Genomic DNA, 72,089 nt, shown 5'->3' on the forward strand with positions numbered 1-72,089 from the left:
GAAAGGAGATATTTTTCAATAAAATTTCATATTTTAATATAATTTTGCTTTTTATTTAAAACCGGAAACAGTATAAAAAAATATTACGATATACGTCTGTGTAGTTATTATTACGGTACTCGATTAGATATTTATGACTCGGCTCCTTCGCCGCCTCGTTCGTAACATCTACCTCGTACCGTACTAAATCACTTCACGGACTTAACGTAAATAACCAATTTGAGTCCGTATCTGTGACTGCATTTTGGGTTTGTGTTAAGAATAAATACCCTGAAATATAGAAAACCGTTATCTCAAGCTATCACACAGTAGTAGAGAAATGGTTTAAAATTATACAATTTTAGATCGAGATTGGATGTTATCCCTGATACACGCATTAAACTTTTGGGATATAACACTGAACTATGAAGCGATAAAACAGTGACATAACTCCATTATTCTTATCAAAAGTTACATTAAAATACTGTTTTCACTCCTGAAATGTCTCTAATAAAACTACGTTTTCTATAATTTGTAATTTTTTATTCGTGGTTTAAAAAAATGGAACATATTTGGTGTATGTTTTGTTATCATAAAAGTTTGGGAGCCTTTGCTTAACAATCTACTTTTTGATAATTATACATAATAAGGTTCTGTTTATCTACACAGGGAGTTTCTATATTCGACCGACAACGCTCTACCACAGAGACATCTCAATAGATGATTCATTTTGATATAGGAATACGAACCCTTACGGGGCCTAGTTGGTGAGATATAAGGTGTCGAAAATTTTTAATCAAAATCAAAAATTTGCTATAAATCAAGAACATCTTTGATTTTTATTTTTCAAATTTGGTGACCAATATGCTCCTCAATAAAGTGATATTTTGACATGAATAAAATTTGGAAAATTGGTCACCCAATTCATGGCAAATTCTTGATTTTGATTCAAAATTTTTAACACCCTTCATCCCATCAACTAGGACTAAAGTTTTAGACTAATATTTTAGTCATGGAAAATTTAATTGTTCTCTTCATAATTATCGAGAATCATTTAAACATCATTTTATCAGGTAATTTCAAATGTCGTTGTATTTGCTTCCATTTCCGCGGTCGTTATTTCCAGTGTAAAGACGCTATCCAATATCTGTTCAACTCAAGGTTAACATTCATTGTAATAGGAAAATAAACTTTGAACATATTTAATACGTCATAAGGTTGAGTAGTAACTAAGTTATTCTAAAATAATTTGATTTGAATAATATTTACTGAGGGTCAGCTTTGTTTAATTAAAATCCAACCCCTAAGCCAACTAAAGTTTTAATTGACAAGGAGAATTTCTGTTGACGTCTTTTCGGAATCCAGCCAGCTTTTATCTGAATTTTCATAACATCGTTGACATAAACCTATCGTATTTAAAAGGAAACGGAAGCGGTTTCAAGTTTACCGACATTATTTTCCCTGTCCCTTATTAAAACGTGGTATAATTTTCTATTCATGCCGAAATTAAAACGATGCCTTTGCAAAGAAAACACCCTACATTCCGTTGCTAAGAACAGAGAGGTACTCGCCATAGCAGAAAATAGTTCTTGAATAGTGTCATCATAAAATATAAATAAAAAAACTGCAGTTATCCTGGAATGAATGTGAAAATAGATTTAATGTAATGGAAATCGAGGATCACTATGTGTCATACTAGCACAAAAAACAATAAGATCCTACTACCTATACCTAACAATTTTAGGTATTTTAACTTCAATCGCGCTGCCGATTCCTCCGCCCCTGAATATTTCAATAGCGCGGTGATTTCATTTTTGTCAATTGTTTCTTAGTTTCTTCTTATAGTATATAATCACTGTAGACATTTCAATTCAGAGGACTTTTATAGAAAGTAATTTCTGAAAATATTTTGGTATGTTTGAATCAGTTTCCGATAAAGTTTGATTTATAGTCGAGTGACGCTGCTTTGCGTGATAAATCGAATTTTTAATCGATATTTCAGTTGTTAATTTATCGAATGGTTCAATAGTTTAGTATGAGAATTTCTAAATTTGAGTAGCCAAATCGGGTGATGTTTCTGTGGCGTCGGTGAAACGTATTGTTGGTGAATGCAATAGGACATTCCCTGGGGAACGCTTTAAATCACCCTAGAAAACTCTCAACAAACTTTCAACTTCCAAAAGATCCGTTGATGAATTTGAAGAAGAAATAATTCCACGAATCAATTATTCATACACAACGGCCCATAATAGAAGGCCCACTATGGAAAGAATCTTTAAATTAGTAAAAAATATCGTAGAACTGGGATAAATTTTATCTGGAAAAATAGATTGGTTGAGAAAATGGGATTCAGTTGAAAAAAAAAACTAAAGATAAAAAGAGAGTTTTAATGAAGAATTACGACATAAAAGCAAAAAAAATTGAATACTTACGAAAGTTGAGAACATACAAAAAAGCGGGACGGTCACGTATATATATTGATAAAAACTTTATCCACAGTAGAATAGATGCTTAAAAGCACCTATCTCTGAAGGTCAAAGGCTTATTATCTTACATGCTGAAGGTGAAACAGTATTTATACCTAAGGCGCTTACAATTTATAAATCTAAAATAAAAAACCGGAGATTATCAAGACATGAACATTACAAATTTTGTTGAAAGAAAAATTCAGTCCCAATCCCAAAAAAAAACGCAAACTTGCAATACAGAAGTGACTAACTGAAAGAAATATTTTTATGAGTTGAAAGCAAGTGAAGCTGAAGTATATAGTTATAAAAATTGACAAGACAGGTTTTAAAACATATATAATTGATAAAATTTTGGCAGAACATGACATTTTAACGTTGCGTTTACCACCCTATTATCCAGAGCTAAGCCCAATAGAAAAATTTGGAATGATATATGGAAATTAACAGAAAAAACTTTTTGTGAGATGACGCTAAAACAAATTAAAAATATTAGCTCGAATGTGGCGAAAGTAAATGTAGGTTGTGGCACGTCTCCAGATTTCATTTTACCCAATATGGGCAGAAATTTTCACGCGTTGGTATATTTTAATTTTTTTATCGTATGATATCTGCAATAAAAAAAATTGTAATATGAAATTGATAAGCTATTGTAACATAACTCAGATATGAATTCCTAACCAATTGATTCAAATTTTAAACGAAAGCGCCGAATGTCTGATTCAAATTCGGTCAATATCTGTTTATGTTCCGAGATGAGAAAAATATAGATAGTGAAAAAAATCTTAGCTGAAATACCCTGTGTAAATTATTAAGAAAGAAGTTGCTTCTCCCTTGTTTTTGTAATCTAAAAATATAGCACATATCGACAGACTTCGCACCAACCTTTGTAATTATTATACAAAAATTATACTATTTCAACGTCCGCAGCACAGTACTTTTTTTTCATATTCGTATATACTTCTTTGTACGTTTTAATTTGATCCATATGGCGGCATAACTAACTTTAGGTATTTTGCTAATAAAAATTATTAGTATACTTCAACACTATGAAGCACAAATCGATGTTATCTCTTTATATGCTCAAAATAAACATAAGGGCCATAATGGACCACCATGGATCCACGGGAGACTCGACGGAGGTTTACGTTGGGCATGTCAAAAAATTAGGGTCCACAATCATAAACTGGGATCATGACTTGATCCTTGACCAATATAAATACGTATGTCAAGATAAACGTTCCTCAGTTATTTCGGTAATTTCATGAAGAAAATTGATTCGATATTAGTGTTGGTCGATGACGGAATTTGTTTCCAGGCTGCCTATTTGTTATACGTATGCATCTAGTTTTATTTTATTATTATTCATCTTACAATTCAATTTAAAAAATGGGAATTCGATGAAAAATCTCTTCCAACCAACCTGATATATGAGATAGATATATCTGTAATATTTTATTTAATGGCAGTACGTAAGTACATTATTTAATTTATACTACGTACCTACTATATGCAAACATTTCAAATTCATTATTTATCACAATATAAATTTTATATTGTGATAAGTATATGTACAGTTCTGATCTTACATATTTCGATAACAGAAAGCCAAGAAAGATTGAAATATTGTTTAAAATTTTCTATAGAATTTACAGAAATATGATAAATGAAATCATAATTTTATATCGATCTTGGCAATTTATTGCTTTTAGTAAATAGAAACAGTTTGCCACCGGAACTTACATCACATTATTTAATTTCTGATGATGAGAGCATCGTTGTCGAAACCGGTCGAATTATAAAGGTTGAATATTTCACATATTCAGTATGAAACCATGTAATCTTCACTTTCATAATAATACAATGTTAAAATAGCCTCAAGATTACTAATAAAAAGTTTTTTGTTCTTTTATAGGTCGGTGATTGATACAAAACATGGTCGAATCTAAATGTCGTTAGTATAGTGTTGAATATTTAGAATTTTGTTTAATTTTTTCTATCAAAGGTAGACAAACAATTTTTTTTGTAATTACCATTGTGGAAGTTACATTACATTGTACGTTGTTTATTTTTGATTATACTACGACTGTTATCACAATAATAAAATTGATAGTGTAATAATTTATATATTTGAATGAGAACCTACAACACATAATAATATACTATATTGTTTTTTACCACTTCGATTGGGAAGTTTTCTAAATAAAATTTGTGAAAATGAATTGGTTCTTGTGCTGATTTCAAAACAGGAAAGTTGGAATCAGTCACCTTTTCAATTGGAGAACTCGCCGCAACGCAAGTTTCCACAAATTAATCTAATCTTAAGTTTTTTCGAGATTTGGAAATTGATAGTTATGTAATTGCAAGGGGTTCACCGGATCCAGTGAAATTTTGAGAGTGATCTATGACAAAAAAGTTTGGTAATCGATGGTGTACACCTTAATGAAGAGGATATCCATAAATTTTCTTTGAACTTTTTGAATATTTGCTAGCTAGATTAGCTCATTTATTTCTGCAATAAAACCAATTGTCTCATAAAGCAGATTCATAAAATTGTTTTTGTCTTGGAACACCTGCCAAAGATCTATATTTTTGAAAATTTGTTCATTTATGAACATGCACAAAATATATAGAATATTGTCTGTATATTTGTGTTTCCTCACTGTTGATAAATATAATTACGTCGCTTCTATAGAACTGCTTCTAATTATTCACAATAACTTCGTTTGAAAAATTTCTTTGGCGATATCATTTATTCGCAAGCAATTGTTTCAAGGAAGAAAATAATAAGAAAATAACCAATGCATAAGTTTTGGTATCTATCACTAAAGACGACAACTATAAACAGAAACTTGAGATTTGAAATAATCATCATAGAAATGAATGAGGAGAAAACAAAAACTCTTTGAAATTATCAGAAATACATTCCTGGCAAAGAAAGGTGTACCTGAAGTAAAAACACACACAATTTAGTCATTTCAGAACTCACTTAATAGGCAAAAATTTGTATCACAACACAATGCCAAAGAAATAATATACTGAGCATTAAGACGAGATATCTAGAGAAAATATAAGATAAAACGAAATTGTACAGGATTGGAAATAATACACGCAAAGACACACACACGCACACGCGCGCGCACACACAGACATACACACACACACACACACACACTTGCACGTGAGAGATCCCGTCCCTCTAAGTATCCACCCCCGATAAATCCGCGGAAGAATGTGAAGAGAAAAATCCTATCGCCTCCTGTCATTTCGACAGGTCCTCAGCCTCATTCGCGTCGCATTTTCGCGCGTAGACTCCTTCCTGTCCTCTGAGTTCTATGGGAGGTTCTGGGAAATCTTATCTCTGTGTTAAGAGTCAGCCTGTTGGTTATAAACTCTTGTCTTCATAGCCTGGACGTATGTGTATGTATGATTTCGCTGCTGAGAGTAACCCTTTCCTTCGGCAAAAAAGATCTAATTCGAGTTCTCTTTCTCTAATTCTGAGCCGTACTCAGGAATACGGCTACCTAAATAAACGAATTATCTCCGCACAATCAAACTTGTGTTGACAATCACAATACTTTCATGAGAGGGTATTTCAAGACATGAAATACGAAAGGCTGTGTCAGGGCACAGCTACCTGGAAATAAAGTTTAATCAGAGACTACCTGGGGTCGCTTCCACTACAGTTCACTAACATAAGTGTTTACTCGATGGAATCATTGAGTCCACTGAGACATGCGAGGAAAAATCTAGAAACAAAACTTATAGATACTTCAACAGAAGAAGTGCAGCTAAGATGCTCTGGATATGTTAGATGAATGGGAGAAGACAAAAGAAAATAGGAATATAAAAGAATGGAGGATAGATTGGAGAAGATACTAAATTTTAGCTCGACGAATTAGTTTCATTTAGAATTCATACTATATTTTTATATTATGGTATGTATTGGACAAGATTAAATTCGTTCAGACCATATCTGATAATATTGTATTTTATTTGAAAAATTGACTTACTTATTTATAATTAAACCTATTTTTTGAATTTGTTGAAAAGTATAACATCGCGGCTGAAACAAGAAGGAAACTGCTTAAAAATAATATTGTACACATACGCCTGTATAGATTTCTCGTGAAATATTCTCAGATAAAGTTTAACTACGAACGTCATTAACCGACCTAATTACTATTAGCCAATTTAATAAGTAAATAAAATAGTTGTTCAACTCAATTGATTATTTATTCCGCCCCTGTAACGTTTTTCATCTCCTTCCACCCACGCCTTTTCTTCGCTTTTTGTAATTAAACTTTTTGAATGTTTCAAAGCGGCTCGACGGACGCTTTCGTTGTGTTCGGATAATTACGTCTTCATTATGTTCATTATTTGTGTTTTCGGGTGGGTGTTCCATTGTCTGTGTGACTTTTAATTTAAATGATAAGAAAACCGAAACGGTTAGACATCCATAGATATTTCAGATACCTTAAAAGCTACATCTATTTTGTGTGTCCACGAGAAATGTAAATTGATATTAGAGGTTATTTAGAACATTTTAGCTGTTTGGCTCAAAATTGGGAATAACTCAATTTCGTCAATCGAGTTGAATACTTCTCGAGCTAGAACTTCTTAAATCAGCGCCGATTTGTTTATAATTGTTATTTGTAAATCAAATCCAATGGTATTAGTCAGAAAATTAATATTTTCCACATTGCAAATCATGTCACTTGACAGAAATGTTGTACCTATCCTTATCTACAGGGTGTTTCAGCATAAATAGAGTAATTTATACACGCTTTCTGGAAGAAATGTTGGATGGATTGTTAAAGAATGTACCGTTAAATAGACAACACATGTGGTTTCAACACGATGGGGCATCTGTTAATGTTGCTGCAGCGGCAAGAAATTACTTAAACAGACGTTTCAGAGAAAAATGGATAGTTGGGGTGGACCCAATTGTTAGCCTGCAAGATCACCTGACTTAAATCCTATCGATTTTTTTATATGGGGCTATATGAACTCATGTACATCTTTGTGCCATGTACAACAATCTAAAAATCTACATATTTCCTAAACCATGGATTCTATCGAGTTAAACGTGGAGTAAGTTTTTGTCAAAAAATCTATTGAAAAATTCATTTTTGCTTGCTTTAGATTGTACAGGTTGTCACTGTGAAAGTTACAGATAGGTAACCATTGGTTATGAGCCGCACCTGGCTTTCAGATAGTAATTTAGAATTATTTATTCCGTCACGTACACTACAAGGACATACGTAATCATTTATCATTCATATTGTTCGAATGTGTAGTTTAGAAAATATACTTAGATTTGAGTTTTAATTTCGTAACATTAAAAGCCTATAGCTCAAAAACAAGGGGTCGTATGATGTCACAGCATTAATTTCACGTCATCTACTTACTCTTGAATTTTTTGCATCAAGTCTTGGAACACCCTGTATATTATCTTTTTCCCTATATGCTCTTTTAATTCAATCTATACAATAATAAGTTATATTTCATTCTTCTTCCGCTCATTTTGACTTCAGCTACTATTTTCTTGAATATAATGTTCCTTCTTATAAGTTTTTTCCAGATTCTCTCTTCCTTGTGCTACGATTTTCCCAACTTATCATTCCTTGATACTATTTTATCCAGATTTTTATTTATTCACATTATATTTGGAATAACATTCATTTTTGTCAAGGTTGTACCTCTACTCTTTTCATAATCTATAATAAATTCCCCTTACAGATCACCCAATATTTGTCAAAAAAATTAAATAGACAACAATGGACCCATTCACAAGTATTACGTAATTGAATCAATATTCCGACAAAAAAATGGACAGGCGACTCTTTTCATCCAATTCTAATCCATCAAGAAGGGTCTTTTATGCAATGGATGCATGAAAACGAACTATTATTGGTTCCTTTCCACACGGGCAAACACGTAGGAATACCGGTGGCAAACAAATTTTCAAAGGACGGTTTCGGTTAATTTGTTTCTCTTTCGCCCTTCTCTATATTTTTTATCAAAATAAACGTGACCATTTCTCCATGTATATGGAGTTGAGATTCGGAATTGGTTGGAAATATTTTTTTACTATAAAATATAATTCCAAAAGAAGGGAATAATTTCAGTTTAATGAGATTATTTTTTCAATCAATTATTCTTAGCATTATCAGTATTATGTATTCATGATTAATGAGGAAACTACTATGAATTACATTAAAAAAATAACTAGCACAAGAATAACTACGAAGAAAAACTGTCCAAAGCGAAAAAGGCTAGACGATTTTGTGACCGAAAGAATTACCTAAACTAGGACAAATTGACGGAATAGACAAACCATTGAGTGAAGACCTCAGTGTAGAAAAGATAAATAATTACCTATCATTACTTCATCTAAGACTAATTCATTAAGGAGGCCAAAAAACAGAATTATAAGTACCCATCATCGAAAAACATTACCATCAACCATAGAAACTGAATAAGGTAACATCTTGCTAGCTACTGGTTATTCATCCACTATAAAAGCAGATAAAGCAATTGAAATGGGAATGATGAAGAAGGAATATACTAGTCAACACTGGATGCCGAAAAGCGTTATACCAAAGAAGAGTATGTGGCGAAGAAAGAAGAGGAAAATACACTCAACTAGCATTTTTTTTCATAGAGGACTAAGGATGGTGAATAGTAGATCCCATTTGACCTAAAGTTATGTGATGGAAAAGCCAACTTTCTGGTAGATACCTTAACTGGTTGCTCTCTATGAACACGATATCATAAAATCAGTTATGAAACGGTGACTTTTGCCAGAAAGTTTTACATGGAAGGTTATAACTATCTTCATTCCTCTTAATATCACAAACCAATGCGAAAAATGCTTTTGTAAACTTTGACACGCTACAGCAGTAACAGAACACATGGGTAGCCTACGTGTTTGTATTAATATTCGAGTACAACACCAAAATACATAGAACACACAATACTTCTGATTGAGAGAATAAATAGCAGACCAATTCAATACATTTTATTTCGTTTGATTGAAAATGGGTTCAAGGATCATATACCTAGTCCGGTTAAATTAGACCAAAAAATAAGAGTAAAACCACATTCCCACCAAGCTGAAAATCAGTATAATTGTTTAAAATATGATGAAACAGAAAATTTGGAAGTTCCACATCATTCCCGTGTATGGCAAATAATTTATTTGAGGTCAAAGGTAAAAAAATGGTTTTTTCGCGATTTTCAGCAAAACGGTTTTTTATGGTAAAATATTTTAAGGCAAAAATTATAAATCATAAAATTATCTACAACAAACATACAGCATTTTTTTGTGCAAGCCACCGTTTCTGAGATATAACGATTCAAAAAGTTATAAGAATTGTAATCGTCATAATATGCATGAGTACGCCACGTATAAACATCTCTAGAGTGTTACTGCTGGAAATATATTGATAAAAAAAACTAATATGATGCTGATGTATTGATTATTGGAACAGCAATAGAACAATTCAATTTGACATATACAACTATTGTTGTTAGTAAAGATGTAGACTCGTATTACTCACTGCTCGAACACCTGCTGAAAAAATTATTTTCTTCTTAAAACCAGGAAAAGCTAAATATCAATCGGTAATCTATTCAGCTGGCTGTGACACGACATCTGCATTTTACATGATGGGAACTCGACAAGAAGTTATTACCAACGGCATTCGCTTTCTTCTTTCTATGTACGGAACTCTAAACTAAAAAAACTACCTGCTTACATAAGTATCGATATGCATGTCACGTTAATTGATATTACAATACTGAAATTACAAAACAAGTACAATTGTCTTGTCTTCCTCTAACTTCAGTTGTTGCTTATCAACATATTTTTCAGAGATATTACCAAGTTTAAATGTGCCTTGGTTATCAGCTAGACCCTACAGGCTGGAGTTGGAAATTGTTCAATAACACATTAGAACTTGTTCAAACTTTACTCCCACCTGCAACCGAAAAACTGCTGAAGTTACGACTTGGACGATTAAATTTCAATTTGTTTTTTAACTTAAATCGCTTTTATTTTTTCAGTCTCTGCTATTTTCCTTTATTTTGCAATATTTTCAAGAATCGTGGAATAGGCCTACTGGGGAAACCACCAAGTACATTACCTCATAGGTGGCGTGGAAACTTTTGCATATTATGACGATTATAAAAATTTGAATCATTATATCTCAGAAACAGTGGCTTATGGGAAAAGTATTAATATGTTTTTTGTAGATAATTTTATGATCTATAATTCTTTCAATTTTCAAATTCCATTTTAAATTATATTTCATAACAACGTTACTTATGTTTAGCTTGGTGGGAATTTATGTGACTTCGAAGGTCTAAATTGACCGGACTAATATTGAAACGTATTGTTTACACAAAGATGTCGCAGTGATTCAGATTCCTACACTATATTATTTGGATCTGGCATTTATTTCGCAACTTAAGATATTGTCATCTAAGTGGAAAGTGTTTTCTTATAGAGAAATACGTAGATTCCCAAATTTTTCTAGAGAAAGATACAATCAACTTTTATTTATTTTTTTCAAAAACGTGATAACCTGAAACTACAAAATAATTTGACGGTTTTATCAATCCTAATTTTTAACAAGGTTTTTAAATTGAAAAGTCACTATGACTTTTTCAACAACAGAATCTCTTTCAACAGTATTATGATTCTCGTAAAAGTAAAAGAAAATCCCAAAGAAAAATACGATTTAAGCTCTATTTTCCATTTAGGAAATCTGGTCGCCTTAATTCCTATTGGTCAGTAATATTTGTTGAAATTTTCTACCGCGTAGCAGTCAAACGGCAAGTAGAGGGAAACCTTTCTCGCTTTCCAAATTAAATTTGGTACGTGAGTGCACTGAGAATGTCTCCTCTATATCGTACACTGCCGTCACCACAGTCAGCCAAATACGACGATATGGCCTCGACTTGTTTCCAATTGTAACACTAATTATACTACTTTGTTGCGTTAGAGCGAAAAGGAATCGTCAAATGAGAAGCTATTTCGTGAGCATGAGACACAGAAAACTACCATCGAAGTGGAATTCATTTCCAATTATATGTTTTCCAGCACATTCGTAAATCGAGACTGAAACAAAAAATACGTATGGTGCTATCGATTTATTTATTTTTTGAAACATTTCATAAAATCGAATTTCATGATGAAGAAAGTACTATCTAATTAATTCAATTTGAAGAAAATAGTGGAAACAACTTATAAGTAAATTTATAAAAACATATGGCTATTATGGAACTCAAAAATCAAATAATTTCAAAATTAAAAAATTGTTTCTTGTGGTAACATTACCTCAAGAAACACTTGAAGACACTACGCTTAGCAGATGCAGATATTAGCAGATATCAACCAGGGTTTTGTTCCCAATACTGCGTAAGGTTGATATTTTGTTATATTGAGTGTGCTAACATCATCAAAGAACATCAATACCGATTTCGTAGAATATAGATCAACCAGAGATCTCCTGGCCTATGTCACCAACGTACGGACTGATGCTATACAGAAATATGGGAAATATCGAGCAATCGCACTGTACATATTTGACAGAGCTTAACCTAAGTAGTAGTTTCCTCAGAGAGCGATCTACCCACCTCAGAATGGTATGAAGTCAACACTGGTGTTCCTTAGGGATATATCTTAATACCTACTCTCTTTTCCTGTACATCAACGATCTACTCGATAGAACTGCGAATCCGATCCATTCCTTTGTTGATGATAGCACAATGGTGTCATCGTTCAAATCAGCCGTCCCAATAAACTCGGCCCCAACCCAAATCCGTAGGCAGCAACAGATCAACACTATCAATACCGATCGTGAAATCACTTCGGAGTAGGGTGGAAGAAATTGGATTAAGTTCAATTCAGCAAAGACCCAGACTGCGGTTTTTACAAAGAAGCATGACACTGCAACCATCACCTCAAATTCGCTTTTTGGGTGTTGAGGCTGGAAGCATATATTCTGGCTTAGTCAAGTGACCAAATAGCTAGGCAGCATCACAAAAACTTGAAGCTCTCTTTAAGACATTCGGCACAGCCTCAAGGCCCAGATTGGTCCATCTTCGGAGAATCGCTTGCACATTTGGAGCTCGTTATTCAAGCATACCCTGAGGATGATAGACTCAATACTACTGTTTGATTCAATATTTAGTGGTAATTTTTTGTGGACCATGCTTCTCAACAGTGTACTCCTAGCTTATATACTTTCTACTTATTTCATTGTTTTCGTTTTCTCCATATCGCTTTATCTATATCTGTAAACTCTGTATATATTCTATGCTCCACATTCATACTTTCGACTTAGTTTCTATCTTTTCCTCAACTATTTTTTCTAGTTTACACTTTGTTTATTTCGATTTTTAATGTCCAATTCATTGTGTTTTCATATTTTTTTAAATATAAGATACTCAACTCTATCACATTAATCAGTCACCAATTGCGTTTGGTTGAAAATAGAGATGTATAAGTCACTCGACAAAGAAAATTCGCCAAGTTCACCAATAATAATTGAATATTTTGATTACATGAAGAGTAATATTATGTCACGTTAGTCTTCTTCATAATATCCCTCTATGAATTGTAACATCTTCTTTGTTGTTAAAGGCAGATATCTAAAATTCAACGGCAAAGGAATAATCAGGAGGAAAACGAGGAATATCATTTTAAAATAGTTGAGTCTTTCTACTAACTAGGATAATGAGATGAAAGAGCTAGACAATCGGATAGCAGATAGCAGCAAAGATAAGATTGTACAAAACATTGATTACACTGTACTGTAGTAATACAGATGAGTACTGAACACACTGTTTACACCACCACTACACAACGCTCACAATTACACTGTCTGACGCGCGTTTTGATAACATCTTCAAAGTCTGAAGATAAAATGTTTTTACCTTTTTATCTTCAGTCTGTGAATAAGATAAATTGGTTATCAAAACGTGTGTCAGACAGTGTAATTTTGAATGTTGGTGTAGAGGAGGTGTGAACAGTGTGTTTAGTATGAATATCAACAACGGTTGCAGAACTTAACACAGAAGATTGTTGAAAAAATAAAAGTGTGGGAGAGAATAGTACTGCGAAAATACTGAGGAGGGGGCGTCAAAATGAGCAATGAGTCAGGGAGAACAAGAACAAACGTACAAATAGAGGAAGACGGAAAAAGAGGAAGAAGAAGGATCTGGCCGAAAGAGAAATCGTTAGAAGAGGTAACGTCATATTTGAGGAAAGTGGGAATAACTGTGTATAGATATAGAACAGAATACGAAAACGGATGAACAGGTATAGGTAGAGAAAGAAGAAGAAAATAGTGTTTGAAATTGATATTTTGTATATTTTTCAAATGTAAAAAAATCAGTTATTGCTTCCATGGTCTAAAATGCTGTTATTTATATCTGAAAAGAGGTAATTTCTGTATGCTCCCCATACATTCATAAAATAACAATATTTAGTAATAATTTTGGTATTTGTCATTTATTACATCCAAAATAATCTTAACGCTTTTTGTATAATTTTATTATGAATGTATTTAAATCCTTGTAGAGGAAATTGATAGCAAATAACTTTAGAAATAGTACATTATAGTATGATTATAATAAGAGATAATGCTGAAAGTAATAATACACAATAATACAAAATGTGTTACATCCACAAGATCTCATTCGATTTAAAAATACTCTGATGCAATTTCCAGATACGTTGAAAAGAAGTGTCATTGAAACGTTGATAGAATACTATTCACTTGGCGAAGTCGACCCTGAGAAATAGTCGGAAAGAAATTCCTAACATCGAGAAAGTAGTTGCAGTCAAGTTGTCGTTCGAAGTAAGGAGGAAGACGTCAAAAGAAATAAGGGCTGCTGCTACTTCTAGAATAGTCGAAATGCTTTTCTGAGAAAGCTTGCCGAATAGAAATTGTCGACTACTGAATGTATATTGGTAGGGGACGGTTTTTTGTGACAAAAAAATAAGGAAATATTTACCGGAGCTGTTATATTGCATTTAGAACGGTCTTTAAAAATATAAATTTGAAGTTATTTTGTCCATGGATGCATCAGAAACATTTTGCATTTTATTTAATACGAGAGTTGCGACTTAAGTTTTGAGATAGAGAAATAAAAACGAATATTTATGATTGGATATTGCTTAATTGTTTCTCAAAATATTCTTCAATAAAACTAATACACTTTTGGATACGTTTGAACCTAATGTCCGAACATTTTTTCATGTGATTTGAACGCATTAACCGCTCCTTCAGGTGTAGAAGATTGACTTCGTAATATATTTATGATTTAAGGGAATAAGAAGTAATTATTCGGTACCAAACAAGAACTGTATGACGGATGACCTATCAATGCGATTTTTTCACAGTTAAAATACATTTTTGCTTGAATTTATGTATAAGAGCTCGAATTATCAAGGTGGCGAATGATTCGTCTTCTGTGATTGGTTTTCCTGATTTTTTCAACGCTTGTGGTAAAGAAATGTGCACCATTCAGAATTGACCATTCCACGTTGCTCTAGTGCAACGGAGGCGACACGTCTAGTTATTTCAAAAAAACATGCGACCATCTTCCACCAGGCGACAATTAAATGCTTCGTGCACGAACAACTTTGTTGGATTTGGCTCGTATTAAAATACCCATGCTGTCGATTGGTGCTTGATTCTTGGCCTGTCACGATCCCATAGACGTCTTCAGAAGCAGAAGTTGTTTTCTGGCACATAAGTCGACTTTAGTCAACATCCATGGAATTTCTTCTGTAGCGAAGTGCAACTATAATACACGTCGAAAGTCGTAGAAATTCATCGGTCAAAAATGTTCGCGAATTTATTCCATTTTTGACTAAGATGAATGTTTCAAATATCTATAAGCAACTCACATAGTACTCGTACGACAAAGACTGAAAGTGGTAATAACACTTCAGATAATAAACTGAGAGAGAGGCTAAGGAAATAGAAAATATATTATTGTATTCAGTATGAAACTCGAAAAAAAATACCATGAAAAGCTATAAGTACAGTAGTTATCAAAATTATTAGTTAAGAGTTTAGCCGCCATAACCTTTCATTTCGTGATACCACATGGCATATGTCTATTTATGAGGCCTTATGAAGAAAATTGAGCGTTTTTTATCGGCTTCTTTCATTTGAGACTTAGAAAAGGCCCGGGACGATCTAAATTACACGAACGTCAGATATATAGTCAAAGAACAAAAACTTAAAGTGGAAAATGGTGCGGAGAACCACAACCAACAGGCCATGCATGGAGGACCACAGTAGTACCGCCTCTTAAATTAATTGTATGAATTCATGATATTTATTATGAAATGAAATCATCTTGATGTACAAGACAAGATTTTTTTGTTTGGTCAGGTGGCTGCTATATAAGAAATGTGGAAAATAAAACGTGCTCATATTAGCAGTTTGGTATTGCTTCAATTATCAGGCATCAACTAGACGAATCTATTATTATAATAGGAATTAAAACGTTGATTAAAAGTAGATATATGTAAGCTGCTCAAGAAAAACATATCATATATGACATGGATGACGATTAACAAAAATAAATTGATCAAACAGGTGAAGGCCTAACCTAACTTCTTTCATGAAAGTGAAAAGTCTTCGAAAGAGATCTAAGCTGTGTTCTGAATATTATCGATTACTCATTGTTTTTTCCATAATATTTGCCACTTAATCCCCTATTAAATGCACGCAGTCTTAATCTTTAGACTAATTTTCTGCTTCTAGATTCCTTACATTCATAATTATGCTCTGCAAATTTCTGAAATTTGAATAGCGTGTTTCTCGCGATATCCAATACTGAGTGTTTGTTGGTTCGCTTATTTTAATTTCATATCTCTGCGTCTTCTGTATAATGAAGTATTACAATAGGACTTTTTGGAAATTATGATCATAATCTGCTTATAACCCAGATTACGTTCATTTTTGTTTGCAAACTGATTGAGTTATTCGGGTCGTAATCATGTGAACATTTTTACCCTGATAAAGTGGTTATTCCATTTAGCAATGGTTTTTTTAATTATCAAAAATTATTTATTTCCCTCAAAGAACTGTCATCTATTGATTCTTAAGAAAAGTGTCATTGATGGTTTACTGAGGTTTGCGATTTTTATACTTTCCGGAATTTTAACATAGAATAACTATCATAATTTAACATCTAGAATTCATTATAAGACTGCATAAATATCATGGAAGAATTAACGCATAAAGCAGGTATTAAAATTAAAATTTCTTCTTGATAGTATTCCAAATTTGAAATTTTCGGAAATTTTGGGTTAAGTTCTGCCATCTGCTGATGGGTGATCTATCTGAACCTAGATTATAGTTTCCGAAAGGTCCTAAATTCACATCTTCACATTTCATAACTTCTGATGCATTGTGCATTAGTTAATTGTAATGTTAGACCACGACGGAGACGTCTATTAATTGACAAGAGTAAAGAACTTTAGGCATCGATTTATCATACACAATATAAAAAAATAGAAAGAAAAAAATTAAATTCATAAAGGTAATTATAATGATTAATATATTTACTATCAACAAGGTAGCTATACTTGCAACATAGGATGAAGAACACTCTTTATCCCCGTGGATTTTTATAATAATGCGTAAACTTACAGATGACATTTTGATTAATTATCCTCAATAGTTTTATTGATTCGAAAAAATGATCCAGGTCAAATATCAAAGAAATTATCATTAAGTTTCAATATATTTGTTAATATTATTCAATTAGTTATATTTTCCTAAAACAGTGTTCCAATTATGTGAAGAATTTGAATTCTTCTGTTTTAGTATGCTACCGCTGTATGTCATTACATAATAAATATCCTAATATCTTCCTCCTAAGATTTGAGGCTGTTTGGAAGTATTCTGGCTAATTAATTTGTTGTTTATTTTTTCAGTATTGTTAGTGATTTCTGTTATGTGATTTCCCAGATCCATAAATATTTTAAGAACATATCTTCTGATTTCTTCTACTCCAACTTCAACTTCTCTATCGGGTCAATTGTATTATTCATTAAATTTTTGTTCATAATCCTTATGTATTTTCATGTGTTACGACTATTGCTAGATCAACTGCGATAGCAATGATAATCTCGATGTCATATACATTTTATCAACTTCATCTAATTTAACACACCTTGTCACTGCAAGAAGTAGAAAACACTGAAAACAGGATATCTCGGAGTGATATTTATGTTGTGATTTGGGCTGTCATGCGTACTGTAACCCAAAGGATCTATGTGGTTCACTTGTCTTGCAGTTGCACTAAAATTTCTCAGTATTTGCAACTGATATATCACTTCTTTTAGGAAATTCAGGATGTGGGATGGCTCAATTTACCAAAGATCTTCATCCCCTAACCCTTGCGCTTTCAGGTATAATCCTCTGGAGTTCCGTAGTTTCTTACACTTCGAGAAAATGTATAGAGGTTTCGACTCCTTCGTAGCGACGATGTTGTTACAAGACTCATGTTAGTATCTGTAGATTGTTCTCACATCAGATCTACCCTCGTTATAGTTTCTCTATTTAGTCTGTCTGAGTCTTGTAGATTGTTGCTGTACTTTCTTCTCTGGTATTTTTCTATTGTCTTGTAGCCAATTTCACAGAAAAATTCAGATCCTATGAAATGTTTGTCTGACCCTACTTCAAAAATTCTGTCCGTTATTCCATCAGAATTTTGTTGCTCTAGTCCTAGATATTTCTCCTCTATTATTTACTGATTGTCTTGTTTATAATGTTGGATGGTGTGAAAAGTTAGTTTTTCGTTCCTTGTGAAATTAATTAGGTAGATTTTGTTGACATTTAGTCTCACCTACCGATACTATCTTCTTGCATAACTGACTATGTATTTTTACATTCCCATTTTCTAATTGTATATACAACAATTATCATAACTATCAAATATAATTCCAATTATTCATCGAAATTTTGTAGCAATCTTCAAATGAGAATTCTTTATGGACGACAGTTCGTGGAATGACAAGGATAAAAAAAATTTATCGACCAATATTATCTGAAATATACACTCCTCAGACTGATCTATATGTATCGAGTTGTAGAATCCTCTGAATTATTAACTGTCGCAAAATGACATGGCTGTTGGGCTGGAATATGGCATTTGATATTTTATTTCGATATCACTGCTCGAATTTTCTACTGAGAACTGGTCGTTTCACTTGGAAATTCATATTTTACATTATATTGTGACATTTCACAAAAGCCAACTGAACGAAATACATGTTAAAAAACGTGTTTTTCGAAGATGATTTATATCCAATGCGAATTGAAAATACAACAGAGATTATTATAGAAATTATTAGGAAAATTGTCATAACATATTCGCTTGTATTAAAAGACATGTTAAATATCTGGTATTATAGTCTATCTAAAGTCCGTGTGGAGAAAGAAACTTCAAAACACATTGTTGCTCAAAGCCAACCAGGGGCGTTATGAATTAGAAAACAAATCATAAAATATTTTTTCCAATATTGAAAACAAAAATCGAAATTATCATGAAAACAAATCTGATAATTCAATTATTATTATATAAAAAAATTACAGAGAACTGCCATTCAAGTTAGTTTGGTTTTGAAGAACAAACAACTACATACCTAAAAAGAATTGAGAATTACATCTTCTCAGCATACGATGATTCCATAGATCGGGAGTCAGGACAAGATGCAAAACCAGAAATGGTCACATATTATAATAAAACCAAGTCTGGTGTCGACGTTGTCGATAAGCTCTGCGCTTCATACAAAGCTGCTAAAAACACACGTCGTTGGCTATTTTGAACGTTGCAGGCATCAATGCACCGACTTTTTTTTTCGGAAAGTGGGTCATGAATTAGCCTTACCGCAACTACATCGAAGAAGTCTTATGACACAAGGCATGTCACGTTCTCTTTCAGAAGGTCTCAGAAGATTCAGACCAGTGGAAGAACCCGATGAAGAAGCTGGACCAGTGACTGCAGAAGATACAGTGGCGTCGTTGCTGTGCTTTATGTTTTACATCACGATCAACCAGATTTAAGAAACCGTTTGCAAAAATTGTAAACGATACATTTGTGGCAAGTATACAACTCCAGTGTACACATCATGTCACTCAAGGTTGCAAGAAAAAGAACACTGGAAAGAAGACTAAATAAAAGATCACCTCTCTAATTATTTTTATTTAAAATAAAAGAATAGATATTATTTGTTTGTGTCACATAGGAATGCCATATTTTATTTGTGTTACCAATCTACAATGTAAGGGATAGAATCATTTTATGGGAGTACCTACCTACTTAGATTATATTTCTGTCAGTTACCAATTTTTCATGACATTAATATTTCAATCATACTAAAAAATGTATAAAAAAAATATAAAAAACACAACAAAAACCACATTTGACTTCGCGTTAGTAAATGTTACAAACATATATCAAACAGATACATTGCGACCATTAATGTCAATAATTCCTTACCCCTAAATCACGTCTCCGGGGATTGACAGAAATAATTTTTTTTGTGATCACAATATACTTAAACAAACAAATAAAAGCATGAGCAAAATGAATTATTGGATTTAAGCTACAATGATACAAGAACTAATGCTCTTAGTGCAATTGTAAGCTAAAGTTAGATGTATCAATTTCATACATTGCAACAACTTTTTAATAGAATAAGGTTGCGACCAACGGAGGGTTAAATTTTCTTGACAAAAACGTAAAATGAGCAAGCCTAACTGTGTATGTTCGTACAATATTTTCTTTGCACCATTTTATAAATTTCTCATAAGCGAAATTCTTCTTCCGGTGATATTTTTACAATACACTTTCCAAAACTAACAAACAAATTAAATGAAAATTAAATGGCAGGTCGTGCCTACTCAGTTACAACGCCAATAATAAGACGTTTCTGATTATTTTGTTACTACTACAATAATGAACGCTCATTATTTTACTATTAAAAGAATAGGTTATTTCTACGATCTGGGTTGCTGAAAATAATATAGATATTATTATGAGCTTGAAGAAAAAAATATTTTTTGGAAGCTCTAATGACAGACCTGTCCTCGTTCGCGTTTGTTCCCTTTATGATACCCTACTACGTCACAATCAATATAGAAACCCTTTGGACGATAATAGACATGAAAATGCCTAGATTGCGTATTTTGTGCGAGAAAATATGTAGGAGGCATTCTGTAGCGTGACGATATATTTTAAATCATAAGTGAGAAAGGAAGTGTGTTTTTGATAAGTTGACCAAAATCAGTTACATCGTCAAAAACTCATTATTACATGTAATAGATACTAAGCTATTTGTTATATATATAATAATATTCAATGTGATCCAAACATTGGATAGATAGTCATCTTTTGAAGTTTCGTTATAAATTATATTAGATTAGTGGTTTCCCATCAATATTTTCCATTATTAATATTGAATATACATGGAACTCAATAAAACGTGACAAATTTATTTCTGAGTTTTGTTTACAATGTTTGAGAGGATATGAAAACTCTGTAATCTGATGAAAATAATGACACATTCGATTTCCTTAGAGTTGTGACAGGTTTTTTATGAAAACACTTCTTATAGTGACTATTACGTTATCGGACGTTAGCGATCATGTTTGCTAATATGATAATTTTGTTCTCTGTGTCGATTCGTGCAAAAAAATGCTGAAAAAATTCAATCGCAGTTATTCAAAAGACACACGACGGATCATGGATTTGTGCATACGAACACGAATTTCAATAATAATCGATTGTATGAATTTTTCAAAATGAGCAAAATCTAAAAGTTGACCTTGCTCGAGGTACTTCGAAGCAAATTGTCACCTGGCAACTGGACATGTCACCACCGTTCCACTAGAGCAACGTAGAACAGTCAATATTGAATGGTACATCATCATTTTTTCGCCAGAAGTGTTTAAAAATATCAGGGAAATCAATAGAATCATTCTTCACCACGACAATGCAAGCATCAGTTAAAACAAAAACGGTTTTGAACTGTCAAAACTTCATATTAATGGATCATCATCATCAATTATAAGATTAAAAGTTTTTCTACACCTGAAGAAGCGGTTGAAGCGTTCAAATCACATGTTTTGGAGGTACCTCAATCGAAATGGAAAAAATGCTTCATTAATTGGTTCAAACGCACCTTTCCAACCACGATTATATTAAGAATTGTATTAACCAGCGACTCCGCTCCTGTCCAAAGAACTTCAAAGAACGTCTCGAACGATCGATGATTTTCTGTATCTGAGAAAAGGTTTTCGCATTTCACTTAAGTGAAAATTGAATAATAGAAACATATGTTTGTTTCGATTCATATCCATGTCCCATGTCAACAAAATATCTATATTATACAAGACGATATTGAGTCAGCAGCAGTGGTGGAATACTTTCGGGAAAATTCTACCACCATATAATCTGTGTAAATTGAACTTTTTTTCTATAGGTCTGGGGAATTGTACGAATGCGATGAGAGTGGAGAAAGGGAGTCAAAATGATTCAGCTATTTAGTATAATAGTTTGTATTTCAACAAGGACTATTTTCCTCCTCTGGTTTTATAGAGGTTCAACTTAAACGCCTAGTAAGCAATATTGCTACTAAATTTGTTTTTCGATATGGCTTGTTTCCAGTTTAAATGCCAGAAAGTATACGCTTGTTTCAAATATTCTGACATGTTGTTCATTCTACTTATTCATTATTTCATTGAAACTAATAATAGTGGATACGATAGTTGAATGACTCACAGTATTAAAATAAAAAATTTTATTTTTCACTTGCGACTTTATACTCCACTTGAAAATGCATTATACCAGAGTTGCTAATTAAGTTTTGAGATAAAGTAATAAAAATAATTATAATTGTTAATCTAAATATTCTCCAATGAGATCAATACACTTTTGCATGCGTTTGAACCAATTGCCGAATTATTTTATCCATTGCGATTGAGGTATTTCCAAAATGTAAAAGCTGTACCGCTAGACTATTCAAAAACTTTCTTATTTGAACTGATACAAACATAAGCTGGTATACCATTCAGAATTGATTGTTCTACGTTGCTCTAATGAAACGGTGGCGACATGTTCAGTTATTATTTAATTCCAATCTTTGACCAAAATGAGTATCTATAAACAACTCAAATAGCTCCCGTGTGATAACACGTTCTGAGTACGTTCACCATTGTCAAACTTCGCATTCGTTATCATCAACTACAATCTGTATCGATGAGTACCGTTTGAGAAATATTGAGAAAATCAACTCCATCACCACATAGATCTCGCGGCTGTCCTCATTCTAGCCAAATAGTTTGTCTAGTTGCTATTTATTGTAATCGTTCTTCAGATTAAGTAACTTCTTACCACGAATTAATAATCTGGCATAATATTCAATGTCTCTGTTACCAATAAAAAAAGTGAACCAATCAAAAGTTCTCAAGAGATCATCTGGAACTAAAGTTATGATATTTAGATTAATTTGAGAGCGCACAATTCTGTCCCATTGGGGCTGTTTGTAGTGAAAATTCTCATATTTCAATATATTTAAAACCACATCGTGTATAAATGATATTTTATTTCATATTATTCGTCAAATGACTCCAAATATCTGACTGATGGTTCGAAATTGATCGCCCCAGGAGAATATAATTGTCTTGCTTGCGATTGGAGTTATGATAAGCTGCAATGTTGAACCACTTTGTTACGGCAAAATTGATCAGATTCAATAGTCCAAGTTTAGCAGATCAAAAAACGAGATTAGGAAACACGTCGATGATCATTTGGCGCTTGGAACATTGAAGATAGTCTTGATGATATTGTTTTCACGGTTCTGTCTTTGAGTGATAGCGAAATTTGTCTAGAAACTATCCACGACTTAGTTTTGCCAGGGACCGTGATCTACACTGACTGCTGGTATCAAGCCAACCAATAATGGGTTTTTGTCAAACATTTATATTATTTATTTATATTATATTATAATACTCAAGATATTAAAGCCACTTGACTTTCAGCTTAAGAATATATTCAGCGCAAATGTGTGTCAAGGACAAATTTTGCTGAATATTTCCAGGGGGTTGCGATTGCGACGATTAACCTGATGGAAATTCTTATGGTGATTTACGTAAAAAATAAATTATTTTGTCATGTGGTCGGGCTCAAGTAATTAATAACTTATATCTATTGGGTTCGATATGCTGTCCAATTGCAAGAATTGAAAAGCAGCCGGGCTTGTGTTATCTTCAGACCGAATATGATCTTCTGAATGAGAACCATTGGACCGATCTGAAGGGGCCCACAATGATAGAAACCGGTCATCAGATTATACCTCTCTCATTGCAATTGCTATAAACCAAGAAATAGTTTCTCATGTACAAAAGATAAAGTATATTTTTCAATTATTAAAAGTCTCCTAATAACCTTCGGAGATATGAGATGGTCAAATTAGTAGCACTAACCTTATTTATTTTCAATAATTTTTATAAATTCAGCTTTACAAAATAAAAATATTACTTAAAATGTGTATCTATTAAGTATTAAAGTTTTCACTTGGAACCAAGATGTTCGGAGAAAAAATGTTATCCCCGTAGGATCATGATTTTATTATTTATCAAGTGATAAACTGTGCATTCATGATAAATTGGGCATAAGTCATAACGATTTCGATAAATTTGAGATCAAATTAGATTTCACCCACAATATAACATAATAACATAAATAACATAGAAATGTTATTTCCAAGAAGCGTGGAATCAGGAAATTTCATGGTAGGAAAGACGCATCATAATTTTTTACATCTTGAATTTCGACGCATCAATTCAGAATCATTCTATATATTGAAATGAGCATGGAACAATGTAATTTGATTTCTTAGAGGTAGTGAAGCATTAATGTATATGTTTTCTATAGATATTACTAACAATTGTTCTAAAAATTCTAGCAGATCTTCTTATAGAGAAGTTATAAGCATCATTTCATTTTACTATTGCAACACTCATACAGGCTGATACTCAAAATTATTGAATAATTGATGAACATATAGAAAAAATATGGAAGAGAACATCGTACTTCGACTGTTATTAAATAATCACTATTATTGTAGTATCTACTAACTTCGCTCGGTATTTTCAAAGAAAAGTTGTTTGAAATCACGTTTCTACTTTTATTGGTTGGAATGCAATATCCTCCATCATGTTCTATTAGTACATAGCTTCAGTCAATTAACGGACAACAAGAAGCGAAAAAATCATGTTTGACATTTGTGTTGAATTATATTTTCATTTTTATCAAAGAATGTCTAGTTTCAGTTCGTTTCTCGAGCAAAAACGCATCGTATACTTTCATTACTTGATCATAAAATTCCAAGTATCTTCACATATTAAATCAATCGCAGACACGAACTTATACAAGTACTTGAGGATCTTTGTTAATGATTATTATGTTCCAGGTAACATAAAAACCGCCGATCCTGTCATTTTTCATTCATAATAGCTGTTGGTTCTAAATATATAGGATAATTGGATGTGATAAGTAGTTACGAGAGCTCAACTGAAATTAAAAGCAATCCTGCGTTATTGAGAAAGATATGAAAAACTTTGTAAGATGCAAAACCTGGATATAAGCTTGTATTCATGAAATTTTCTTCAAAAACGTGAGACATCGATTGTTAAAACATAATAATATGTGTACAAATTTGAAGTAGATGTGAAGAAATTTCATATTTGATTATAGCTTTCTGCTATCAATCTTAGCTTATTTTTTACTTTTTTCGTACGACTCACCATTTATGAGATATCACGCTTTTCATAGCTCATCAATTTTTAAAAGAGGTGAAGCAGCAGTATTCGAACAATTCGAAAAACGTGATTAATTAATTGATTACAGAATTTACAAAGATTGACTCTTCTCCAAATGAAATCCATTTTCTTTTTGCAATGTGTGTTAAAAATTGATTCCATAGACAAATATGGATATTTGAGATTAATGAATCGATAAAACACTACTTATATCTTGTTTGCATCCAATATCTGTTTCTGCCTTTCAACAATTGTGCCATGTCTATTATCATATTCATGTTTGGCTAGGCAATGAGCTGAAAACAGAACAATGGGGTTGAAAATTGATAGATAATTACTTGGAGATAATTCAAACTCTACTCCTACTTGCTTCTGAAAAACTACTCGATACTATTTTTTGTAACAGACAGAAATATTACCGAAGACAATTGGTTCATAAGTGTAGAGCTGGTGAGAAAATTAGAAGAAAAGAAGCTATCGTACGTGGGAACAGTTCGGAAGAATAAAAGAGAACTTCCAGCTAACCTCGTCTTACCAAAAGGGCGTCAAGTATTTGACAATATATTTGGATATACAGAAAATGAAACGTTAGTTTCATATGTCGCGATAAAAGGGAAAATCGTAGACCTTATTTCATGCATGTAGCGTCGAACGAAGTGGAAGAAGATACTTCAAAAAACCCAGAAATAATATCATTTTATAACAACACACAATCCGGCATTGATGTGGTCGACAAACTTTGCGCTACTTATAATGTTGCTAGATCAACTAAGAGGTGGCCTATGGTAATTTTTTACCATTTACTGAACGTAGCTGGAATCAACTCGCGGGTGAGATTTCATGGAAACAAAAATACCTTTGTCACAAGAAGAGAATATTTGAAAAAATTAGGACTAGCCTTGCTAGACGAACAAGTGAGAACCCAAATAAAAAGTCATCCATGACAAACAAAAGATTTGCTCAAAAATTACAAAACCTTGGAAGCACAACAAGAAGTTCAAGAGGCAACACCTGGACCAAATAAAAAAAAGCAATGCGAACCATGCTTTGTAAAAAAAAAGAAAACGTCAGTGTCTGCATATTGTGGTAAAAAATGTGGAATTCATTTATGTATAAATCTTCATATAATTATGATTTGTAATAAATGCTATAATAAAGAAATTGAATAGGGTGATTACTTTGATTAATTTGTAAAGTGAGTTTGTAAAATATTTTGAATAAATAATATAACTTCAAACATAGTTCTGTCGATAACCTAATTAAAATTTTACACATTTCATATTTTCGGAGAAAAGAAGTACTCATATGAAATTTGCTTTATTAATATATTAAAAATAATTATAACAAAAAAAATTTATTGGATATATGTATGTACTAGATACAACGCGACCAATTACGTTAGAAATACCCGCGTGCCTAATGGAAGGTTAACGACGGCAGTAGTGGTATTATTTAATAAAAAACAGAGTAATGTATTTCTATATAATGTAACTTTGATTCTAGAAACAGAGAAGATTAGATTCTAACCATGATTTGAGGGTGATTAGGTGACTAGATATGGTCCTATGAAGTGCCGTGTGTTCAGCGTTGCTGCAAGAGAAACTAGTGTCGTCTGACAATAAACATATTTTACCATTAATGTCTAGCTAGGCTATTTGGTTATAAACAGAAGAAACAAAATAGGGCCTAGTACTGAGCCTTGGGGCATATGATTTGAACCAAGCGAGAGGTGTTCCCCTGAAACCGTAGTACTGCGATTTGTTGATTATAATATTATGATAAACACAATCGAAATTAACATCACTACGTAAACTGTAAGTCTTGCCCCTCTATGAGGTCAAATTCTATATTCTCTTTTGACCTCAATCCCGTCGTCAACTTTATTTTAATATATCCTAATAATTAATATGAATTTGGCGTTTAGTAACAAATATAAATACTAATAAATATCTAAAATCACCGATGAAAATTCATCGCAAACATGGCTGTTATTAAATTATTAGAACAGTTCACTGTATTCAAAAATGTTTTTGATTGCTTAACATAACTTATATATAACTGACAAGTTTTGTGTAAAATATATAATAATGAAGTTTCCCATGATCGCGAATAATAGTCCTGATTAATTTTTCTCCTTGGAATTAAAATAATAATACATTTTTTCTCATTCAATGTTTTTGAAGAGAGATTGATATAATCCTTTTAAACCTCAGGACCTTTCAATAATAAATTTTCTACTCCAAAGAGCAAATTCTAAACGCGGCTTCAAATTAATTTTCCCATTAGGGACCGTCGGAGAACATCTATCTAAAAACGTACGGAATGGACCTATTTAACCTCAGTGCAAGTCACGACAAACGAATGGTTTACTGTCACGTCTTCTTGGTGTAGATGTGCTCAAAGAAGGTAAACTGGCAATGTACCAAGCATGTGCGGAAGATTGGGTCGGAATAAAGGTTACAAATGCACATTGAATTCAATATAACTTATATAAGGTGAAAATTATTTTTTGTAGCTACAACTACTTATAAATAAAATTATTTGCGATATAAAATTATTCTAAGTTTAGTATAGAAATATGTGTATTGGGTGGGCAAGGGGCCATCCATAAATTACGTCACACAAATTTCAGGACTTTTTAACCCCTCCCCCCTCCTTGTCACAGGTTGTCACAATTTCAAAACCCCCTCCCCCCTGATAATTATTACATAATTTATCAAAGATTATATAATAAAAGTAAGAAAAAAATAAAAATAACTGTTTTCTTTTGATTATTTTTGAATAAATATATAAATTTGAAAAATGTGTGACGTCACATAATAAATAATCTTTGATAAATTATGTAATAATTATATAATAAAAGTAAGAAAAAAATAAAAATAACTGTTTTCTTTTGATTATTTTTGAATAAATATATAAATTTGAAAAATGTGTGACGTCACATAATAAATAATCTTTGATAAATTATGTAATAATTATATAATAAAAGTAAGAAAAAAATAAAAATAACTGTTTTCTTTTGATTATTTTTGAATAAATATATAAATTTGAAAAATGTGTGACGTCACATAATAAATAATCTTTGATAAATTATGTAATAATTATATAATAAAAGTAAGAAAAAAATAAAAATAACTGTTTTCTTTTGATTATTTTTGAATAAATATATAAATTTGAAAAATGTGTGAGGGGAGGGGAGGGGGTTTTGAAATTGTGACAACCTGTGACAATGGGGAAGGGGTTAAAAAGTCTTGGAATTTGTGTGACGTAATTTATAGATGGCCCCCAACAGAAAAACAAACGACTAGTTAGGAAGCAACAAATGACTAATTAAATTTTGCGTGATGAATTTTGAATTTTAGCATGTGATGTCACAAAGTTTTTGACCCCCCCTGCCCCTTGTCACACTATGTCACATTCCGATGATACCCTCCCCCCCCATTAACATGTGACGTAATTTATGGATGACCCCCAACTAAGAACGGCCGTCGGCTATATCTGAGGAATGGATTATTTCGGCTTCAGGGAAGAAAAATTATAACAAAAATGGCCCCAACAAATACGTGGTAAGTATTTTTAGAATTCCAGGTCCACCACTAGAGGACGTATTTGAAAATATATAATTATAAAAGCAAAATTTTTGAAAATTCACCCAATTGAGTGGCCATATATATAAGATAATCGAATTCTTCAACAAATTCTACTTATTTTTCATTTTACAATTTTTAGCGAGCGATGGGGGAGACTGGAAACTATTATGAAAAATGCCTGTAAATTTGTTTCTGTTTAGTCGATTTCCATCAACTTGATATTGTTTGAATGAGGTTTTGTTCATAAATATAAATTATATACATTCTAAGGAATTTGATAAGCAATGTGAATGTCTCTTGACAAACTGCATGTCGGTATCGTTTTTTTGTCCCAAGAAATATGTAATTAGCGAGAATTTCTATTGAAACCTCTGTTACGCTGGTTCCCTCCAACGGAAATTAAAAATTTATCTCTCTAATCTGTAAATGCTCACACCCATTCTTAGTTAATTAATTTCAATTGTCATAACAATTTCTTCTTCCATAGTTACGAACTACTGAACATTTCACTATAAACTCCTCAGTTCCTAAGTCAAGGCTTTTGATTCCTGCACCAAAGTATTTGGAACTATCCTTTATGTTAACGATGTTATCTCAGGGGGCTTTGAACATAACGTCGGTATTCGCTCCTAGTATCTTCAGCTTTTCTTTCTTTGCATAACCTCCGTATAATCTTGTACTCATAGAATCGAAATAGTGAGTATCCTATGCCTCATCTACTTATTGTTAGGTTACAGGAATGCCTTACAAGTAAACCAGCAAGTAGGTATTGAAAAGAAATGGAAACAGTTTCGATAAGAAAAATTACTCAAAACAACATTTGAAAGTGAAGAGTTAACTTTTTCAGTAGCAATTGTCTGCTGTATAACTAGTTGTTTTGATATATATGATAAAAAACCACTAGGAGGAGTAATCAGGAAACGATTTAAGCTGGAACTGAGAACTAATTTTGGTTTAATCGGAACCATCTTCATCCATATTATAGCATAGGTATACACTGTCGGAAGATAGCGAAAGAAGTTCGATGCCCGGCACAACATCGGTCTGAGTTAAGTTACGTTATGACCTAGTGTCGTAATAAGTCAGTTGAAATTTTCCTTTCAAGGAGTCTGCAAGAAAACACTCACAACTAGGATGTCAATGCTGAAGAAAAATATGTCTGTGTGTATAGACATATATAGTGTATTTATGTCTATGTGTCTGAATTTTTTTCGTTTACAGCATAGTATCTAACATATTTTCAATTGCAGCTTCCCAAGTGCAAAGAAGCATGTTAAACTGCGGGTACACGAAGAATACATACTCTTTTGTTGGCTCTTGTACCTGTTGATCACTCCAGGCATTCTTCATGGAATAGTTAAGATGCTCCTCAAACCAAGCGTGTCCAGAGAGAATTTGGGTCAGGTAGTAGTTCACCTCTCCATGGAAGCAGCTATCCCAATATCCACCCAAGCTGTGCGCGCATTTGCCTGTGTCTCTGTTTTTTATAGAGGCTTGGGTGAAAAATACTGTAACCTATCTTTAGGGACATTTCCCGTAGCGACTAAGAAACCTCTATCTCTGGCTTCTCATTTCTTCTCGGGACTGCCATTAAGCATTACAGGCTATACATCTCTTTCATCTGCTGCTTGTGCAGTCTTGATTTCACTCTTTCCTCCTTTTCTTCGCCTAAGAGCGAAGTTTCTAGGTATGTTTATTTGTGGTTTTGATTTGTTCCATTTCCTAAGTCAGGTTTTCCAGTAACAAAACTAATTTTATATCGTCTGTTAGCGTAGTGCTTAGCAAACCTAATAAAATTGTTTTATATATTGCGAATTTGATTGAGGATAGTAACCACAATCAACATTTCAATATTTAGGACACAAATTAATTTGGATATTGATTTTCCAAACTTTTCAATTCAATGTTTTCGTAGAATTATAATAGATTTGCAAAACACGCCACAATCCTAAACTTATTAATGTAAGTAATTTCATACATATTTTTGAATTGTACTTGACCATAATTTCAGTCATAAAGAATGCATACATAAATATTCGAAAGATCGAAAATATATTAGAGCTAGTACACTTTGTGTTTAATTTTTTCGAATTCCTCGTAAGAACAGGCTTATAAATTAGTTGGCGAAGATTTCAAAATTTGTGAATACAAGCATTGATGAATTCTAGATCTTGCAAAACAAAAAACCTGGTTTTCCAAAAACTAAGCATAGTTTTATTGAAAATTATATTTTTTGTGGATTTCTAGAAAATAGATAGTTAATTGTGTATTCTATGATCTATTGAAACCACCGACGTTTTCCGGGTCATTGAATGAAAATATGGATATCTACGCCTCTGATAACAACATTGTACTTGGAGATATCTTCGAACGTGCAGTATGTGATTCAAATGTAAGGCCGTTTAATTAAGTCCCGAACCGGTTTAACATTTTATTTCTACCAGTACTCTTCTGATTACTCGGTAGATTTTAGATTGATGGTGCACGAAGTCTGCAATTTTTATGTTCCAATCAGATTCAAATAATTCAAAATATAATTTGTAATGTGCAGTTGTAGTAATATGAAGATAATTTGGTGCAAACATGCACCAAACCTGCAAATAGCTGCAGCAAGTTACATTAAGAATTACCCTAAAACGAGTTTATTACTGTCTCGAAATATTTTTGGAAATTGGTGGAAATTAACGAAAGTTTTCTCTAGAATATCTGTTCAATCTAGAAATTCACATGTCTACCGAACCTTATATTCCATCAACTTCAGACACGGGAAAGTTTTTAATAAATATTACATTTCTCAATCTGCCTGTATTTGTGACGTAATAACGTAATTCCTACTTACAATTTTCAATGCACCCTTATTATATTATAATCGAATTCGAGGTGAATTATTAGATGAAAATTCACCCTAATCCCCTTAGTGGAACATATTGTGTCCTAGATCCCTGATATAGCATTCAATTACAGATATTCTAAATTACTAAGAATATAGGAATGTATTATAAGTTTCGACAGTGATTTCGATCAATGTGGAGAACTTGTCTTTGAATAGTTAAGTTTCTGAATCAAATCCGTCACTTAAGAAAGCCGCTTTTAGTCTTTCTACCAATTCGTTTTTTTTTACCGACCTTTCCAGGTCGCTTTCAGTTTTCTTGTCCATCTTTATGTCACTATTTATTCACAATACCCCACACCTGACACCAATGTAATGTTCTTTGTAATTATTTACACTATTTTAATTCGTGGAGGTGAATTAATAAACACTCACTGTCACTCTTAATTTATTTACGCAATATACAATATTTATAATAATTCACTTATAAATATCACTTTACTAATTTGTTCTATTCACTACGATAATCTATTTGAGACTAAACTAACTGCGCTCCTTATATATCCCAAATAGAATTCTACAAACTTCTAGTACAAAACAAAACAAACAAATAAATAGACTTTCCCAGAAATCTAAAAGAAATACTGTAATTGAACCGCCTGCTACAATAAAAAATTCTAAAAGGAAAAATTAAAGGCGCGTTCGCCATTGGTAACAATATTATTTCCAAGACTCTATGAGATTCAGATTCATGACTATAATACATGACTTTTGGGCATTATTTGCTTTAAAACTTTGGTGACAAAGTTGACAACGTATTTATGAGGAAATTTTCTAGAAGAGGATAACAACCCGGTACCTGGAAAGATTTGAGTTTCCCTATTTGCGAGGTAATTGAGTAATTCCTAAGCTTGCATCTTCAAAGAGTAAAAACACATAGATTGTATTTTATTGTATTGTATATTGTATGTATTGTAACTATTCCCATTTTCAACATCCTACATTTGAGAAACATCATTTTTCACGTAGCTTATTTGGAGACAAAACATTGATCTCTGTATATGGAAATACAAGAATAACGGATTGTTAAATATAAAGAACAAGCGGCAGCTAGCTTCTTGTGCGTGAAATATTGATTTATTTATGAAAATTCAGCATAATAAGTACTCAATTATTAATTACAGTGATTATTCTATTGTCTTTTAATGTATATTTCATAAGTTCTTATTTCGGAAGCTTATAAGGAAAGTCTTTAACGAAGGAATTTATTCGAACTTCTGAGATTATTTAGAGCTCTCCTTTTAATGTTGGTAGCCTGCTTATTAAGGAGAATGAACTTACAACAAATTCACTGTGAGTGCTACTGGATGTAGAGGATTATAAAGAAAATATAGGGAGGAAAGTAATTAGCCCCGAGGTGAAGGAGGATTCTAAATACAAACGAACGAGGAGACTAGCTCATCCCGAAACGTGCCAATTTTATAAGTTGGCTGTTTTTCTGTACAAATAAAAGAATGCGAAACGATTATAATTCTTAAAGTGTTCTCGAATTTGAGAAATACTTTATGACCATATACACGGTAACACAAACCTCGACTCAATCACTCACATTTAACTAAAAATATTTCCCTTAATTGAATAAGAGTTTTTGTGATATATGCACAAGACAAAAGATTTAGTTAGTAGATGATTTAAGCACTGCGTATGGAAACAGTACGTGATTATTTAGAGTCATCTGAATCCAAACGTAGTCGTATCAGCGGTAACATCAAAACAAAAATGTTGAACAAATGGTACTGTACGATAGTCGGATTAAAGTTACAGAGACAGAAAATTCTATCGACATATCAGAGAAACGTATTTGCTATATACTGTCAGAAGATTTATGCACGCCTAGTTTACCCTCGTCTCCTGACGGGTACGCTTACTTTGGACCAAAAGTGCATTCAAAGGAATATTTCCCAGACCTTATTGACGCAATTTTAGCAAAATTAGTCAAAATTTTTCAGTCTATTTTTAACTGTAAATGCAACTTCGATCCATTCCAAGTAACGCTCACCTTACTCTTTTATTACCAAATTGTTTTATAAATATCATATAACTTCTGTGTGAGAAACATTATGGGTTTTTAATAGTAATTTGGAGTAGGTATTAACTTATTTTACCATTCGGTGATCGATGTATGTTTTATAAGCGTTTAATTTACCTAATTCCTGAACTTTCATGAAACAGCTTTATTGTTATTTTGTAAGAGCTTCAAGAAAAACGTTTAAGTGATTTAATAGTACCATTGTTCGCGTCGTTCATATACATAGATTGCTTCCTCTTCAAGAGAGAGTTTTGTATCGCCTATACATCTATTCTCACTGAAGAACAGAATATATCATTTGATAAGCAGTATTTGCGAACAACAGACAGTACCAGAAACGTGGCAAATGGTGATAATTATACCAATACACAAGAAAGGATGCAGAGGTATAGCCATGGATAAAAGTTTGAGAGTATATAGAGAAAACTGAGACCACCAATGCAAGTTTAGATCTGAAAGATCAGTAACAGACCACATTTTCACTCTGAGGCAAACGCAAAGAATGCGGTATGAATACGGTCTGCCAATTTACTGAGTGTTCATAGATTTTCAAAAGGCTTACGATGTTGTTCACACACCATTTATACAGCATTATGAACGATCCTATTATTCCAAATGAGCTCATAAGTCTTACGAAAATATCACTCGAACATAAAAAAACGAAAGTAAAGACAAATTAAAGAATATCAAAATGTTTTCAGACTAAAACAGGGAGATTCTTTATCCACTACGCTGTTCAATATAGTATAAGAATGGGTAGTACGTGAAATCGGTTTGAACAGAACAGGGACACTAAAAACAAGAACAACGCAACTACTGGCATACGCAGACGATGTAGTAATCCTTTCAACATCGGAAAACGAAGTCAACGAAGATAAATCGAAGTTCATGATAATGATGACACCACAAGGGAAAAGAGTAATATGAAGCTCGTCAATAAAACTAATCGAAGAAAAGGCAATCGGCTTTAAACAAATTCAAAGTTATGTAAAACTTGGGGTGGTCATCAAGGACGACGGTGACGAGGGAGAAAATCTGGAAACGAGGATGACGAGGAAAAGTAATAAGATCGCAAAAAATCTCCAGAAAAGCGAAGCTACATCTATTCAAAACAATTATAAGACCCACACTGAGCTACGTAGTCGAAACGTGGATTCTTAAAAAAGAGAATTTAGGTATATGGGAAAGAAAAATACTTAGGATACTGAGCGGCGAAAAGAGGCAGATTTATGGCTGAGGAGAACAAATAATAAGATAAGGAATCTATTTGGAGAAGAGACACTGAAGAAAATAATAAGATTAAAAAGAATTGAGTGGCTATAGAGAACGCCTGATTTTAGAAAAACAAAAAAATAATGGACATAGAACAAGGAGGCACAAGAAAAAAAGAAGATTAAAGAAAATATGGAACGCAGAGATGATGAAAAACCTAAGAGAAGAGAAATCAGGACTGGAAAACGAAAGTGGAAGGAAGGGAATCACATTCTGTGGGCCTATAAGGCCTATTTGAGCACCTATATATACATCTATTCTAATAATCTTTAGAAGTCGAGTCGAGCGAAATAGTCTTATTCAGAAGAAAAAGAGTTATTTAAATAATGTTTAAACGTGTTTCTAGCTATTTTGAATACCGTTGAGCTTCCGAAAATTGTTATATTACAGTAAGAAAACTAGTTGTACTACTTGGGATCACACTCCTGAAAGGCAAAACAGTTAAGACAGTGGATATCAAACTTCAAGAAGGAATCCTAGAACAAGTGATACAGTCGGAAAGCAAACAAAGTAAGAAAGATTTTACAAAATAACAAGATGAGATGAGAAGGAGAAATTACATAAAGAAAGTGGCAAGGAAAAGACGGAAAAAGAGTTTTACAAAATTACTAGAAACGTCTTATAAGGAGCAAGTGAAGAAAATAAATAGAAAAAATCCATTAAATGCAAAGCATTGGTGGTTAAAAGAAATAGAAAAACCAAAAAACGATCAATAATAAGCTATTTAAATAATGTTTAAACGTATATCTATTTTGAATACCTTTTAGCTTTCAAAAATTGTTATATGAATGATTATTTCACTCCTGAAAAGATGTAGTCATGTTCTTAATTCTAGATTAAAATCTGATAGTACACCGCTGCTTGAAACAATTGTCAGTCATTTTTTGAACGCACTTTAGAAACACTCTAAAAAACAATAATCAAACAAGTCTCATCACCTAGTTTCCACATATCGTAAGATTTTTTAGTTCAAGTTTAGACGGTAACTCATAGTAAGAGGTTAATTCTAGAACCAAACCTAACCAGTAGAGGGTTGGGAACAAATTTTGTGTATTCAACATGGCTCCCATTATTTTATTTTGATTTCGACTTGAAGACGTTTTTTTCTTACTCTCATCCATGATTTTATGAGTCCGTAGGTTTTCATTCTCTTTCTTTCGAATAAATTTTGGTTCAAAGTCATTTTAAAAATTTGACAAACGTAATAAACATATATATCTATGTTTTTGAATAGTCTTGGTTTCACTTTTCTTTTGTTATAAAATTAGTTTTTTTTTAAATTGCAAAATATGTAGCCATCATCAATTGATTTATTTGTAGTTATATTAGAATTCACAAATAGAGCTATAATAATAAGTTTGGCTGATAGATCTATCCAACTATCAGATCCTGAATTTAGATGTTTAGCTACCCTAAAAGCAAAAACTGCATCGAAAGAAAATAATTATCCGGAAAAAATGGAAAACAACTTATTCAAGGAAAAGATAGATTGAAATAGATAGATACTATAATCAATTAAGAAACAAAACTGATAAAAACAATTTCTCCTTACCATATGTTCAAGGACTTTCCCGACAACTATCCAATTATTTCAATAACACACTATCCAAATATTTCACTAAACTAAAATCTGAAACACCAAAAAACAAAAGAAGTAATATTATATATCAAGTGCATTTTACTCATTATGACGCTGTCTACATAGGGCAGACATCTCAGTATTTCGAAAATAGAATAAAACTTCATCAATACAATAAAAAAAAATAGAACTGAATTAAAGAACCACAAACTATAGAAAAACATGAATTCAATTTTAAAGATTAACCAATTCTTGAAACGGAATCTAATGCACGAAGAAAAGAATTCTTAGAAATGGTTCACATTCATAAGAAGGAAAAAGCTGTAAAGGATGAAATTTTGATTCTATTCTAATACACAAATTGTCAGTGTCAATTTCATATTTTGATAAAGACTAAAAGTAGTCGAAACGTCAAAATTTCTATCTATCTTACAAAAATTATTGAAAAAACTTATTTTATAACAGAAGAGACGTGAAATCAAGACGATTTAAAAACGTAAACATATATAAAAAGTCTAAGAAATAAGAAATCAAAGAAATCTGAGTATAGATATCTACACGTATACGATATGTGACTATCGAATATTTTAAAGAAAACTGTAGAGTTATGATACATTGAAATTGGAGCTTATATGTATAGAAATTGACTAAGTTAACTAAGACCACTAAACTTGTGTTGTCTTGTATTATGTAGTATATAAATTAATAGATTTTTCAATCACATATTAGAAGTATTCTTGTATCAATTGAAAGCAATGAAATTTTTCATCGTTTAGATACATTAAACATCACTTAATTTGAGTTTCATTCACATGTAATTATGTAGTGGACTACTAGAGCGTTATAAACCTACCACAATCTACTTTATAGGTGGATTACATCTCGTGGAGCGAACCGCTTAATTACTGCCAACTGGAAAGTATTAGCATCGCCTCGGCAATCCTTTACTGCTCTATAATTTTCTCTAGCTTTTTCTTCTCCCTGTTTCACTTCCTGAGCTTCTAATTTCCCTGAATTCTTTCTTGTTTCAAACGTATAGGATGAAATATGTGTTCGAGTTAACAAAAAATTCAATATTTCGCAAACTTTCTGTTGGTTTCAGTTGTTATTCAGCATGTTTTTAATTGTTGGAGAAAGATGGAATTTGAATTGAATCGGGATCATAGATAGTCTTCCATTAGAGATACAAGAATTAGATTTTAGTAAGCTGTTTCCTGTTCTTTAAGTGGTACTAAATTTGTTCAAATTCTACAGGATCTAATTTTAATTATTCTAATAAAAATTTCTCCTGAAATACTTCTTCAATTCAATTTGATTCTCACGTTCACAATTGACAGAGAAATTCGATGGATAATTTTTATTGGAAAATAGGAAAAATTTAGTGTTGGATATGGATTATTTTTTAAATGGCTTTGACATAAGAGAACGGTTCCTCTGTAGGACTCGGATTTTTTTTGGTTCTTAACAAGAATTTCTCTTTGCGAGGCTCTCAATCATTGTGTGTGTGTGTCCGTATACGACCACCGTGGTTAACAGAAATTTAAAGTAATGAGATCAAAAAACTAGCTCGATGGATGTGCGTCGTTCTGAAGGGGAGGGCCACGTTTGCATTATAGCCTATCGTCGACCATTTTGACTGATAAAAGGGCTCACCTGGATAATGACAGTAGACTTCTAGCATCGTCGATCGACGAGGTTAATCAATGAAAAGGGCTTTCCATTGATTGCGATGGAGAAGCTATCAAAAGAGGCGGAGTAATTTTTCGGGAGCCGTCGCTAATAGCGGAAGTGAGGAATAAGAAATATTTCTCTTGGGTTTAGAGAAAAGAGGCCATATGGTGGTAATTCAGATGGTGAAAAAGGTATCTTTGGCAGTAAAATTCAATGTTGCAAATAACGTATCGGGATTGTAAATGTCATTCAGATGACTCGGAATTTGTGTTATCTCACCGCCTCCGTAAACGGTGTTATTGAGGCTTGTATTGACAGAACATGATAATTGACTGCTCGTGAGTTAAGAGTCAAAGTGCATAGCACTTATGTAGGTTCTATACATATGAAAAAGAGTAAGAGAGTGGGTTCGTTCGAATTTTCCTCTAAGTGCCTTGATGAGACAGATTCGTACCAGTATCATGTATAGACTATCGTTCAGATCAGGTTCTCTCAAATAAATGGCGCTCCTGGGGAGGTGAGGAAGTGAAAAATACGTGGCAGTGACTCTACTCTCAAGGTGTTATTATAATTAACGACGATGACCTGGATTATTAGTGAATTGAGGGTTACTTCTCATCTCCTGCGCGAATTTTGGAATTGGACATTGAGAAAGCGTATATCTGCGGCCGATGCAATTGGTGCGGTGTCGTCCGCATATAATTGGACCGTTTCTAAGGAGTGTCGAGGTGCTTGAGCTTCATAAATAGAATTAATGTAGAAGTGTTGTAATACTATAATTGTAATATTGAGGAATCCTTTTTAAAATTGACATTATTCTAATTTATTGTTACACATTTTTCTTTTAAAAATAAAACACCAATAAGTGCTTCCACGTCACCTATTCTAACAGCCTATGTCATAGACTATGTGCTCGACATGGTTATTCCTGTATTATCCTCTAATGGCACAAATGAAATCCTGATTATCTTCAATAGTAACGATCCCTACATCATATTCTATATAGCTGTAAGAGACAGTGTGGTTCAAGAGAATATTTGAATCGCCATTCATCTTACAAAATTTCTGTAAAACTGAACTTAGTAAAACAAATGGAAAAACGGATAATCCCATTTTTTATAATGAAAAAAAAATAAAAGACCATTTTAAACCTATCTGATAATTCATAATCTCGTTATTTCGTAAACTATTCTATCAAACATCAGTCCTCTAGCTATAAGTGATGACTCCGCTATAACTTCATGTGAACTGACCAAATTTCACACACCAAACTACTCACTTTACATGAAAAATCTGAAATTTCAATCAAAACAATTTCAATAATATTTTCTAAAGTGGAAGATAAAACTCCTTCAACTTTTCCTGCCACTGTTGTTCACAGTATACTTCGTAAAGAAACAATATATTGGTCAAACTTCAATATCTATGTCTACCTATCTCCATCCACAAAAGCGTTTGTAGGTAACTTCCAACAATATGTGCACTAACTGAGCAGGTAAACCCTTCTGACCATAATTTGGGGTTTGATTCTGTAAACATTACGACAACTGAACACCTTAAATCATAAGAAACCTTTCTTGGAATTGCCTATACCGCACGATTAGATTATTAAAATGAAAAATTCAACGAAATTTGTAATAACCTTAACTATCATTACCTTCGAATACACTAATTAGAATTTCAAAAACAAATGAATAGCATCCAAAATGAACAAACTGAGTATTTATGTCATTTTGATGGCTATTTTTTCAAAGAGATGAAGTCGATATTGCATAAAAAATTTATTCTACCGTAAATTTCGATTTATTAATTTGAGTTTCTACCAATTTTCTGATATCCTTGTATTTATAGACAATGTTTATATTTCTACATTATATTGCAATATGATTTCAATTCCTGATTATGAATACAAAGTTATTCGAAAGCTAGGAATATATATTAATAATAGTTATTCTTATTTTGTTGTTTTCTATTGTAGTCTCCTTGATGATGGAAAGAATAATTCCAGAAATCTGAATATATCATTAAAAAGATTCAAATTGATGCAAACCAATATTTGCCTGGTTCCAGAACTAACTATTTTTTTATGAATATTATTTTAAAATTGTTTTTTGGTCTATACTGCTTTTTTCTAGAACGCCACTGCATTTATTTTTTTGCAATTTTAATTTTCTTATTTTTATTTGGCCCTAGTTCGTTTACCAAATTAAAATAATCCCAGGGGAATTTTTATGTAAAGGGCAGACGCTTAATTGGGAGCAGAATGAAAAGGGGTGTATTTTCCTCTGCTTAAGCACGTTTCGGAGATTTTTTCTTTTAATAAGTAAAATAAAACGTCCTTTGGCTGTAATCAGACATTTCGTCAACGCTGTCGTCTGCGGTGTTTCATTAGTGGGAAATGCATTCCCTTTTTTATTTCTTATAATCGTCACATTTCAAAGCTCGAGATGAGTTTGATTCCAAAGAGAATTTTTAATTACAAAAGTATTTTCTTCCTCTTAATGAATGTATAAGGGAATTAAAAATATTAGGGAATTGTTAATTTTGTTGAGATAATGAAGAAATTTGATACAATTATGTTTATTATAGAAGCTCTGTTTATATATCAAGTTGAAAATGAAATATAAGTATCTCAAGTATTATATTTTAATAAATGATATCATTTACCAGTACAAATTCCCAAACTCGTCAGTTACTATTCCCAATCCCGATTTTCTCATATCTATTTCTATGCTCATGTTAATAAGAACCTTGTTTAGTTGGCCCACTTTGGAAAAATCTAATAAATTCAGTTCTTTCTCCAGTATTTGCATTATGGTTTGAACGAATTTTATTTGAATAAATTTCTTGTACTTAGAGTTAACGAATGGAACTCTATATTGAATCTTCCCTGAACAGACAATTTTTACAAACTTATATTAGACTCACATGACGCTTTCTCTGATCTATTTTCAAAGCGTGATGGAACCTGGATATATATTGTTGCCAAAAAACCCCTCACTACACTAACAAATACCTTCCATGCTCTATGTTCCAGCAATGTTCTCATTTGTGGCCCCATAAAAATACCATCCGTTAATTTGGTATCACTCAACTGGGGAAAGTCTTCTCTAAGGTATTTGAATCCATCACCCTCTTTATCCATAGCCTTTAAAAGGTTTTTTATCAATCCAAGTTTAATGTGAAGGGGGGGGCAGAAGGACATTTTTGGGATCTATAAGGGGCATAAACTCAACATTTTGAGATCCCAGTCGAAACTCACTTGAGAAGCAAGCGAATATTTTTATAAGCTTCTTTCATTTTCACAGAATGAGCAACTGGTATAGTCGGTTTTAAATATCCATTGAGTAATAACACTGCTTCTAAATAGTATTGAGACGAGTCAATAAATAGGCGCCACTCACTGAGTTATGCTCAATATCAAGTGGCTCGCCGGAACTGGTACTTGGAGTAAAAATAGGGTTAGTGCATTGTTCTTTGGAGCTTCCTGATGATACGTTGTCTCCAGTAACTTCTAAAACAATATTTTGCGGATCTAAAGGCGCAATCGGTACTGGTAAATCTTCGTTATAGAGAAGACGTCGTATAGCAGACGGTAAATTTGGATACTCGATCTTGTGCTTTCCTTTCTTAGAATAACCTTTAGTCTTTGTTAGATAAAAATAGCGATCATCAAAATGGTTAGTAGGTTCCCGCCATACCATTGGAATTACAAAAGGTATGTTTTTTTTTTCTTCCCATTCATCCACTGCACCAATGACACGCTGCAACCAACTCAGCACGCGTGGGGGGGCCACTGCTTGTCTTGGTCTCTAATTAAAGTATCAAAGAAATATTTTAAAAGGACTTTTTTCGCATTTTCGGAAAATGGCCTCCACAAATATAGCATAATTTATCAGGAGAAGTTTTTTAATTGCGCCGCGTTTGACTCGACATGTTCATCTTTATAATCACTTTTTGTACTATGAACAAAGAACTACTTATTATGTTATACTTTCAAAGCCCCCCTGTAACTGTCTGCTTATGTAGGATGTACGTTACTGTTTTAGCAATGACATTTTCGCCGACGCGACATCATTGTTGCAGAAATGGCTGCCGTAAAATTTTCAGACCAGAGAACCGAGAATATTTTTATCTCATTATATTAGAATGGTCATTAGAGGTGCACTCATGCGGAACATACTTCCGGATGAATCAGTAGATTAGAGTCGATGTAAAGAATATAACTTGTTTCATTGGATATATTGGATATATGAAGATTCTCGCCAGAAAATGGAATATTTTATTGCATATATATTGAGAAATGGTTCATTGATAAATTAAGTTAGAAAAGATAGGGAATTGATATATCGATATGCTCTTAAACATAATTAAATCTAAATTGATTATTTTTATTCATTAAATATGATTTATTCCATAATTGCACCTGCACATTTATCAAGTGTAGGTATCATAAATAAATAATCTCTAATTACAGAGACTTTATGAATCTCCTGTACGTGTTGGGTCTCAAGGAGATTACAACCTCGCTTCTACAAATTATCAATCCAAAACATTTTCTTCGTTGGTTTATAAGAACGAAGCATACAAAGTATATACCAAGGTATTGAAGTTTCGAAAGAAATTACTGGAAGTACCTAATTTTGCAAATTATTCTCTTTCTAATTCTCTTTTCTCCCAAAATTATTTCCAGGTCTATTCCCTTTACCATTCAAAACACCCCGATCCAGTGAAAGGCTTTTGCCCCCTTTTATTGACACATCTATTAGCCTCCTAGTTACCATAGATTATCCAATTATAGGGAAAACAATGAAAATAAACTAATTAATCTTGCCTGTGTCATTGAGTTGTCTCCGGAACTCCCTAGAAAAGCTTTAAGTCCATTAGAGTGAGCCCCTATGTCATATTTTTTGATAGTTTCTTCACAAATTCATTCCCACACACACACATATTAATGGTAAATACTACTTACTTAGCATCTGTTGCCAGCACCTAAGTTTAAGTGGTAATTTACCTTTCTTCTTGATCTAAACAAAAAAAAAGAGGAACAAAGACGTCAAGATCCTTTGGTATGCCGATGATGTTGTTCTGATTGAAGAAAACAAAGGTGATCTACAGAGATTGATATTCAAATTCAACACAACGGCAAAAAGTTTGAAAATGAAGATATCTGCTGTGAAAAATAGATGCATGACCACCTCAAAAACACCTATCAGATGTAAACTGGTTGTGGATGATGAAATTATACAACAAGAGATGAAATTTAAATATCTAGGCATAGAAATATCAGGATACGGTGATATCGAAGCGGAAGTAAGAAATCAAGCGGCAAAAGCAGCACGAACTTCAACTTACCTGAAGGATACAATCTTCCTAAATAAAAAAAAACACTTTTTGACAGGGAGAGAAGTGAGGACATTAGAAGAACATGTAATGTTGACAACGTAAGCGAATGATGATAGAATGGTCATTATAGCTAGAGACAAGTCGCCCTTAGGGCGCCGAAGCGTTGGAAGACCCCTCAAGAGATGGAGATGGACAACCTCTCTAATAATTAAACTGCAGAGGATACGAGGAAAAACAAGCATTTTCTCACATTAAAGTTAGAAGAAGAGCATCTGAAATTGAAACAACCAGCAAAAAAAATTGATAGAAAACTAGCAGTAACTCCCATCAGATATCTATCACATCACCGTCGTTCCAAAAAAAAAGAGAATGAGAAAGAGAATGATTTTTTAGTGATATTTAGCAACCAAGCGATTTATAGGAATCTAAAAGTCACTTAAAGACACAAATTTTCCATAAAATTGATATTGAACAGCTACTATATAATTTCTGGTACAGTAAAAATACCCTCTTTTAACCTGGCGTCACTTAACTTACAGGAGGCTTGTTTGGGTATTCAAATCTTCACCCTCATCATTCATAGCATCAAAAAGTTTTTCATTAGTGCAATTTTAATGTGAAGCGAACGCAAAAGGATATTTTCGAGTCAAAGATGCTTGTGACACCAAAAATTTTCCACAATTATAAAAAAACTTCCGAGATGTGTATTACCTACGTTTTTGTCTTTAAAAATGTTCTACTACAAACCCACAGTTGATATAAGCGTGTTAATAAATTTGCAAAAAATTGAAACAACATCGCAGACAGTAGAGAGTATTTACGACAGCTGAGAGTATTTACTTGTTACCTATCTTACTATGTTTTAAGACAATGATAATCCATGAAAAATTGATAGTAGAAAATATACGTAAGCAATATTGGAAACACAATTTGTAGGTACCAATTTGTAGATACTAATAATGATGATAATATTTCATCTACTTAAATCAACATTTTTGCTCTTCTGTGATAAAATACATTCTACAAAATACACAATGAGAAAATGTATTGATTGATATACAGTGCTTTTCAGATAAAAGTATCCACCTTTATAACTTTTGTAATACTGGTATTTAGAAAAAATCCAAAAACACGTCAATTTATGTTGGAAGGGGCAAGCATTATGGCTTATTTAAACTTACTGGAAAAGCCACCCCCTCACCCCTAGCAGCATCCCCTTTGTTTTTTTAAATTACTTGTCATATTTTTTATGTAAAATTTGGATACTTCTCTTTGAGCTGATTTCAAAAATGTATAATACTTGTAGGTTAAAGTGGTTAGTTTATGAGATAAACAATTTTTCTTTAGAGAGCACAAATTTTACTTATTATTTACTTTCACCTTATTTGCCTGTACTAAAATGGGTTGTACAACAGTTCAAACTCTTTAATCTTTTTAACTGTGCTATTTATTATGAAGTTACAATAAGTGTTCAAAATGAGTACTCACTTCCATACAATGATATAATCTATTTTGAAATGCCTCTCTGACATTGCTTAATACGGCTGGATTTAATTGTCGACATTCATTTTCTATCCTCTCTCGTAAATCATCCAGAGATTCTGGTTGGGTAGCATAAACTTTTGTTTTTAAATACCCCCATAAAAAGAAGTCTAGGGGTGTTAAATCCGGTGACCTAGGTGGCCACTCCATCATCTGCCCCCTTCTACCTATCCAACGAGGGGAATGTTTAAAAATTGTCGGACAGGCATAGCATAGTGTGGGGGAGCTCCGTCTTGTTGAAATACAAGTAAATCTTCGGAAAGGTTATCATCATTTTCTATTATTGTTGTAATACGTGGGTCAACCCCTTCCCTGAGTAACTCAAGATATGATTTACCATTTAAATTTCCGTTGATGATGAAAGGTCCGACAATGTGGTCACCTAGGATACCACACCAAACGTTTAACTTTTGGGGATGTTGTGTATGGAATTCACGCATAATATGTGGATCACTTTCAGCCCAATATCTACAATTATGCCTACTTACTAAGCCATTTAATGACCATGAGCATTCATCAGAAAAGCAAATATTGTTTAACAATTGTGGATTGTTATTGATAATTTGCGTCATTGATTCGCAAAACTGTAGACGACGATCAAAATCATCTTCATTCCACTCGTGCACCAACTTAACTTTGTATGGGTGGTACTTGAATTTATGTAGAACTCGGAAAACTGTAGAAGATGAAACACCGATCGCTCTACTTATTGTTGACAACGATTGGGGTTGTTGAGCCTCTAAGCTGACTTGCCCTAAAATTGCCACTTGGATTGCTTCGTTATTTACGAGTCCCTCTCGCTTATGCACTTTATTGCAAACAGACCCTGTTGTGGTAAATTTCTCCATCAGTTGAATTACATACTTATGAGTTGCATGTCTTCCGTCATGTAATTCGTTAAATATTCTAGCAGCAGCTCTTGCACAATTATTATTTTGGAAGTATAAACCTACAATTTCAATTCTTTCTTGCAAAGAGTAAACCATTTCAGAGAAACAAAATAAATAATGTATCAAATTACACTATCAATAGTGACTATAAATTCTAGTTGACAATGTCAAACTTTAATAAAAAGTAGAGTTTTTTGTTGTTTGGATTTTTTAAGTAGAATAAATAGCACAGTTAAAAAGATTAAAGAGTTTGAACTGTTGTACAACCCATTTTAGTACAGGCAAATAAGGTGAAAGTAAATAATAAGTAAAATTTGTGCTCTTAAAAGAAAAATTGTTTATCTCATAAACTAATCACTTTAACCTACAAGTATTATACATTTTTGAAATCAGCTCAAAGAGGAGTATCCAAATTTTACATAAAAAGTATGACAAGTAATTTAAAAAAATAAGGGGGATGCTGCTAGGGGTGAGGGGGTGGCTTTTCCAGTAAGTTTAAATAAGCCATAATGCTTGCCCCTTCCAACATAAATTGACGTGTTTTTGGATTTTTTCTAAATACCAGTATTACAAAAGTTATAAAGGTGGATACTTTTATCTGAAAAGCACTGTATATATGATCACCACGTAAAACCATTAGTTTTTAATTATAAACATGAAGAGTTAATAAAATAGGACAAATAACTACAAATCGAATAATTTTTTTGCATCCAATCAACTTTTCAATATGGCTGTTATTTGTAATATGGGTTCTTTTCACGCTACAATGCTTATGCTTATGTTTTTTTACGTATTTGATTATTTCTGATTAACAAATTTTATTTGAAAAGAACGTTTTAAGGAATTCAACACCCCTAGTGACAAATAGTGGTGAGGAAATAATTATGTGTGTAAGTTATTTTCGTGAATCGATTGATGAGTTATATTTCAATTCAAATATATTTGAAATTTACTGCACCCTAAGTTAAAACTATAACACCTCTCGTATGATTCAAGTCATATCTTACCAACAGAAGTCAGTTTGTGAGGATTGGTACCTACAACGATATCTTCTTGCATGCTAATAAAATCTGGAGTATCTCTAGGCTAAGTACTGGGCCCTATTTTGTTTATTCGACTTTGCCTATCTAGACATAAGTGGTGAAATATGTCTTTTCTTGGTGCGATTCTAATCTCCTGTATCTCAACTTTTCTAGAACCAAAGTTTTATCGTATAAAAATACATTGTAGCCTTTTGTACTAATTAACACCACCATTGTAGAATCTTAGCACTTGTTGTAGACAATTGTTAGAATTGGGAGTTTCACACTTGGATCAGTTTCTAAGGAACTTAACCCATACCACCTCCATAACAGGTTGTTATGCCCTCATTGAGTCGCATATCCGATATTCCCTTCCCTTTTTGGGTACATGTGGTACGACTTAATTTGAGCGAGTCCCCAAACTACGAAAGGCAGCCTTCTCAGACTAAACAGCAGAACTCACTCCCAGAACTACTTCAAAATATAAAAAATATTGATTCTTCCTTCCTTATCCATCTTTGAATACGTTTATCTAATCTGTAAGCACGCTTCTTCAATTTTAAAAAGATCATTACCAAGCTATCGAAGCGCAGCACGACCTTCATCTACTTACTGTTCGTTCAGAATTAGTTAAGGGCTCAATACTGTACTATGCAAAAAATGTACAATCATTTGCTAATTTTTCCAACATTTTGCAAGAATTTCAGGGCATATTTACTACGCTACGAATGACTTAGGTTCTAATGCTAATATTTAATGTTATTATTGCTTTTTTATATAACATATTTTATTATTACCGTATAGTTAGTTTCATAATCTGGTTCAATTTTGACAATGTATATTACATCTAAAAATTTTCACATATACATTTTGAAAAGTATAATCGTTTTTCTTTGTAGTTTGCTTGCGTATACTTTATATTTAGATTTCATTTTATGTGTATTTATTCAGTTTTTTTTTTGTATTTACTTCTCAGTTTTTAACAAGCTTTAATCTACAAATACTAAACAATTTTTTGACAATAAAGAAATTCGCTCTCTCTGTCTCTCTCTAATATCCAACTTCAATCTACGTTGTAACTTACAAACTTCCGTCTACTTTAAACTTATGAAACAGCGATATTCAAAAAGCTGGTATTTGTGAGAAATCTATAAAGAAATATGTTTCAATAGCAAGGGTAAACGGTTTTTCCATGGATACGATGTCTTTTTTATTCTTCGATTGACTGCCTGTCATTCTCTGTCATTGATTGTTACTTTTTCTATTCAATAGCGAAAGTGATTGATAGAAAGCAATCAAGCAAGTGCTCTTATAGTTATTATTTTATTAAATTTCGACTTCTCACCCTCACACTAGGTCTGTAGAAATATAAAAATTCGTTATATTAAATTGATATAGATTAATCAACCTTATATTTAAATGAAATTAGTAAGCAACCGAATATGAATTTTTTCTATTATACAATCTGTCCTTGTCAAGGGCAATAAGTTTTGGTATATCTATTTGAAGAAACATGAAAGGGATTGTTCTAATGAACATATCCTTATAAAATCAGAAATTTTTGGTTAATTTGAACTAAAACTAATTGTTCACTCTATTTTTATCAATTTTTATTTATTTGAAATCTTTACAAAATGACAAGATTTGAGTTGCTTGTAGAACTGGATGCTGTATGTCAGTTTTGCGAACAATAAAATAGTTCGAACCGGGATAGTTCGCAAAGCTCAGTTTGAGATATTTTTGAGAACGCACTCTATTTACTCATGAACCGCACTATATATTTACGTATTTGAATATTTGATTGATGTAAAGCGCTTTTAATGTACTAAGTACTCCTTTGAGGGCTTTATTGAAGGAATTTCTAACTTCACATTTTCATAGCTCGTTTAAAGGTATTTATTTTCTGCGTGACAGTGATATATGCTTTTTCATCAGCTATCCAATGAACAGTCGTATGATTTTTGACTGTTTAAGGTGTAGTGACCGATTTTTCACCATTGGCCGAATGAGTTCTTTTAGGAATTTTCCTTCCAGGCTACCTGTACTCGTCTGTATCAAGGACTTGATCAGAAGAGTAACAATATGCAAGAGTCGACAGTAGTACCTTCGTTTAACATGACTCTGTTCAAATCTTCCAAAACATCCAAGCTAGAAATACGACGTAGACGGTGGATAGATCCGAACAATATTAAATATCAGCAAAGCTTTATTTGGAATAGTATTGAGTTTGCTTTTTCTGCATTTCTTGAATACGAAGTTGTGCTTATACTATTGCAAGTTCCACCTACTACATTTTTTCTAATTCAACATTCACTTTTTCATGAGTCACCGAATACAAGAAAAGATATTTTTAGGATTAATGCATATATAAGAAGCGAGTGAATTCACAATAATAAAAAGGACTTAATCAATTGGAACAGAATATTCTTATTCTCATTCTATTCTATACATTACCAATTAATTTGGATTGATGGCTCCTTTGAGATATGACAAATGAGGATGAGAAATTTTTGTATGGTTAAATCACATAATTGATAAATTATTAAGAGATTATTGACAAGTAATATCCATCTAGAAAATATATGATATATGATTTCAGTCTGTAAACGTTTCTGGAACGCAAATCAGAATGCTATCGACCAGAAAAAGACAAAACTCTCACACCTTTGGAACTAAATGAAGAAATGAATAAAGGTAATATCATTTGTTCCTTCTAACTAAAATGTACTTTGCAAAGGTGGCATCAAACATTGGATTAATAGGAGCCCACTCCGTAAAAGAGTTATATTCCATGAAGATGCAAAAAGTTATAGTGGATTTCCTATAGTCAATATTCCCGTTTCACTAAAACAAAGTAATTTATATCGTTTCTGTGTCACGTGAATTTTATGGAATTTGTAGAGGATATATTTTACTGTAACCACCTCATACCATCATCCAGACCTCAATTGCCCCATAAACAGAATGGCGAACGTACCATTCAAAATGTAGGTGAAAATGAGATGTCTAGTATGGGAAAATAAATTATTATTTTTCTGAAACTGAAATATGCCGAACTTTCCACGAATTATTTTTGATCATTAGAAGTAATTCGTATCAGTGGTGATAACAAGGGTGAAGAAAATCTACCTTTCACTCTCATTAACTGTACTAATATCACGATTTTTCATCAATATATTGTGTCTTTTTACTTCAAAGCTGTAGATAAAGTGTAGTATTTCATTCGCAAGTAATAGCTGTTACACATTTATTTCGCTTGAATCACGAGACTCAGTAAGCTAATAGGACAAAAATCATCCTTATGACTAATGGCTAGCATTACTACTCGTTGATTAATATGCTAATAAAAGTCGTCAATGTGGGATTATATTTTGATAAAGATCGAAATTGGGGCAAATATTTTCTATTAAAAAAACATTAGTCATTAGGAGAGGCCTGAAATCATTATTATTTATCAATAAAAATATATGAAACTCGTATATCTAGCAACTAATTCATTAAATTTATTTACAAATGAAATATTTGGTATAAGTTTTGGCGAAGGTGCTGGGAATCGTATTTTCGTAGTTAATATAATATTTAAATAAATGTGACTTTTTTTACATATTAGTTTATACATTGGAATCAGCTAGACAACACAAATAACAATGATGTATGGTTGTGATCTACCGAGTATTTACAGAGTTATAACCAATTTTTCATCGAAACTGTATTAAGTTCAATACCCTGTACAATGTAAAATTTTTGGAAAATGATTTCTTCCATTGATATCCATTGAATTAGATTCATATAAATCAAAAAACGAATACATTATTCTGTTGGTTTTTGGAAATAAGTGACCCTGAATTTAATGAGAGTGAAATAATACCATCATACTTTTTTTTTATTGTATATATTTGTATAACAAATAAATTACAGTACGTTACAATAAAAACTATCCTATTCACTCCAGTATACGTACATGTCTTGATTATCATAATAAATGCCCACTTACAAACTGCTATTCTTCTTTCAAAATTAACTTCAGTTGAGTTTGGTGGAAATGCAGAGTTTCAAACAGCAACTACACATGAACTGGGATTCAAAATTGTAGTTGGATGTGACAATTGTGGAAATGAATATGTTCCTTCCCGTTGGTCATTCTTATGAAATAAGTCGATCCATTTTTGTGATGAGAATTCTAGGAATAGGATACGAAGAATTGTGCAAGTTTTGTGGCCTGATGTATATGCGGCTTTTTTTGATATAACTACGCATACAATATAACTGGAGCAAATTATAGATTATAACAGAAACCTTGATGAAAAAGCTGCCAATTAAGAAAAACAAGCAATGCCAACAACTGAAAATGAAGATACGAATGATTTAACTGTATTGGGAGATAGAACCAGAACAGATGAGTTCAAGGAATAGCAGGGAAAAATTGATGTGGATGCAATGGTCGCAATGTTTCAGCAATGTGATAAAGAATATGAAGTTAAATATGCAAACTATATTGACCCATTCAAGAATTATGAAAGTAGATCTCTACAAACATAGAAGCGTAACTAAGAAAAACTGTAGGGACTATCTTACGTACATTGAAAACTGAATAAAAATGTCTTGGCGGTAGAGATAAGCTCACAGGGAAAGTGATAGAAAAGCTAACTGTGTAATATGGTTTATCAATATATCGACTTAAGATCTTGCTAATTATACTTCCTTACCTCTTGATGTTTTAGAAGTTATCAAGCTTATTTATGAATATCTCAGTAATGATAATTCACTTCCAAGATGTGTGTGTGGATTTAATCAGAAAGATAATGAGAGCTTCAACCAACTAGTGTGGAAAATATGCTCAATAATCATGAATTTTATCGTAGAAAATGCTTCATACGTAATTATTAGTATATATATACAGAATGGTACATAGACATTAAGAAATCAAAATTTTGAAAGCTTACATAACAGCTGAATTACTATTACATCGCCTAGGAATAGATAACTTGGTGTGATTAAATAATTCGTATTAATGTACATATATCAAGGGTAAAACTTTAAATGCATTTTTCTCAAAACTATGTTTTTTGAATTGGTGACCACTGTATCTCAAAAACTAGGTAGATTTGAATGAAATTTATACAGCTTTTGAAAAACATAAGAAACTAGTGCTTTATTGAAAGATTTTATTTTCAATTCAGGTTCTTCATAAACAACAAACTGTTGGTTTTTTCTGAAAATCTGGAAATAAATTTTTAGAGGCTGATCATATTAGGCACTAGATTATTTGCCTAATACCAAACTAACTTTTTTTGTCTGATTGATTTTAGACGAATCTCCAAGGATTTGTGGTGGTCACCGTAAAGAGCTTCTGTTGTAACTGGATCAACACAAACTAAAATGACCATTAATTCTTTGCTTCAATTTTTTGTCAAGTCAAAACATGATCTGATAATACTATATTTTCACTTTTGAAAAATGAAATAAATCAGTGGCAGAACAATTATTTAAAAATACCATTTGTTCATGTTTCTGAATATTACTAACCTCATAATCACTGTTTGGCTTATAAAAATCAAATTCTTGAAAAAAAAAGAAGTAGATTGTTAGTTCTTTTCGATATTCATTTGAAAAACCCGATAAAATAATGTATTGGTATGTTGATTCCCCTGTATCAGATTCAATGAATATTAACGAGATAAATAATTCTAGAACTTTTAGTACCATTCGAATATTTTGGCAAATCTTGAATTTCTCTTACATTGTACAGGGTATTGAACTTAATACGATTTTTATGGAAAACTATATTATTGAGAAAATCAAGCTGATAACAAATATGTAATAAAATATATGGAGTTTTATTTAAATAAATATAACTGTATATGGTATAGCATTCTGCAACTATAAGATGACAAATAATTTTACATATGAAGACTAGTGATGGCTTTGATCCCTCAAATTGATTTCTCAAAGGACGAAAGAGGCACTGAACTTCATCACACTAATAAATCACCTTTTATATTATATAAGAACAACAAAAACTTCATCTTCTTTTGAAGCTTTTTAGCAATAAAAATTTTGTTTGTTACTGAAATTTGAATTATTGTTGTCGATTCGATCGACTTGCTATTTATAAGGTCAATATTTCCGAAAGTCGTTGTATTCAATACCTTCTTATCATATAATACTGATTAATAAGGCTTTTTTTAGATTATCATGTATTTAAAAAAAAGTATAGAATAATGTACGATAATAGATTTCCCCAACCATTCCGGTAAGTTGGAAGATTGTCAGGTTGTAAATAGTTCGACCGTGGCCTTGTATCAGGTTATGCTCGCAGTTTGGCATTGCAATGACCTTATACATTGGGATCGTACGTATTTATTCCACAACTCACAGGTTATTCCCAATACATACGACGTTTCCGTTCAACGAGAAATTAGCAGTCTATTTTTGATCAGAGAATAAATTACGTTGAATACTTATTAGTGAAAATCGCCTGTTTCTAATAATTCTACACAAATATTTGTACGCGTACGAGTCTCGAATAATGTTCATTTCAATTTATGACAAACATTAATAGAGAGTATTAAAGAAAATATAACCAACAACAAGATATTTATGGAACATATGTAATTAGAATAATCATACCATATGATTTTAGAAAGCCATAACTTTCTCAAAATATTTGTTATGCATACTACAAGGGCATTAGTAGATTCATAAATTGCAGCTCAAGGTTTTGTATTTTGATCAATTTTCCATTCTGATTAGATCTTGTCCTAAATGCGAAGAAATTCTCCTCACATATATGATTGATTGAAACATTTTTAGATGAGTTGAATCAATTTTATCTTCGGTAAATCAAAATAGATTGCACCGTTTGTTTTTGTTCTCTCACAACGTATCTAAATATAAATCAACAACATTTTTTGCCTGTTTACACATTACACTCTAATGGAATCTCATTTTTAGTTAGCTTAAGGTTCAATACTAGGATATTTAAATTGGTTGTATTCATTGTTTCCTCCCAATCTGGCCGTGAAATGAAATTCCACAGTTTTTTTCAATCGATAATTTTGTGCGTGCATTCTACTATGTCGTACCTATGAATCAGCTACTTTCCGCGTCTTTCTCATAATTTCTTCCCTCTATCTTACTGAGATATCTGTAGTATTTAATCTGGAGTTTGGGATTCATGGAGATGGGTGAATGAGTCCAGGGGTACTACTAAATATATGAATAATAGTTTCCATGTAAAATGTAGTTCAATTCAACCATTCTTATAAGTTTTAATGGTATTGCTAAACAGTTAAATGAAATTATAGCGTAAGTAATTGGGAGTTGTAAAAATTTTTGTACGTAAATAACTACCATGTAAATGGTATTCCCCTAATAATGTTTCTACAGAATTTGTCTTTGAGGGTTAAGCAACAATTCTTAGGGCTTTATTTGGAATTATTTCTAAGGTTTTTATACTTTTACGTGGAAATGCATCCATTTTGTGAAGCAATAGTACTGTAATAGTATTGCCTACTGTGTTATCTGAGAAAGTCCAAGTATTTTCACCAGAAATTTTTCCCAAAAAATGAGTACGTTCTATCTAGCGTTTGGTTTTTCAGATAGCTGATGCCGAGTATTATTTTCGAATAAGTTATAGCACCAAATATTAACAAGAGAAGAAGGTTCTCTCAGGGTATGGAACCTCTCTGATGCGGGAAAGGGAGATGAACCGTAGCGTCTTCTCTTGGTTCATGAGAACAACTAATACGTCTATAGCGGCTATGATGTCGAGCCAATAACAGGACAGCCTTGATTTAATATAGAGGATGCGTAGTTTATCTGGGGCGGATGCCTCATAGACTACGCAGTTGTTGGAATCTTTACCGATAAATTTTTATTTCTACCACAAACGACACTTCAACAAAATCTTCAAACACCAGAAAAAATTTCTGGGTGTTTCTGGGTATAATTGATGTACTTACATGGTGTTCGTAATAAGATTCTTCATAACTATCTTTTATGATATTTGTAGACATACTTGCGAATACTCTATTGAGCCCTATTAGAATGAATAGACGAAGACCGTGTTCGTTTTGGTTGATACAGCTCCGTTGAATTGTTTAGAAAACTAACTAGACGAAAGGTTTGAATTTAAAATTTTAATGTGAAAAAAAGTGGAAAGGAAAATGTTGTTTTATGTACGTTTAGTACTGCTCGTTAGCCAAGAGATGGCGATGAAACAGGACTCGAGTTGGCTTCTTTAGGATATGGTTGTTATGCTGCATAAATTTACAAATTGTCCTTACTTGACGTAGTGATAGCAATTCTTCATTGAACTAAACTAATCATTCTCTCAATGTCTTAAGTTTGCTACTGCAATAAAATACCACGAATGTGTGTCTGTTGATGGATGTTCTACCAGTGAAGGGTCAAATATATTTCAATGTCCGAAAGATGAAATTTAGCTGGAGTAGTTCGATAATTCTTTTATTTTTTTGAAATGTGAATATTAAGTGGACAACTAAGATGAACATTGATGTTATCTTTTGAATATTGTGAAATATTTTTGTTCCTATGACCATCTGGAGATAAAGTTGTGATTAACATTTCCAGATGTCCACGTTGGAGACAGGTAAAATATGCATCGCAAGTATTCAGTCGCTCTCTTGCAGCGGCCCTATATACTTACATAGATCCCAAGATTTTGCCTTCAGAAACAACGCTTGCTGCAAAATTCATACAAACAATCAACGATATATCTGATTTGTTAAATTCTTGCCAGCTTAACAACTTTAACGCATTCATGGGTAAAGAGAAACAATTACAATTTTTTACAGTAATATAATATGTGTTTAATGGGTTGACAATAATTATTGGCGGAAATGCGAGAAATCCAACCTCAATCCAACTCCTGATATTCTAAAAAAATATGAAGATATCGATGTAGCAATATTAACTAGTGATATAATTCTTTCACTTGCGACGACTATAGAAATCTTTCAAATACGGTAATGCTTTAGTTTATACTCTTGGCCTTATTGAAAAAAATATATTCTGCAACACTGTTGTACTAGCTGATTAATGTTTAGTGATGAGAATATACTGAAAAAAGAAGCTGAGATTTTTTTAGAGCATAAAGCATATTTTAATTCTAAAAACTCTCGAGGTAGGAATTTACCTCTAAGTAATATCGTAGAATATGTGTTAAACTATTAGGAATACTTGTAGAAAATTTTAAAAATTCGGTTGTCACGTAAATGTAGAAGTAAAATTTGAAGAGTTATATAAAAATGTTCCTTTGATAGACCCTTGTGGATAGTTTTGCTCGGCACCCAATGATTTCTTCTTAAAGATTGAAAATAAACTACGAGGTCAACGTTTTTCTACACCTGAAGAAGCGGTTGATGCCACTCCAAAAATTACAGATAAATGAATGATCAGTTACATGAGAAATGTATCTCTAAGAAAATTCAAAATGGTGTCTATTATTCACAATTTTTCAATAAAATCTACTCCTTTTAAAATAAAATGTATCATTATCTATGGATTTAAATGAAATAAGATGAAGATTGTTCTAGGAACGACGCGATTAAAATTTTCGAGCAAAAAAGGTCTCGATCTCGGTCTCGGTAGGATTCTTAAAAATCTCGCACTCGTGTGAAGCCCCAGCATAGCCCTCATCTTTTTAGAATTATAAAAATCAGTAGATGTATAAAATCAAATAAAAATATAAAGATATAAGTAACAGTTTCAGGAGCTGCAAAATTTATTTGTACGTGAAAATCATTTCAGAAATATTGAAAAATTCTTATTGGATTTCCTTTAATCGGCTTTGAAGAAATAAATCTAAATAAGAGCTGCCAACATGAGGTGCTTTATTCGACAATCGAACTGACAAAATAAATCCAGTTGAATCGACTTATCACCAGAATCTGGTTTTTATCGACAGCATAAATATCGGAATCGTTGAGCCGATTTAGTTACGGAAAAGCTGTTGGAAATAGATATAAATGTGGGCAATAATGCGGACTATGCATCTTACCGGAGAAGCCCTAATGAAGTCCCGGCATACGGCCCCAAAGAATCACTTTTATAGCCACATAAATTCAGCGAGTTGGCCGATTAAAGGGCACATGCAGATCTGCCGCTATAGCGACAGTCACCACTACACTTCAAGGTTCAGTGACGTGCCTTGACTCTTTTTCTACCTCAAAAACTTCAAAAAATGGTAGTACCTAATAATTATTTGAATAAAATATGCCAAACTAGACGTTGGTTATAATGAATAAATCAGAAATGTTGTTCGTCGTTGTGAATAACCAATTTCTGTTCCTTCTATTGAGAATTTATTTAGATAGGAATATAACGAAAGATCAATTAAACATGAGACATTAACCTTTCTTAATTTTGTAACAAACACAAAAATATATTTTACATGGAACTTGTACAAAATAAACTATTTCCCTGGAATTAATCCATCTGCACCCGTTGATACGGAATGGAAATACTGTTTTAATTGCTGTTTTTATATGTATGATATTAAAGTCTTAAATAGAGATAGAACCATGAGGTATATCATTTTAGTTTCTTCGAAGTAGTTCTACGTTTTTTTAAATAAATATGATCTTCTATGAATAAAACGAACAACTAATTCGAATATTTAAGTTGGTCACAGTATATATGTATAATGTAAAATCTTTAATAAGCGGTGGTACCAAAATTCCTAGTTTCCAGAACAAATTCATGAAGGATTGTTGGAAAATGTGAAGATTCTTCTCTAATTTAAAGAGTGAAATGACGGGTAGTTAGGAGTAGTTTACAAAATGCGCTAAGTAGTTCAAAAATTATATCAACAACATGAATCACAGCAGAATAGGATATAATTATGAAATATCCTAATATAACCGATATAGCAAACTTCTTAGGAAGTGTAAGCAATATTTTGGCCAAAATCTTAGATTGTAAAAAGATATGTGCATATAGATGCCATATTTGCTAACATACGAAGAAAAACCAACTCTTTTACGACGTTTCGAACAACAATTTTAGGATATTAGGAAGGATAAAAAACATTTCGTGTGTCGCTATGTAACTGCTGATAAGACTTACCACTAATATTCTAAATCAAAACAATCATGTTAGCGAAACCGCTACTTTAGTTCCAGAGAGATGTAAGGCTTAGAAAACATGCGAGAAGGTACTAGTAGCGCTTTTGTGAAATTCAAAAGAAATGCTGTTTGTGTATAACATCTACATTGTCAAAAGAATCTACCCTATTAGTTACATCTCAAGAAATTCATGGAGAATTATTTTCATGAAAGAGGTGAAAGCTGATTCACACTACAGGAATTGAGTCTAGAAATTACGATGATAATTTCAGTCAAACAAATACTCCTCATAGCATTCATTGACCATTTAACAATATATTAGATGCAATCGAAATTCGTTTCGAGTGTTCCTAATTAATCAAGGCGAAATTAATTCGCACTAATTTATTAATCATTGTTTTACCTCTTCATCATTGGCTGGCTTGGCCTTGAAAACTTATATATTATGAAATATTTTGAATACATATTGTTGCAGGTTGTCGATGAGTAGCTGTTTTTCTTAAATACAGAACTCAGAACTTCACGTTATAGACGGCATATTTGGCAGTGCTATTTCACACGATTGACGATGTTGACTCTTATTTAAATAGATAAATAAATCATCATAACATGTAGGTAAAACCCTATCTGTACTATTATTATTTCTCCAAATCACAGATACATACTACATATATGCATCTATAAGTCTAACTTTCTTTAGATTTAATTCAGTCAAAAAATTATTGAGTTAGTACTTGAATTTTAATTTCGGTAAATACAAAATTCCATTGTTACAAAAGTGATTTATTTTGTGAGGAACGGCAAACCGTGTTGAATTCCAATTCAAGTCATGAAATTGATGTATCATAACAAATCAAGACAACATTAGTCACTCTAAAAATCCATAAATTCTATGCGGGTTACCTATACTGTTGAAAAAATTATTTGATCAATTTTTAAGCAAAAAACATTTACCATGAAAACTCATGATAGTATGTAAATAAGTTTCCCTTGTTAATTCATTGTTGAAGAACATAGTACCTCCAATTTTATTATAACTTATGCACCTCAAATGTTATTGTTTATTGTCTTCGTTTTTCATTTTTTCAAGTATGCCTTCTCTGTATGCCTCATCCACATTATAAAATTGAATGAATTACAACCTTTCTTAAGTTTTTGCAGAATACAGTGTTGACTCTTTGATTTTCTTTAAGGTTCTGCCACTGTATATTCAAATGAAACGTCTTCTAGTACACTTATTACTGACAAAATAAACCGGGGACTCAAAAGCCAGCTACATTCTAAAACTTGAGATCATACTATTGAATGATATAAGAATTGTTTCAGGAATCTAGATTATTACATGGCCCAACAATGAAAATATTACGAGGGCTGCCAGTCAAGTTATGAGATGTAGCAACATGATATGAATTGACATTTTTTATGTATTATTTACGTATTCAGAATGTGTCGCCATACGAGTGCTATTTGAATTGTTTGGAACATTCATCTTGGTCAAAAAATGGATTTAAATCGTGAAAGTTTTCGTGCAATGAATTTCCTTTGACTTTCGATATAGATTGAAACATCAGCAGTATGCTGATCAACTCGCTTCGACTTTTTGTGGATAATACACCATCTCAAGACAGCGTATTGCTGGTTTTCCGAATTCAATTGTGGTCGCTACAGGATTAATTCTGTGAAGATCGTGACAGGCGACAAATGATGAATCCATGCATGTGAGCACGAACAACAATAAATGTCGCTACCGTTCTATCAGAACAACGTAGAAGATTTATTCTGAATAGTTCACTAGCACTTGTTTGCCAGAAGTGTGCGAAAAAATCAGGGAAACCAAGCGCAGAAGACGAATCATTTTATACCATTAATATGCAAGATCTCACACATCAGTTCAAACAAAAACATCGAATTGATGATTCATTCGCTATACAGTCCTTATTTGGCAACTGATATTTCTTCTTATTCCCACAGAATCCAAAAATAAATAACCAGGTCAACTTTTTTCTACTCCGGAAGAATCGGTTGATGTGTTCAAATAACATGCTTCGAAAATTGATTCAAACGCATGCAAAAGTTTATTGATTTTACGGAACAGCTTTGTTAATTAGTACCCTCGAACTCCTAATTATAGCCCTTTAAAACCCTAAGTGATGCTCTAAATATGCGACGAGTTAAAAGTTTTAGTGACACCACTGCAAAAATATTACCATTTAAGCCGATAATTCTCACCAACATCGTCTTTCTGAATACGTATGGCTTGATATTTTTAAAACTGCGCAGCTGTTAACATACCCAAGGGTGAATATATGATTTTTATGTGAAACTTAAATCGACACAGTAAACATTTGATGACTTTATATAACGACAGGACACAAGTTCTATGAAAAAGTGAAGTACTCCATTCAATAATTTTTGAGAAGCTGAGCTACTTATTTAGTTGATAGTGTTTGAATAATGAAAAAACTGATCTACAATGGAAATATATATATTCTTTGTGCATATAACTTGATAAATAATGCGGAAAAAATAGGATTCTGAAATTTATCTGAAATGAAATGAAAGATGCCAATTTCACCCCTTGAAATGTAGCATTCCACTGATTTTTTTACATTCGTGATTTCTTTAAGTACATCTTCCAATGAGTCATTCTAGACCTAATTGCTGCATTACCGGATCCGAATAATAGAAAAAAGCTGGATCCCAGTATATGGTACCCACAATATGTTGTATGGATGTTTCTGGATAACCAGTTTGATGGAAGGTGGATTCAGATAAATGGATCGATGGAGTGGCCACTCAGGTCATCTGATCTCACCCTTCTTTTTTTTCTGTAGGGACATTTATGAAGTCGGATACGCGTTACCCGACAGACAATTTCGAAGACTTAATTGAACAAATTGGGATGGAATAACTCGTATAACTCGGCAGATGATGGACATTAAGTTCATTTCGTTTTTTATTAATTTGAATTATTCTGTGCGTTACTTTATTATAAACTTATCTGCATTTGAAAACTGAAAAAAAGTCTATTTTTTGACTATTTTTTCTTAGATAGTCACAGACAAATGATGAATCCATGCAAATGAGCACGAAACTAAACAACAATAACTGGACATGTCGCTACCGTTCTATGAGAGCAACATAAAACGATAAATTCTGAGTAGTACACTAGCATTTGTTTGCAAGAAGTGTGCGAAAAAATCAATGGAGTGGTCAGTCAGTCACAGTTCGGCGATAACTCAATATTTTTTGACATGTGAGGTCTTTTTATCCATATAGTTTCGTTTTTAGCTTAGAAATATCCAGAACGGTTATTTTGGGAAGCACAGCTATAAATCCTAGCCCAGAAGTGCTCATTTGAATCTAGAGGTTACTTAATTAACGGTGATTTTAAGTTACGACCATCCATAATCTGCAGAAAATACGGTTCTGTTTGCTCGAAAAAACTGATAATTGCACATGCATAAAATTACAACCGGAGAAAGACTAAAATTCTCAGTATATATATTATATTGTCAAAACGTAACCATCCTGTATGTAATTTAGTTAATTTTATACGTCATGGTCGGCTTAAATGACACAAAAGCATCGACATAACAGTCTCCGCTATACATGTCCAGATATAGGTGTACACTAGATAGATAAATCGAAGCCGACAGTGCGCTCGTAACCATGGTGATATCATTTTGATAATGAATCGTGACCTTGCGGCTATTCCATGAATCGGCGGCAATTTACATGCGTCAGCTGATCGTTCGTAGACTAGCAGCCTGCCTGGCTACATATTCACAAACATACACACATAAGTTATAGAGATGGAGTACCCATAATATATAACAGTTCTTAACTATTTAAAAGTAAGATATATATGCGTGAAAATCCGACAGGTTATTATATAGAAAGGATAAAAAACTACTGGTATCAGAAACTAATGCAAACAACAAAAACTTTCCTTATTGCTTATGTTTTCTACTTTGCGTATGTTCAATTTGTGTCTATTGCATAATAAAGAAACAAGTAGTTTCATTTGCGGAACGTAATCTTTGAAAACGAATAGCAATTACGAGTCTGGAAAATTAAAATGTTTTTGTTGACACTTGGGGAGTCGTAGGGTCACTTTAAAATAAAGACAACAGTGTGTTGAAGGATCTATTCCAGAATTCTAGTGTAGAAAGAGACTTGAATCCCAAAAAGTTACTGATGATATAACACCATAAGAAAGGCTGTGAATTGAGAAAACACTACTTGGATGACCTCGACTTTGGTAGCGAGATAATAGTAGAAGATATATATATATATATATATATATATATATATATATATATATATATATATATATATATATATATATATATATACCTAGGTTTCTAACGCTATAGAAATAGATTCTTTTAATGTTTTTAACCGTCTGATTCAATTGGCACTATTTTCTTTCTCTTTCAAGGTATAATTTTTCATGTTTGTCACATTCTCAAGCTAAAATTCAGATCATCTTCTCCTTCTTCAGTTGCTAGGTTCTTAAATTGGAATCCGTTCTTATTGTAAAACTGAGTAAAGTATTCAGGTTTTATCATCATCAATCCTTCTCACATTTATCTAATGTTTGAAATAAGTTCCTGCTGAAATTCTTCATACATTCCATTGATATTTTTTCGTCCTCAGATATATCTTGTCTTCTTCGTCTGACAAGATGTGGAAACATCCGAAGAATTAGAAGTTTTATTTATGACCCTTATACACAAGGAAATATTTCAATCAGTCACAAAATTATAGAGGTCTTACCCTACACCAATGTGAAGATATCAAATTATGAATTGTATCGTTACATTGAGACTATTCCAACTATCTGGAAGGAGTCCTGAAGATCAAAACAAAAAAAAACCAAAATATCTGGGCATTGAACATGAGCTAACAAGTAGGAGTAGTATTAATAACCCCCATATACAAAAAAGATATTAATATCGAAAACTCTACCTACCTAATAATAGCAGTATTGAAACTTCTCCATTAAACATTTAGAAGTAAAAGAAAAGGTCCTCAAGATCAAAACAAATAGAAAAAGAAACATCTCGGAAGTGAAGTTCCATAATGTAGAGGTTATTGATTTTGGGAAAGCATTTCATATGGACCCTAAAGAGAAAGAGGTGAAAAAAGAGGATAAAGTATGAAGTATTTCCTCTCTGAACACATTTAGCTTACTTACCAATCTAATTTAATTGTATTCTTTTTAAGAAAAACATAACGTCAGATGGAAGACATTCCATAAGAACCTATCTATATGCACGTAGTTATGTATTCAATTTTGAGATGCAGTCCTCCAAAGAAGTTTAATTCAATGTTTATTTTACCTTCATATCTAGAGGTATAAAGAGTACTGCTATAGAGGGTGTTCCGGGACTCAGAAACGAGGTCGTATGAGAAAAATGTTTCTATTCAACACACGTCCATTCACTTCCCAATTTTTTGCATCAAGACCCGAAGCAGCAGTATAGAACAACAACGATCACAAATCACAACGAAGACCAAGACAAATATGGAACTCTGGTTTTGATAAAACTGTGAAAGAAAAGTAACAGAAACTGAAAAAGAAGAAAAAAACTCAAGTATGAAAGTTAAATGTGAACTTTTTGAGAACGCCCGATATTTATCAAGTTTCGTTATTTTTAATATTCTCATACAAAATTGTGAAACATCTCATTAATTTTCCAATTTCTCTGGAATGTATTGGTACATAGTAACCGTTCATTATAAATAATTTTCACCTCTAACGTGGAAGACACCGTTCTAATTATTATTATTGGCAGTGGACCTAGCCCATGGCAGCTGTCTGTTATTAACTGCCAATACTAGTTGAGATCATACATATACATAGTTCAACGTTAAATTAATATTAATTGTGAAGCTTCAAACGAAATTTGGACCATAATCAATGAATTAAATGAAGAAGTCAACATTATAACAATTCGGCGAATATCACTTAATAATAATTATTCAGTTAGAAAACGAAAGTAAAAAGTGAGAATTTCATTAGAACATACTTATATTTTCTCTATGTTCTAACGTCGAATTGAAAATAATTATTATCATTACACAATTTCCTCTTTTGATCACAATTAATCCTTAGATAAAGCATTGAATACTTAAACTTTTATAGGAGGGCATGGAAGGCAATATCGTTGTTTAATTATATACTCTGAGATAAAAGCATAAGTAAGTATAAAGAAAATAGGATACATAACACCATTATGAAGGATCTTATAAGGGCTTTTCGATCAGGCGAATCATCTATCAACTGATTTTGAATCTTAACCCAGAATTAGATTTTGATCACGTCGCGTCGCGTTCAATTTGCGGTGAAAATTGCAGATTTTAAACATGAACTACAAGAACTTCTGTTTTTCATTACTTTTTTGTGTGTCAATGTTTCCGTAATATCTATTAGGATTTTTGATGTTTAATAATTGTTATTAAGCAGTTATCAATATCACTCACACGGATTTTGTACTAAAATATATAAAAAATATATAAAAACCGAGAGAATGTAGCTAGGAAGAGAAGCTAATAGGCAATATAAATAGAGAAATCAAGGAGAGAGTTCATGAAATTATAGTGGGCTAGAAATGAGTAATCGAAAGACATAAAACTGTGTAAAACTGATTTAGAAGTATTTCAATTGAATTAAAAACGAATACATACAGTGGAAACAATATAGTATGAAACATGTAGAAAATAATATTTAGACACAATTTCTTCATTACGAACATAAGAAACGTTTTTGCTAGTATAAATAAGAGACTACTATTCATTGAAGTACCCCACTATTCACTTTTTATCCATGTTACATCACCTAATAGATTGTTGGTCTGTTTAACTTATTCTTTAGATTACCTCTAGCTAATTAGGTTAATAATTTTCCTACACGTTTGTTGAAAACTCTCTAGCGTGCAAGAAAATATTACATAGACGAATATTGCTCGTCGCTTGACATTATGCAAGTCTCTTGCTATTGCATGGTCGCCACTAATCAAAAATTCATAATTAAAAGTGAACAATCTCCTGACAAAAATTTTAGTTAATATTTTGTGGACGACTGAAGTGAACAAAAAAAATGGTCAGTACATCACTGCTTTAGGAGTTTGATGGGCTAACAAAATCACCTAGACGTTGGTGGGGCAATCCCTAGCTAGATAGAACAATGGAAAACATTATTTTATCTATCGAATTTGATGAAAAAATATACAAATATCATTTGAGAGTGGCTAGAGAAATATTTGGTAAACTGCAACTAATAATGTTGCAAATGCGAGATTTTGCATGAAACAATCAGCTGCACTTCATTTGAGTATGCTTTTGATAAAAAAAATACTGCATCTTGCATTGCATTGTAACATGTCAAACGTGCTTTAGTAAACTCTGAGAAGCTATGAGGTTTGTAAAACGCTAGCAAATCAAAAATTTGAGAATTTCTAGAAACGAAGATATTAAAACTAAACCCCACAACACCAATTATCAACAATCACCATTTCACTGCCTGACGCGAAGTTTATTATACCAGTTATCTACTTCATGGAGCAAAAGGAATTAGTTTGGCTTTGGTCTTTAGTTGAATGGACTGCACGGCATTTGAGAACTAACTTGAAGGCTCATTCCACACATTTGGTTAGACCAATTTTAGACTCAATGACTTTTTTACCCAATAAATTTTTAGGTATTGAGACGAACCAATAGAACAAACAGACACTTACATCAAGAAAATAGTCAAAAACAAACAAAAAAAAGGTCGTCATAATTTTCTGTCAAGATTAACAGTCAGGACAACGAAGATTTGTGTGTCAACGTAGTCGTTATTATCTTTTTCTCTATCCCTCCACGTCAGCTTTTCCCTCTTTTCATGTTAGATTACGTTATCGAAGGAAATATGTCTTTCCATAATTGTGTTGTATATTTGGCACCTTGATATTTCTGTCTTTAATGGCTTCGTCCAACAATACGTCACTTACAATCATCTTCTTAACATTGATGACTATATTTGTAGACTATTGCCTACTCGTTGCCAGCAAGTATTCCCAGGAAGACGGAGTCTAGCATTCTCGCCATCATTTAGGAAAACTTCCCCGTCAGATCCTTTTATCTGGCTTATAAATTTTTGCGTTCTTTAGAACTCTACTGCCTTCCATACCTTTTCATGTGTATTTGTTCTAAAATTTTAGTGTCCGTCTCACCAACCTTCTTCTACCCTACATTCCACTTTGCTGTTTAGTATCTGGATTTTCTATTCTGTCGTGTAGAGTTTTGCCTTTTATACTTCTTAATGTTTTCATTTCGACTTTTCTCGTCGTTTGTGGGCTCCTACTCGTATCTATTTTTTTTCCTGCTGCGTATGTCATGATCAGTTGTTTTATATATCTTAATTTTACTTCAGTTATTTAGATATTTGTTCTTCCAAACTACAATAATTTAAAACTATTCAAATGTTCGATAATTATTCTGTCGATTTCCAGCTTACACCGTATCAATTCTTTGGATGTCACTAGGATTTGATATTATCTGTGTTGATGGGCATCTTTATTTGTTTTGATTTAGTGTCAAGGGAATGTAGTAGCCATTGAAGGTTATCTTTAGTATCGGAAAAAAGACAGTATTTTCAGCATAGCAGACGACGACGTAGAAGAATGTGTTTCCCATTTTAAATTCCCCTGTTTTGGGGAATTATTTGTCTCTCCCAAGTAATTGTATTATGTATATGTAATATTTTATATCCAGCTGCAAACTTAAACGGGTCCTCTAGCGAGAAAAATTTTATTATGTTGACTCATTATTCTCATTTGCTATATTCTTGGAGTGTAAATAGTGTTGTTTTCATCATTCCTCTTTTGGTCACTTGTTTGTTTAGACACTACTGGAGGATAAATTTGAGATTTTTATTTTCATATGATAGTTCTGATGAATTCCCTCATCGGCCGTTGTAATCGTATAACTATTTAATTTTTCCAAGCCTTCCTATATTTCATGAGCTTTACTTTTTACGAATATTTACTTCTACTATTTTTCTCAGAATTGAGTAAAGCAAAATACGTGGTCAAATGTTAATATTCCCGCCCGATATGCAGCTTGTTCTTGAGCTTCATCGTCAGGGAATTCTTGTGGTAATCCAATTTTGAAATCTTTCCCACATAATCAACTTCTCGATTCCGTTACTGCTATACCTCTATAATTTTCTTAAAACTCTTGACGAATTGCGGTAAGGTACGATTATTTTCGTTTCTTAGGGATGTCCCCAGCATTAGTGTACGTTTGAATAACTTTGCGAGGTGTTCATATAGCTAAAGTAATCCAAACCTTATTAATTCAACTGCTTTAAGACCCGCTCCAGACATTTCTTTCTCTTTGCACCATTGCTTTGGTGTTTTACTTCTTCCAAAAATATTATAATGGATGTAGCTTGATTTTTTCGTGTTTCGTGTTTCGGATTCTTCAGTCTTTTTGCAGTAGTTCACAAAAGTATGTGTTGCATTTTGGAAATGAAATAAAAGATACTATATCTATATTTTCATCTAGGTGTGGTGTCCTTCGTAATTTTCAATGCACCAAATGAACGTGACCCCATACAATGGCGGAGTTTATTATAACAGTCCATGTAGTTCTCTCTCTATTTCATTCTACCTGTATTCTAAGTGAACCTATTTTCAATTTTCAACTCTTTACATGAATTTAGAACTCATCTCAATGTATTTCACTAAGTTTACTCGTATAATCACTAAATCGCTTTTTATTATTGCTATTGCAAGTTAACTGATGAGAACTATAAAATGATTAAATAAATACTGTCCTTGTATTTATAAATACTACGAGGTTTTACAATATAAACTAAGGAACTAACGGCCACTATTTACTTATAACCACCTATCTACTCATTGAACCAGAACACCTGCGTTGCATACACGCATAATCAATTCAAAATGGCCGTGAGAACGCAAACTCCATTTGGATTCAGTCGCGAAATTCCAATAATTCAAACTCGTTGACATTTCAGTAACGTTGCACTCTGCAAATATGGAGTAGTCGTTAACGGAGAGCCTATTCTATTGATAAGTCTGATAAACAGAATGATCAATTTTAATTAGAGTTATTATCAAAGATGCTCATTTCTCTTCTAAAATTGTCGATTATTTTATAGAGGAAGATACATAGCAATTTGAATAAAGCTATAATGAAGAATAATTTATTTGTCTGTTCCTGTGAGGTCCGTTTTAGCTAGAGGTTATCATAGTTTAATTTTTTTGTCAAAAAGAATATATTTTTTCATTTCTTCTAAAACTGAATTTGAAAATTGTGTACCACTCCCAGTTGTATGGGAAGGAATATTCTGTAACAAATGGCTTTGTAAGCTTCCAAAATAATAACAACCATAGTGTAGAGGCTTTTTACTTTTATTTTGTATAAAAATATTTCTACAATTGCCAGGAAAGCTTTCTAAGCCTTTATTGCTTGTTCATTTCACATCTTCCTAAATTTAGTGTCACCTATAACCAGTCTTTCAGGTCCAGTAAAAATAACTTCATGTTTACAAATAAAAATAACGATGAGAATATGAAAAAAAAATTCAAGCCATATGCCAATTATCCCTACCTTTGATGACATTAACTCTGTCAGAAATTCGAAACCAAATCAAATTTATAAATCCCAAGAAAGCTTCTAGGTATGATCTGATAAACAGAAAACTACTACAGAAGCTAAGAAGAAAAGCAGTGATGAAGTTAATAGTAATCTGTAGTAGTGTATTATGCCTCCGACACTATCCAATACAATGGAAGTATGCCCATTATGATTCAGAAACCTGGTTAACCCCAATCACCCAATAATTTCGAAAGTAGTAGAAGGCTATTTCCATATAAAATCCAAACAGTGGCTCCATTAACGAACTCATAACACAACAGCAATTTGGTTTCAGACGCGAACACCCTACAATTCAATAAGCTAAAGGATAATTAACGTAATTAAAAGAGGAAAAAAAGGTGGGTTATAAAGTAGATAGAGGAGGCGTTCGACAAAGCTTGGTTCTCTCTACAAACGGAAACTACATTTAATAGAGCAACAGATATAGATCCAAATTCAGTTCCACGAAAAGTACAAAATCATTCAAATTTGTTACAAAACTTACTCCACCAGCTTAAAATTAACGTCAGTGCTAGTAGATCAGTAGAAATAACATTCACAAAAAGGAAATCTATTTGTCTGAAAATGTTCATCAATAATATTCTCATTCCGATGAAACCAGTTGTCAAGTACTTAGGATTGTATTAAGATGGAAAACTTACATGGAAGATAAGTTATAAAATAGTTGGATCTGAAACTAAAAAATATGCACTTGCTACTTAGCAAATATTCTGAACTAAGACTCGAAAAATAATTGCTCATCTACAACATTCGATTTAGTCGTTTGGAATAGAACTATGGGGCTGCAGAGAACTTTCAAAGATACTATCAACATTTCAATCCAAAACACTTCCTATACCAAGTAATGCCCCTTGTTTCGTGTGTAACCAAACAATTCATAACGATCTGAGCATACTGTTAATAAAAGATGTGATAAAGTACTATTCCATAACACAGAAAAATCGATACAATGACCACCACAACAATAAATTAATAAATCATCGATTCAACAAGGTACTAGCAAAGAGAAGGTTGAAGACAATATGGCAAGAAGGTTTCTCATAATGCATGATCTCATCTCATACTAGGGAAATAGAAATTATCTCCCATAAAAATGTTTTGTTCGAAAAAATAGCGAACAAATCTGACTCTTGTTTCTGTAGCGATTCGAATTTTATGTACTCAATAATGATGTTTTGTTCTATAATTAATTTTAAAACATAAAAATATTTTTCATAACTATGGACTTTATTTTGTATCTGATTTATGAATAAGTACAATTTTTTCATTTTCATATTCGGAACCTTCATTGCTATAATTTTTCGAAGATTCTACAAGGCTCCGATTTTTAAAGCTGTTTGATCCCCTGTCACTTCTAAATAACCATCAAAAAACCATACGCAGTTGTGAAGCTGGAGATTGATACATACAAGATCAGTTTCATAGAGTCACATGGAATTTTCGACTCTATTTTCTATCCATTTTCGTTAACAAATATTCGCTGCCTTCTTAAGCAAATACATTTTTTATAAAAAATGCAACATCACGCATCATTTCCTCTGGAGTAAGTCTTGATATTAATCTGCATCATAATCAGAGATTGAACATAAGTAAATAATTCCAAGTTGTCTCAGGGCTACAAAATATATTATTATAGTTATTTTTATTGTGATAATATCTGTTTAAAACAAGATATAATATTAAGTAAAGCAAATACGCCCACTCATCGCCATTTTAGAAACTTCTTTCTTTGTTGTACATGTTGTACATTCACTAAAAGTTTTTCGACAAACCGCGGAGTATTTGTCCTATGTAAAGTTCCACGTTCCACATTGTTCTCTTGAACATCAGTTGACATGGTGATGTCTAGCTTGATTACAATTTAATATGTCAATAAAGGAGGTATTTCATCATACTGTGCATCGAATAGTATTTGATTATGCACATATATATGCTACAACTGTATTTCGTGGTTTAATAAAATATTCGTTATTGATGAAACTACCCTTCGCATAGTAGATAAACATATGGAAAATATACATTAATTAGCAGGAGTGGACAATTCTGATATTGCAACTCTCTCATTTCTCAATATTAAATTTTTGCATGCGGAAAATCGGAAATTATCGAGGATCAGAATTTACATAATACGCAATAAATCAAAATTTAATTTGCGTAATACATCAATAGATTTGAATAATGAATAGTATTCATCAAAGTTTCCTGTCAGTGCTTTGGTAAATATAATCATAATTGATGATTTATTTTAAATAAAAAATTGAGCTTGCGAAACATTTACAGTAATTATTACGTGGATTTTTAACTTCAATACAAACACGATGAAAATCAAAATAATGACCTCTGATGTGTAAATACATGAAAGTTAAAAAAATCATCAATTCGTGACGTAGGTGTGCGATAATGAGGTATGCAAAACTATCATCAACCAAAGTATAAGAATTAGGTTTGTAAAGTACTGCAGAGAACCACTGTTGTTAGAAATACTGATGCTGATACTATAGCTTCAGACCAGTTTGTTATTTGTTTGTATAAAGGTTGATACTGAAGTTTTGAAGTGGACAAAGGAAAACAAATATTTTGCATTGATTTTGTTAACGTTCATACCAACTGTCGAAGCCTTTTTCCCATTCCGATTGAGGTACCTCATAAACATGTTATCTGAACGCATCAACCGCTTCTTCAGGTGTATAAAAACTCTTTTAAAAACATCTCTGGTATTTCATTCCATTATAATCACACAAAAGTCATTTATTCTATCAAGATCATCTTCCATAAGTTCTTGTAGTAAACTTACTTTGGACGGATGCCACTTTTCCTTGTCTAGCTTTCTAAGAACTGTTGAATGGTCCATGTCATTATCTAATGCTACTTGCCGTTAATTGGTATAGAGATTATCTAGAAAGACTAACAGAAGATCTAGTTCTTCGTTTTCAGATGATTGTTCTCAACTATCTTCAGGGAGGTCTATGACATGATCTGTTTATCTGAATTTCTTCTCAATTTTGCTTAAAGTGGATTGTGAAATTGGTTTTCGGCTGGAGTATTTACTATTAAATAACGTACAATATACTTCATCCTTCGTACGTGTTATATCTGCACAAGCAAGCATTGATAGAATTTGAATTCTTTGCATTTCGGTCAGCTTCATGTTGATAGATACAAAGACTTTTGGAATACGT

Source organism: Diorhabda sublineata, chromosome 4, assembly GCF_026230105.1.
Source record: "Diorhabda sublineata isolate icDioSubl1.1 chromosome 4, icDioSubl1.1, whole genome shotgun sequence".
Classification (NCBI taxonomy): domain Eukaryota; kingdom Metazoa; phylum Arthropoda; class Insecta; order Coleoptera; family Chrysomelidae; genus Diorhabda; species Diorhabda sublineata.